At 35.1% G+C, this 72,089-nt stretch overlaps 4 protein-coding genes and 1 long non-coding RNA gene across 5 annotated transcripts; 4 read left to right on the top strand and 1 right to left on the bottom strand.

Annotated features, from left to right (window-relative positions):
- Window positions 1–3,237: 3,237 nt before the first annotated feature.
- Window positions 3,238–3,936, top strand: LOC137825181 (secreted RxLR effector protein 161-like). Its single transcript, XM_068630855.1, has one exon. The coding sequence runs from the start codon at window positions 3,238–3,240 to the stop codon at window positions 3,934–3,936; it is 699 nt and encodes a 232-aa protein (XP_068486956.1).
- A 6,637-nt stretch (window positions 3,937–10,573) lies between these two features.
- LOC137826604 (BURP domain protein RD22-like) lies at window positions 10,574–13,566 on the top strand. The gene is made up of 3 exons (XM_068632627.1): window positions 10,574–10,709; window positions 11,255–11,357; window positions 12,526–13,566. The coding sequence occupies exons 1-3, from the start codon at window positions 10,671–10,673 to the stop codon at window positions 13,404–13,406; spliced, it is 1,023 nt and encodes a 340-aa protein (XP_068488728.1). The 5' UTR covers window positions 10,574–10,670; the 3' UTR covers window positions 13,407–13,566.
- Window positions 13,567–21,406: 7,840 nt separating this feature from the next.
- On the top strand, window positions 21,407–23,137 carry LOC137825180 (formin-like protein 13). Its single transcript, XM_068630854.1, has 2 exons — window positions 21,407–21,530; window positions 21,729–23,137. The coding sequence occupies exons 1-2, from the start codon at window positions 21,407–21,409 to the stop codon at window positions 23,135–23,137; spliced, it is 1,533 nt and encodes a 510-aa protein (XP_068486955.1).
- Window positions 23,138–37,506: 14,369 nt separating this feature from the next.
- LOC137824152 (helicase and polymerase-containing protein TEBICHI) lies at window positions 37,507–67,985 on the bottom strand. The gene is made up of 26 exons (XM_068629626.1): window positions 67,773–67,985; window positions 67,201–67,553; window positions 66,443–66,674; window positions 65,508–66,344; window positions 65,082–65,146; window positions 64,486–64,591; window positions 64,136–64,336; window positions 63,781–63,981; window positions 57,128–57,289; window positions 56,807–57,040; window positions 56,341–56,553; window positions 55,434–55,784; window positions 52,411–52,563; window positions 52,071–52,268; window positions 48,869–49,087; window positions 48,641–48,758; window positions 47,158–48,323; window positions 46,840–47,037; window positions 44,537–44,796; window positions 40,666–40,855; window positions 40,146–40,253; window positions 39,153–39,505; window positions 38,632–38,740; window positions 38,391–38,531; window positions 38,226–38,322; window positions 37,507–38,098 (listed from the first exon to the last, which is right to left on the bottom strand). The coding sequence occupies exons 1-26, from the start codon at window positions 67,806–67,808 to the stop codon at window positions 38,019–38,021; spliced, it is 6,381 nt and encodes a 2,126-aa protein (XP_068485727.1). The 5' UTR covers window positions 67,809–67,985; the 3' UTR covers window positions 37,507–38,018.
- Window positions 39,403–63,426, top strand: LOC137824153 (uncharacterized). The gene is made up of 3 exons (XR_011083217.1): window positions 39,403–39,538; window positions 62,054–62,108; window positions 63,289–63,426. It is a non-coding gene; the product is annotated as an uncharacterized lncRNA (long non-coding RNA).
- Window positions 67,986–72,089: the final 4,104 nt, after the last annotated feature.

Genomic DNA, 72,089 nt, shown 5'->3' with positions numbered 1-72,089 from the left:
ATTCCACAATGTTGAAATCAATTTGCCAAATAAAATGAATCAACTTTTTAAAAATGTTGGTCTTGCAAAAGAAGTTTGCGCAAATTGTGCTTTCCTTTTTTCTTTTTTGTTATGGTTTATGGAAATAAGATGTCCATAATTCTTATCATGCATATTTTCATTCATTTCCAATTTTTCACAAAAATAAAAGTTTGGGATTCAAATTAAATGAACACTTGAAATCTATGTTTGAAACTAAAATCTACTTCCACTTAAACAAATTTCTAGTTACTTTTTTATACCTTCACAATTAAAAGCAAAATAAGGACTCCTAGAAACACTAAGAACATATGACTCAAACAAAAATAGGTAAGAACAAAAATTGGACACAAAATAACATTGAAAAGCGAATTGAAAGTTATTGAATAAAGATAATCCCGAATTGAAAAAGCAAGAAAGTAAAGGTTGAATTTAAATTTGTTTGAATGTAAAGACAAGAATTTAAAGGTGCAAGAAAAGTAAAGTGCCAAATCAACTCAAAGCAAATATGCTAAAAATACCAAAGCTCTGATACCACATGATGTGAGTTGATTTTAGATTGTTCCATTTTAGAGGTGACACTTTACTTATCATTAAGATTTTTAACAATTATATGGTGAAACCTATGGAAGATTCTCATTGGACACGAACTTAACCAAGTGGTTAAGTAAGTGTGAAGGTTCACTTCCAAAGGCAAAAAGGAAAATCACATAATAAGGTGACAATGATGCATAGTGCGGAAATTGAAAGACATGAAAGGAAACACAATATCATAATGGAAACTGAATTGAAGAATGAAGCAAAACAAACATAGGAAACACAAATGAAAGTGGCGTATGGAAATGGTAGAAGAGATGAAAGGAAGAATGCTTATGGTGATGGAAGAGAGTTGGAGACACCACTTGGAGTGTGGTTCTCCAAGATGAGTGTAGAGAGCCACCACTTGAGAGCTCTCAAATCACTCAAGATAAGACTTAATGCTTAGAGCAAACTAGTCTCACACAATTTGTGCAAAGTTTTCCTTCTTCTATAAAATTCAACATCAAAATACAAGGAGGAAGGCACCCTATTTATAAGAGATGGTGCCTTGGAAAACAAGATGCAAGGGTAGGATGGTAAATGTGTGAGTGGGCTGTCTTTAGGGTTTGACTAAGTCAAAAAACACATCTTAGGTCATTTCTTCTAGAAACTAGGTAAAAAACAAGTTAAAATGATAACTACACCCTCTATTATGCTAAAGGCACCTATTCTAGCATATCTTGTTATTTGAACCCCTAAAGTGAGCCAAATTTATTTACAACTTGTTTTATTATTAAGAAGACCAGAAGGAAGAACATTTGATGTTCTGGTCTTTGCCCATTTCTCCTTCTGGTGAGGTCTTTTAGATCCTTGGTGGGGTTTTCACTTGAAAGTTGAGATGACTTCTCATAGTGTGAATAGTAATTTGAGTTCTTGGTCATCTTCTTGTTGGCTTGGATTGTATCAGTTACCTAAGCTCAAGTTTGAAAAAGATCATATATGTGAAGCTTGCCAAAAGGGAAAACAAACTAAACATTCCTTTAAATCGAAAAATATGGTTTCCACTTCAAAACCCCTTGAGCTACTTCAAATGGATCTGTTTGGTCCCTCAAGAACTATGAGTCCTTGTGTGAATTACTATGCTCTTGTTGTGGTTGATGATTTTTCCAAGTTCATATGGACACTGTTTCTGGAATTAAAAAGTGATGCCTTCTCTACATTCAAAAAGCTAGCCAAAAGGTTGCAGAATACTTGTTGCAACAACATATGTGCTATCCGCAGTGACCATGGAGGAGAATTCCAGAATGAGAAGTTTAGCTCCTTTTGTAAAAAGGTTGGTATCTTCCACAATATCTCTGCTCCAAGAACACCTTAGTAGAATGGTGTGGTGGAAAGAAAGAAAAATTCACTTGAAGAACTGGCTAGGAAAATATTGAGTGAATCCTCCTTGCCAAAATACTTTTGGGCAGATGTTGTAAGTATTGCATGCTATGTGATGAACTGGGTTCTCATCAGGCCTATCTTGAAGAAGACTCCATATGAACTACTCAATGGAAGGAAATCCAATATAGGTCATCTGAAGGTATTTGGATGTAAGTGTTACATTCTAAATAATGGTAAAGAAATCTTGTAAAATTTGATGAGAAAGCAGACAATGGTATTATTCTTGGTTACTCTTTATCTAGTCATGCTTATAGGGTTTATAATAAAAGACTCATGACTGTAGAGGAGTCTATACATGTAGTATTTAATGAAAATAACCCTGCAGAACAAGGTTCTCTAAGGAATTGTGTAGAAAAAGATGAGCAAAACATCTTATTAAAGAATCTGGAAACCTGTCCAGAAAAGCAACCGATTGATTTTGCGAATCATCTGATTGATATTCTGCAACAGGAGGAGCTACCCAAGGAATGGAGGATTCCAAGAGGCCTCTCTGTGGAAAACATAATTGGGCAGATTCATAAAGGAGTTTGTACATGAAGAACCATATCAAACTACTGCAGGCACATGGCCTTTGTCTCTCAAGTTGAACCTAAGTCAATTAATAAAGCTCTCAAGGATGAGAATTGAATTGCTGCTATGCATGAAGAGCTAAATTAATTCATCAGGAATGATATGTGGTTCCTGGTTCCTAAAATAGATTAGATGAACATCATTGGAACCAAGTGGGTGTTCAGAAACAAGGTAGATGAATAAGGGGTGATTATAAGGAACAAAACAAGACTTGTTGCAAAAGGGTACAATCAGGAAGAAGGGATAGACTATGACAAAACCTTTGCACCAGTGGTCAGATTGGAAGCTGTGAGGTTACTATTGGCATTTGCTTGCATGAGCGACTTCAAATTGTTTCAAATGGATGTGAAGAGTGCCTTCCTTAATGGAGTTATCAATGAGGAGGTCTTTGTCTCACAACCACCCGAGTTTGAAGGTCATCAACATCCCAAACATGTATACAAGCTGAAAAAGGCCTTGTATGGTCTCAAGCAAGCTCCAAGGCAGTGGTATGAGAGGTTAAGTAATTTCCTCTTGTCTCATGACTATGAAAGAGAGAAGGTTGACAAAACTCTCTTTATTAAAAAGTCAAATTCTGCCATTATTTTAGTCCAAATATATGTTGATGACATTATTTTTGGTGCTACTAATGATAGCTTATGTAAAGAATTTGTGGCAGCTATGTAGGGAGAATTTGAAATGTCAATGATGGGAGAGTTGTCCTTCTTCTTGGGATTGCAAGTCAAGCAATCTAAGGATGGCATCTTTCTAAGTCAATCCAAGTATTGCAAGGAGATCATCAAAAAGTTTGAAATGGAGAAGTGTAAAGAGGCAACTACACTAATGTCCACAAGTTGCTATATGGACGCTGATGCAGCTGGAACAGTAGTGAATCAAACCAAATACAGGGGTTTGATTGGCTCTTTGCTCTATCTTATAGCCAGCAGGCTAGATATTATGTTTGTAGTGTGCCTCTGTGCTAGATTCCAATCCAATTCGAACGAATCACACCTTCAATCTGCCAAAATAATTCTAAAGTATCTAAATGGCACATCCATTGTTGGGTTATGGTATCCCTCTCACTCTCCTATACATTTAGTTGGATACTCTAATTTTGATTTTGCAGGATGCAAACTGGACAGAAAAAACACAAGTGGAACTTGTCATCTTCTTGGATCAAGCCTTATATCTTGGCATAGTAAGAAGCAAGTCTGTGTGGCACTCTCAACTGTTGAAGCAGAATACATCGCTGCAAGAAGCTGTTGTGCTCAGATTTTGTGGATCAAACAACAACTTGAAGACTTTGGGTTGAAAGTTAGCAAAGTACCTCTGCTCTGTGACAACACAAGTGCCATTAATCTCACAAAAAATCAGGTTCAACACTTTAGGACAAAGCATATTGAGTGAGATCTGACACCATGTCCTAAGGGATCATGTGAGCAATGGAGATTGTGAGGTGAAGTTCATTGCAATTGAAAGGCAACTGGTAGACTTTATCACCAAACCTTTGCCAAAGGACAAGTTCTTCTTTTTAAGAAATGAGTTAGGAATTCTTGACTCACAAACTCTATCTTAATGTTGTTTTTATCCCTCATTTGAGTCTATTAGTGAATACAAATAGGGGGAGAAGTTTATGGTTTGTAATGTGCTTATATTCTGCTTTAAAGCTTGGTTTATATGTTGCTTTATTCTGATTTGCAAACTGTTGCATAAACTCTGATTTGCACCTTGCTTTCATTGGTTTTCACACTGATTTTGTTGATTTTCCTTATGGAATCACTAAGTGAAAATTGGTTTTGTGGTGCTAATGAAATCTAGAAATGATTACCTCTGGTACATGCACATTTTGTGTTTTGCAGGTATTGTCAAATTCAAATAGAACATCCGTAGAAAACCAGGGATTTGTCTTCATCAAATAGGGGAGATTGTTGAACTTGAAGCTTTGATGTTTCAAAATCCATGAAGATTGCTTGTAGACAAGGTTGCTGCTTGTGGGCATAGGTTCTGGGTAGATTAGAATTTGTCAATCCACTCTTAACTTAATCCAAAACTGAATCAAACAAGTTCTTTCAAAAGAAAAGTGTTTTTCAATGTAAGTGAAAAACAACCTGTTGATTTGTCGTTTCAATCGGTTGTTTTACACTTGGTGATTTTGGAAAGATTTGAAAAAGCTGAAATTGGTTGACCTCACAGTCAAAGCCAAGTCAATCGGTTGAATCGTGCTTTCAATCAATTGTTTTTTAAAAATCTTAACATAATTGGTTAAGTCTGTTAAATCTGTTTTTCTTGATTCAAATTTGTTTTAGCCCTTGATTGAAAGTCTAAAACAACTATTTTTTAGGCTACATAACTGGTGTTTAAATCTCTAAAATGAGAGAGTGATTAGATTACAAAAGAGATTAAAAGTTTTCCAAAATTTCTTGATTTCTTAAGGCTTTGCATTGGTTAAGAGTGGAATAGGATTTGATGTATTCATTTTGTATCAGGTGTGATCGTTCCTGTTCTTACTTGTGTTTCAATTCATATTTGTAAAACTGTAAGATACTGGTGTATAAAGTCAAAGGGTGTTCTGACTTGTAGTGTTTGTGTTTCAAAGAGGGTGAGTGTTCTTGAAGGATTCAAGATCACCTATTTGGTGTTTGTGTTGTGTAATCTATGGTTGATTACTTAGTGAAATACCCGGGGGTTTCTGGGGACTAGATGTAGCTCAGGTTAAGAGTGAACCAGTATAAACTTTGTTTGTGAATCTCTCTATCCCTCACTGCTTTAAAACTGTTTGATCTTTGTTTTTGTAAACTCCTGATAAAAACAATCAGTTGATTCGCATAAACAACCGATTGATTTTCTGAAATCAATTTAAAACAAATTTGTCTCTTGGCTGATTTGATTGCTTCTTTTGTGATTCTGCATTAATCTTCATTCTTGTCCAGTATTTTTGAAAATATTTCATTAAACAATTCACCTTCCCTCTTGTTTGAGGCCTTTAATTCTAACACCTGAGTATGTTGTCATGTTAGCATGTCTATAGAAATACTGGCACACACAATTTCCATGCATCATATATTAGAATGCAAGCAACTAAACTAAGCCTCTCCTCTATCTTTTTTCTTGATTAGTTTTATCTAGAGGTGTGAACTATAACTACCCAGGTTCCTAACCAGTGCATGATGGTGTACACCCTTATATGTTGAAATTGATACATAAAATAGGGTGATACAACATTCAGAATATATGAACCTAGTCTTAAAATATTTTTTGGAGATCCAACTTCATGCTTTTACTTGTGCACAGTTAATGTGCCATAACAACAATTCTATATCTTATTAGTTATACTAAATTAATTATACTAATAGTTAGGATAGATTAGTTATTATCTATAACTATATAAATCAATTAAGATAAGATTAATTTAACTACCAACTAAGTCTTACTCATTATAAACAGTTATTGTTTTGGGCTTCACCAAACCCTTTTTTGCAGCATAGGGCACTATTGATGTACCATGTCCTCTCAAAAAATATGGTAACATAAGAATATGAGACATATACTATTAAAATCTTAAATCTAAATTTAATTTTTTTTTAAAAACGAGTTTGATTCCATTCATTACAACTCACAACCTTCAAATTAAAGTTATATAGAGAAGTACCTATAGATGGAAAAATGCTTAAACTGCCACATCAGGTTACATCCAAGCCATGCAATCTCTAAACTTAGCTTTTATTAATAATCATATCTCATAACATTGAAAGGAAAATAGAATAGATATAGTTATGTCCATTGAAATGTTGGTGTTGTTCTTGATATATACTATTATTATATTATTAATACTAACTAATTATATAAATGGTATCATAAAGAGCATAGACATGGTCTCAAGACTCATTGTTCCAAGATCCATAGTTCAAATTCATGAATCTAAACACAACTAAGATGAACACTTTCAAAACTAAGTGTCTCAAATGCAAACCAAGAGCACAAAATTATGAAGCACTAGCCAATAATAAAAATACACAGCTAGATTTTATGACATTAAAAAGCAAATGTAATCATTCCATAGTAGAAGAACAATATTAAAGAAAAAAAATATCAAAGAAGATCAAAACAAGAAACGAATCGAAGAAAAGTGTTAGATCCTCACAAAACGCACGAAATGCACGAAACACATTGTATTTCTAGGAGGAAAATACACCATATGAGAACAATTCTTCACACAAAAAAACAAACACACTAGAGTTAGGCAAAGAATGTTAGAATATATGGCCTTAAACGAGAGGGGGTTGAATTGTTTAAGAGAGGTTTTTGAAAACTTTTTCAGGTTTAACAAAATTTTTTGTGTGAATCCAGAATAAGAATCAAGTTAGCCAAGAATATAAGCAACAAAACAGCAAAGCAACAGAAAAACAATCGGTTGTTTCTTCGAAACAATCGGTTGTTTATACTAGTAAAGCTTAAAACAAAATTTAAATAAGTTCAGAGTAAGAGAGAGATACACCAACAATTTATACTGGTTCACTCTTAAGCCAAGAGCTACATCCAGTCCCCTGAAAACCAATGGGTAATCCACTAAGTAATCAAACCAGATTACAACACACAAACCACCAAAGTAGTGACCTTGTACCCTTCAAGAAACACACTCCCTTTGGCAAGACACACCAAGAGTATTGATCTTGACCACCTCAAGAGCACACAACACTCCTTGACAACACAACACTAGAAATACAATAGGTTGAGAAAGGATTACACTTGTTCACAGTACAAACTAAAATCAATACAATTGCAATCCTATTTCACTCTCTTTGAAAACCCAAAGCTTGATGTGAATGTTCAAATCTTAGAATCAACTTTGTCACAGCTGAAAAACTCAAATATGTTTCTCTTGCTTGTTTGAAAACATAAACAAACCATTTATATTTTCCAAAGATTGGTCAAAGCAATTAATGAAGGAGCGTATTCAGTTGAAAAAAATTTAAAGCACATTCAACAACCAAAACATAATTATGTTAGGATTTTCAAAGAAACAATCGGTTGAAACCACGAAACAACCGATTGTTTGGTTTGATAGTTAAGTCAACCAAACTAAAACAGTTTTCAACCTTTTCAAAACTCATAAGAGTAAAAAACCTGGTTGATTCGACAAAACAACATGTTGTTTTTCACTTAGTTGGAAAAACACTTTATTTTCTAAAAGGTTTTAAATCACATCAGTTTTAGATTCAACAAAATAGTGGATCACATTCTATTCTACCCAGATCCCTCCCAAACACAACAGCAACACCAGTCTTGCATCAAATACATTGGATTTGAATTCTTCAAAGCACTTGATCAACAAAGAAGAGATTTAGGGCATAAGAAATGAGGGTTTGAAAATACATACCAATTGGAAGCAGAGAGAAATGAGGTTCGAAGCAAAGGTAAAACGATGTCACACAATTCCTATTCCTATGACATAGGGAGAAAATGATTTGAAGATTAGCTCTAAAAGTGGATTTTAAAATATGTGAATATATGAAAAAAAAATTGTATGCGAAGACAATGTGTGTTGAAATAAGGAGCGAGGTGTGCTCCGAAAATATGTATAAAAGAGGGAAAAGTCTTATGTGTTTAGAAAAGTGAAAGTAAACGTGGGAAAACTTAAAAAATACAAGAAATTGGGTGCAGTTTGTCAAAACACTGAAGATACTTATAAGGGGTTTAGAAAACCTCCAGTATGACATGTCTTACCAGAGGTTATTAGAACATTAAAAATAATTTTTTTTGCAGTGTAACAAAAATTACATATTCATAATACTTCAAAAAAAACTTCAAAGAGTATAATAATATTTGTATCGGACAATCCCAAACTGAATACCAACATGTTCGTAATAGGAATACTACTACATTAACAAACTAAATCTATCATAATTGTAAATATATATTAAACAATACTATTATCTAATTTAAAAATTAATAAATTATTCTAAAATAAAAAAATATATAAATTTAAAAACAATAACCGCAAAAAATTTTGGCGGTTTGCTAGTGTTTTTTTATCACAAAATAAATTAAAGGTATTTATGGGATACCTCAACCCTTGTACAAAAGACCTACCTAAGTCTGTCTCCTTCCAACCTCGTTACACAAGCAAAAACCTTGAGTCTAATCTCTTATACAAAAATAAACTAAAAAGTTTTAAAACTAACCTCATTATAACCCCTCTACTCATCAGCTATACCTCCTAAATTTTTTTTGACAAACTTCATACAAACCAGTGGCTCAAGACACCAATCAGAAAAGGAAAAACATACCCTACGGGCTTTCGACTTTACTAAAGACCAAGCCTTCTGTTGCGCCAAAGTAAAAATCTCATTACGATCTATCCTACTGCCTCTGAAAATTCTCTTATTCCTGTGCCTCTATAATACTCCTACCACTGCTTTCCACACAACCCCAAATTTGATTAACACTTTATTTGGCTTCCCTTAACTTGAAATTAACAAAATGTTTTTAGGCTCCAAATGATTCGTCGATGCCAACCCCATCCACTCGTAGCACTTATAACACACAAGCCAGACAACTCTACACGTACATTAAAGATGAAACGTATTTTCCTCTCCCTCCCCACACATACAACAAAGTACAAATCCCCCTTCTTGCCAAATTCGCTTTATACGTTATTTTATCTTCAAAAACCCTCCATTTTGTGAGATGGGATGATGGTTGTGCCTTTATCCTCCAGAAATTCTTAAACAAATCCCTCTCGTCTGCCTAAGAAACTTCCTTAAGAATACTGTATGCAAATTTGTTGTGTACACTATTGTCGCGCCATCTTTCTAAACCCAAGAATCCTTTTTATCCACCCTTACCCTCTTCTCTCCTAAAAGTTGCATCATCTGTTGTTCTTGAATCTTTTCCTAGTCGAACAAATTCCTTCTCCATTCAATCTTCTAGTTCCATTATGAACTTTTTGTCCTCTCCCCTTCTTGGCAAAGGAAAGATTCCTTATTGACATAGTGTTGACGTAAGAGTCATGGTACTGTTGTAGAGGAGGTACAGTGTTGGTGCTAGTGCGTTGAAGGCACGGTGCTGTTGAAGGCACAGTGCTGCTGTTGGCACGGTGAAGGCTTGGGCCGTTTGAACGGTGAAGGCGCAGTATAGTCCAATCCAGTAGGGGTGACACTGGTGACGGTGGTTCAGGCGTGGTGGGATGCGGTGACACTAAGGAAGAACGCAGAGGAAGAGAACCACAGAGGTGCTTGTCTTGCGGTTATCTGACACTAGTGGAGCGGTAAACTTCAACGGAAAATGTGGAAGGAAAGTTCAAAAGGAGCGGCAACACAAGCAACCGGAGAGTGAAGAGTGTAGAAAAAAATGGAGTTGGAGCAAGCAAAAAATACTAATGGATTGGAATGCATTTTAACAACGGTTGGTACATGCAACCGTCGTCATTTGCCGAAACAAAATTAATGTTATTGAGATTGAATCGTCGTTATTAAGTATCGTTATTTTAATATTTTGTGATTATATTAAAGAATCGAAGTTAGCGGGTGAGAGAGGACATATGATATCCAGAATCAAAGAACTTAATAACAGTTTATAATACAATGACACTAGATACCATCTTCAAATAAGGTTTTGTGTTCAAATGTTTTAAATAAAAACACATAATTAAAAGAAGAAAAAAAACTCTACTTAAAATAACTAAATTTTTTCCAAGAGAATTAATATTAAAAAACGTTGATACATATATCATAGTAATATCATTTTAAAAATAAATAACCTTTGCAGCAAAATTGTTGTATTTTTCTTGAAAATAAATTAAGAGGAGCTGTATGAAAGCTAAATGTTGGAGTCACGTAATGATGATGTGGAACTTGTTGATAAAAATAATAAAAAATGAAAAAATGCATGATGTGGAACTTTTGAACCATATACTCTACCAAACTCCTTACATACACCTGATTTTAATCAATTCTCTTCTCCTCCCCGCCCATATAAAAGAAAAACATTATTACTGAGGTATGGGTAGTTAGTTGAATTGAAGATAATAATTAATAAAGGTGGTTGATTCTTGAAAAAACAATTCACTATATATACTACGGTTGCAAGCCACTTTGTTTCTCATTTCTTAGTTGCATTTGATCAATTCTCCAAATAACAGTATGGAATTTCACATTCTTCCCATCGTTACTTTTCTCATGGTGAGCTCCAATTCCTCCCCCATCCACTTTTCTTTAACATAAAGTAGCTCAAACTCTTGCTTTACACAGTAGGAAAAAATAATTATTTACTATTAGTATTTGAGTTTAATGATAATGTACTTATTATGTAAATTATTTTGCACTGATAACCAGTTAAAAGTTATAGTTGGTATAACTTTCAATATAATAAACTTAAACAATTTAATTATATAATTATTTTTAATTGAATAATAATATGACATTATTTTAAATTGTGGTGGCGTAATTTATATTTCTTAATTTTAAATTATTTGAGCAGTGGTGATTAAAGTGCATTGGTGAATAAGGTTTGGACTAATTAAGAGGATAAACCATTTTTATTTCATGTAAAGTTTATAATATTTTGTTAGTTTTATTAATTTTAAAATGTCTCACCTAGAGTTTCTTTAGAACTGTAGGTCTAAACATACGTATAATTTATTTTCTTTGTAGCCTAAATCTTTATTTTGCATGTGAAAATGATTGTCATATATGAGAAACTAATGGGGTTGTGTTACGAAACGCAGCTTGGTGTGGCAGCTAGTGCAGCATTATCTCCAGAATTTTACTGGAAGTCCGTGCTTCCCACCACACCAATGCCCAAAGCCATCACTGATTTGCTACACCCTGGTCAGTACAATAATAGTCTTACAAAACAAAACAAAATTAATATTTGACAAATATTTTACTTATTTCAAATTTTTTTCAGGCTATGAACCTCAACACTATCTTTGTTTTAGATTAAAGGGAGACTCTTTCTTCCTCCATTCCATAGTTTCTTCATGCAACTTGATAAGATGTTAGAAAAATCAAAATTTATTCAAATATTTAGATTATGTAATTTAAAATATATTTTGGATTTGATTTCGAAATCTAAAAATGCATAACATATTAATCTTAATAATTTAAAAATATATTTTAGATTGTATAATTTATAATGTATTTTTTAATTATACAATTTAAAAACATATTTTAAATTGAATAATATAAAATACATTTTAAAACAGTAAAATCCAAAATATAACTACAAATTTTAATTTTAGATTACAGAATTGAAATATAGATTATAGAATTCAAAATATTTTTGATCCATAGATAATTTAGATTTTCTGATAGAGATACTCAAGAAAGCCTTAAAGAGAATACTTCAAAAACACGTACCTTGGAGGGCAACAGGCTAGTCTTGTTATGTAAGGATAAATTTCAATGATACCATATGCTTTTGCAAATACGTCATTAAGCAAAATATTAGTTTTAACTAGTTTTTTATAAAAATAATATTAAGAAAAAAACATAAATAAGTTTTTTTAAAATTAAACATACATAAATTAATATGTAAAAAATCATTTTTTTATAATTTGTACTGTTAACTTGTGTTATTTTAACTTATAAAATAACGGCTTAAGAGTGTACTTAAAAAATCCAATATTATCAGTGAGACAGACTTCATAATCTGATGAAATCCGTGTGAAATTTATTACATATGTGAGCCTTATTTCTTAGTATATCATTGTCTAACTAACACGAATTTCTTTACTAGGTAGAAGCAAGTTTGTTCGAAAGAAAGTATATTCCATTGTGATTAGTAATTAGCACACAATAAAGTAATAGCCACTTTTTGTTTGAGAATGAGACAAATTGTAAAAAAAAATGCAGCTACGTACTTTTTTTCTCTATTCTTATTTTCACAAGTTTTCATAGAATTCCCACCGCATTATAATTGTAAGAATGTATAAGAAGCATATTAAAAATAATGAGTGATTACAGTTTTCTTAAGTTAAAGCTGAAAAGTATGCAGATTGGAAGGAAGAGAAAGACGGGTCTGCAGATGTAGGGAATGGTGTAAATGTTGGTGTAGAAAAGGGAAACCAGGGACAAGGAGGTGGCACTGATGTTAATGTTGGTGGAGGAAACGGTGGAGTGAATGTACACGCAGGACCAAAGGGAAAGCCGGTGCATGTTGGAGTTGGGCCACACTCTCCATTTGATTACACTTATGGAGCCAGCGAAACCCAATTACGTGATGACCCCAATCTGGTACTCTTCTTCTTGGAAAAGAACTTGCATCATGGAACCAAATTGGACTTGCTCTTCTCTCAAACCTCTAATGCTGAGGCCACATTCTTGCCTCGTCCTTTGGCTGATTCCATACCCTTTTCTTCAAACAAGGTCAATGACATATTGCACAGGTTCTCCATCAAGGCCTGGTCAGATGAGGCTCAAGTGGTGAAAAACACCATCAGTGAGTGTGAAAGGCCTATCATCAAAGGAGAGGAAAAGCGTTGCGTGACTTCCCTTGAGTCAATGGTTGATTTCGCCACTTCCAAGCTTGGGAATAATGTTGGTGCTATCTCCACAAATGTGAAAAAAGAAAGCAAGTGGCAACATTACAAAATAGCAGCAGGAGTTAAGAAATTGGGTGAGAAGAGTGTTGTGTGCCACAAGGAGAAATACCCATATGCAGTGTTTTACTGTCACAAATCAGATAGCAGTAAAGCCTATTCTGTCCCATTGGAGGGTGCTGATGGAAGCAGGGTCAAAGCAGTTGCAGTGTGTCACACTGACACATCAAATTGGAATCCCAAGCATTTGGCCTTCCAAGTGCTCAAAGTTCAACCAGGAACTGTTCCTATCTGTCACTTCCTCCCTCAGGGTCATGTTGTCTTTGTTCCTAAGTAGAAGACCAAAAGTCCTAAATATGATGTTGAATAATTAGGCAGTTTTAATAGCATAAAATGAGCTATAAAACTGAATCGTAGTATTATTATAGTATATCTCACGTTGTCTCAAGTTTGCTTTTACAGTTTTACGCATGTAATATGTAATATTGTTTTACAAATGCACCTTGACGTTCAGCTTTTGATTACAAATCACAGATGAAAATGCTTTCTACGTCATCTAATATCAGAACAAGCACCCAAAACATGATGTTAAAATTAAGAAGAATAATTTAGATATAAGGTATAAGACTATATATTACCATTGTTTGTTTCATTTTGGAAATCTTTGTCGTAATTCAACGTTTTCGCAACTGATTTAAGGACACGCAAAGGTATTTATTGTTTTTCCAATTCCTGTATAATATGTTAATAACTTTCGAGTGTGGCGAGGAATGTATTTGGCTTGTGCTTCCAACACATTCAATAGATAATTTACCTGATGATAATAAGTAAACGATAATAACTGCTATAACTTAATTACCATTATTTTATATAGGGTGAGTTCAGGTACTACCTGACAATTTGTCATTGTTGTTCTGCAATGTTCCAGTTTGTGTATTTGTTCTTTTACTCTTTGAGTCGTGTGCATCATTTTCATGAATTTCTGAATAAGTATTTATAATGTTGAAGTAAATAAATTGGTCAACAGCAACACTTATATACAAACGAAAAATAATTTGGACAAAAAAAATTACATCTGAAACTCACCACAGTTTATCTCAGATAAGGGTGTTCTTTTCGTTTGGTGACCTGCTGCAAATTCAGAATAATGAAAATCAATAACATACACAGCTAAAATTTTAATCAGAGTTATCATTGTAGGCTGAGTTTGTCTTTGAGTCATCTTCACTTTCATTGTTGAAAATTATGAATAATTTTTCACCTAGACCTCGAATTTGGTTCACAGAACCATCTTTTCGGTTTTTCATAGTTTTTTCTTTTCGGTTTTCATAGTTTTCACAATAAACTATGGTGACGACTCCCATATCTCTATTTTTACGAAAACCTTAATTTTATTTGGTTCCCTTCGTGATCCTGGTTGTGATAACGGAAGATAAAACAGATATCAGAGAGAGATAATTGCATAGAAGATTGATTCACTCTTACACTAAGAGTTACATTTAGTCCTCATCAAAACCACTAAGAAAACCTTCTTTACAACTCATTCTCCAAGAATTATTTCAAAACTTTTTTGTTTCCTCTCTGATCATATTACATCCTTATATAAAGTAATAATGATTGAAAAAAAGGTTTGATCATTTAATAAAAAAAGGTTTAAGCCATAAGATCTGTGCACAACCGCTTTTCCAGCAGCAATATATTTTGCATCTGCAATTGAGAGAGACACACAAGCTTATTTCTTGTTGTGCCAGGAGATCAGACTAGAACCAAGCAAGTGACATCTACCACTTGTGCTCTTCCTGTCTAACTTACATCTTACAAAATTTGAATAAGATTATCCAATAAGACTAATAGGAAAGTTAAAATGATACCATAGACCAACACATTTTTTCCTTTGAGATATTTATGGATCCTTTTAGCAACAATGAAGTGAGATTCCATGGGATTTGACTGGAATCAAGCATACAAGCATATAGCAAACATGATGTTTAATATGCTTGCAGTGAGATGGAGAAGGGATTCAATTAACCCTTTAAACTTCGTTTGATTTATAGATTTTCCAGCCAAATCAACATCCATGTAACAACTTGTTAACATAGGTGTTGCAGTTTTTTTGCAGTTTTCCATATCAAACTTATTCATAATGTCTCTACAGTGTTTGGTTTGACTCAAAAAGATGTCATTATTCATTTTTTTGACCTGCAGTCAAAGAAGTATGATAATTATCCCATCATGGACATCTCGAACTCCCTCTGCATAGTTGATACAAAATCTTCACATAGGTTGTCATTAGTAGCTCCAAAAATTATATCATCAACATAAACTTGAACTAAAATAATATCATATATAATCTTTTAAGAAAAAAAATTCTTATCATTTTTTCCTCTCCCATATCAAATACATAAGAGAAAATTGCTAAGTCTATCATACCATTCTCGACGAGCTTGTTTTAATCCATACAAAGTCATTTTAAGTTTGAAGACATGTTCAGGATGCTTGTGATCTTCAAAATTAGGAGGTTGAGAAATATACACTTCTTCATTGATAAAGCCATTCAAAAACGCGCCTTTTACATCCATCTGAAAAAAGTTTGAAGTCAATCATACATGCAAAAGCAAGCAATAATCTCACAACTTATAATCTTGCTATAGGGGCAAACGTTTCATCATAATCAATACCTTCTTCTTGATTATATCCTTTTGCAACAAGCCTAACTTTATTTCTAGTTATTATTTTTGCAATTGTACAACTCATAAGGGGTTTTCTTTATAATTGGTTTAATGAGTACTTTATTCATAACATAACAAATTGTGCTAATTGCATCAACCCATAAATATTTTGGTAGAGAAGACTCACTTAAAATGGTTCTTGCAAGTTCTTTAAGAGACCTATTTTTCCTTTCAACAACCCTATTTTGTTAGGGAGTTCTAGGAGCGGAAAAATTGTGATGAATAGCCCATTTTTCACTAAAAGAACTGAATTTTTCATTTTGAAATTCCCCACCATGATCACTTCGAATGGAATAAATATTGCTACAGTTTTTGTTTTGTAAAAGCTTAGCAAGCATTTTAAAAGCAAAAAAGGTATCACTCTTGGATTCAAGAAATAGGGTCCATGTGAATCTTGAGAAATCACCAACAATGACAAGTGTATAATAATTTCCACCAATGCTCATAGTTCTTGAAGGACCAAATAAATTCATATGAAGCAGCTCAAGAGGTCTTGATGTTGAAACAACATTTTTTAGTTTGAATTTTTTTTTTATCTTGTTTTTCCCTTTTGGCATGCTTCACTTATATGCTACAGTTTTTGTTTTGTAAAAGCTTAGCAAGCATTTTAAAAGCAAAAAAGGTATCACTCTTGGATTCAAGAAATAGGGTCCATGTGAATCTTGAGAAATCACCAATAATGACAAGTGTATAATAATTTCCACCAATGCTCATAGTTCTTGAAGGACCAAATAAATTCATATGAAGCAGCTCAAGAGGTCTTGATGTTGAAACAACATTTTTAGTTTGAATTTTTTTTTTAACTTGTTTTTCCCTTTTGGCATGCTTCACTTATATGATCCTTTTCAAACTTGATTCTTGGTAGACCATCAACAAGATTTCTTGAAATTAGTTTTTTTTTTAAATGATGCATGTAAATATGAGTTATCCTTCTATGCCACAACCAAGATTCTTCATGTTTGTTTAAAAGACAATTAATATTAGATGCAGAATGAGATATATCAAGTAAATAAACATTGATAAACCTTTTACCAACCATCTTAACATTCTGCGAATTTGGCATAATAATCATACAACAATTTGATTTAAATGTAACCAGATAGTTCTTGTCATATACTTGGCTTATGCTAAGAAGGTTGAGTTTCAGCCCTTCCACATACAACACTTCTTTGACAAGAAACGTGTTATGATCGCCTAGTGTGCCTCTGCTAAGGATCCTCCCTCGGTTATTGCCACCATATGTAACATAGCATCCATGCCTAAGTTGTAGATCCACAAATTTATTATTGTCCCCAGTCATGTGCTTTGAGCAACCACTGTCCAAATACCAAAGATGTTTTTTGGTTTTCAAATATTCCTGTAAAACAATTTAAGGAATAAGATTTGGTCCCCTTATTAATTTGAGTTCAATACTGTTAATTAAACTTTCAGGCATCCACTTAACAAGCCCCTTTGGAAAATCATATTTTCTAACTCTATATAATGTAATAGTGTGGCCTCTGTTTAAATAGTAAAAACAACTTATAAAGGTCTAGACATTGGTTCTTTGTTCTTGAAAAAACTTATGAAAGATTTGTGTTTGGTGCTTGGATTATAGCCTAGACCGGTTTTTCTAAAAACACAGTTCTGAGAACCAAGAACTGCTTCTAGATTTGACTGCCCTCTTGAAAACATGTCTAAGGTTTTTACAAGATATTGGACCTTTTTTTGGAGAGAGTCACAATTTTCACAATTTTTTATGTCAGCACATTTACAATAATATCTTTTATAAAAGATTTCTAGATTTTCAAAATCAATTTTGGTGTTGTTTAACTCTTCTTCTAAAGACTTGACTTTATTTTCTAACCAGTTGTTTAAACCTTTCAATCGATTGTTTAATAGAGCCAACATGTTATCTTTTTCATGTGTTTCCTTAAAAGCATCAAGCAATTTGTTAGAATATATGGCCTTAAACAAGAGGGTGGGTGAATTGTTTATAAGAGATTTTTGCAAACTTTCAAGGTATAATGAAATTCAATGCTGAATTACAGAGAAAAGAATCAAGGAAAAAAAGACTCAAAACTATTTTCAGATGATATCAGAAAAACAATCGATTGTTTATACCAGTTAGAACTTAAACTGCTTAAAAACAAGATTTAAAGAGTTAAGGGTAAGAGATAAGCACACAAGTAATTTATACTGGTTCACTCTTACACCAAAAGCTACATCTAGTCCCCAGAAACCATTGGGTAAACCACTATGCAATCAAAACCAGATTACAAACATCACACATCAAAGTAGTGACCTTGAACCCCTCAAGAAACACACTACCTTTGGCAAACCACACCAAGAATGTTGATCTTGAACACCTCAAGAACACACAACACTCCTTGGCAACACAAATACAAAAATACAGTAATCAAGGAAGAAGGGAATAGAATACACCTGGGTATTCCAAAGCTTAAAGTTCAGAAATTACAACCCAATCCTATTCCACACACTTAAGAATGATCCAAAGCTCTTTCAAATCTTGGAAAAATTGTTTTGATAAACTCTTTCTCTTACACCAAGATTAGGAGCATAAAACCACCTTTATATAGACCAACCAAGTGGTAAAAAACATTTAATAAAGGAGCCAAGTTAGTTAGGATCGTTTAAAACATATTAAAACCACTTAACAAAATTTTGTTAAGGTTTTCAGAAAAACAATCGATTGTTTTGTCAAAACAATAAGTTGAATTGACTTGACAACAAAGCCAAGCTTTTCAAAAACTGTTAAGGTAAAACAACCTGTTGAAATTTTAACAGCATTTTAGAAAACTCATCTTTTGAAAAGGTTAAAGATTCAAATGTGTTAGAATATATGGCTTTAAACTAGAGGGCGGGGGGGGGGGGGAGGGGGGTGAATGGTGAATGGTTTAAAGAGGGATTTCGAAAACTTTTAAGCCTTGAATGAAATTACTTCGAGAATATCTTGATTAAGAAATCAGTTTTTCAAAACACAAAGCTAAAAGCACAGCACCAGAAAAACAATCGGTTGTTTCGCAGAAACAATCGGTTGTTTATACTAGTTAACAAATATCAAAACTGAATTTAAAGAGTTAAAGGATAGAGAAAATGCACACAGAGATTTATACTGGTTCACTCTAAACCCAGAGCTACATCCAGTCTTCTCAGAAACCACTGAGGAACACCAGTAAGCAATCAAACCTATATCACTTACAACATGATCCTGCCGGTTGACTCGAGTGCAAGAGTCTTGCCACGTCAAAGGTATCTTCTCTCGATCAGCTTCGCACCACACTAGCCTTCGATCTTCACGTCTCAATTCTTCGCGAGAACCTGAAGAAAACAAAGACACAGAATGGCGCCGCAGCGGCCGATCGCGCTCCGACGCTCAAGTCAGTGACTGAATCACCAAATACTAAGAGAGAAAAGCTAAACTCAAGGAACCGTGCAAATGTTCTCTCAGCGTACTCAAGTGTTCTCAAAAGCGTAAAGAAGTGTTCTAAACGCGCGTACCTCAGAAGTTCGTTAGAGTTCCTTATATACCTGAGCACTTTCTCTCTTCTGACGGTTACACCTCTGGACACGTGGCTCGCATCCAGCTGTACACGTGTCACCATCTGGAGCCACCTTCTACTTGAGCGTTACCTTTACTCTTCAAGCTTTCAACTAAGTTACCCATGCAAGGAGTAACTACAGCTTCCTTGGAGCGCGATCTCTTCTAAGTGGCGAGTACGGGGTGTCACCATGCACACCTTCTCTGTGGTCTCGCCTGCCGCTATCACGATCTGCTTCACTTGCACATCGTGCATGTTCTGGTAAACTGTTCCCTTGCCTCGACCTCTGGCTAGGGAATGATCATCTGATAACTTCATCCTTCGTGCTCGTACTTCATGAAAGCTTTAAGCAAGCCTTCTTGATCTTTCGGCGATGTGCCCCCTTTTGGCGGTCTCTAACCACTTGGTCGCCTAAGACTCACATACGGCGACTATGACGCGAGCCTGGTGACCGCCGGTTATACACACCAGAGATCGGAGAACACCAAGCTAACAATTGGCGACTACACAAACTTCCCGATGTGCTTCCCTTCTGTCAGCCAAGTGTTCCGCTCAACACGTCTACATTATCGCCTGCTGCCACGTCATCACTTCCGACTACCTGATCGGTACACAAGCCCCCCAGTCTTAAGCTGAGACTTGACCAGCGAAAAGACTAAGAGGTCACGTCATCGTTGATCTACGTGGCACTGGTGCAGATTTCCGTATGTCCGTACCCTCTGCTTTTCTGACGCTCCACCAACCTCTTTTTCCATCACTCGACACGTGGCTTCATCAACGGTCGTCTTCAAGTGTCGTTTGCGCTTCCGAAAACGTTCGAAAAACCCTTAAACCCTTTGCGCTTCCACTGTTCCATCATCTTTCTTCACTCTCAAGCATTCCAAGCGTTTTCTCTGCGAACCACGAAGCTTCTCGTCTCTCTCAATCTCCAACTTTCTTCAACGCTCATCCGATCACAAAAAGGTAACCCTTTTACTCCTTCTATGGACATTTGCTGCATTTTAATCGGTTTGCATCATCCATTATCTGTCTGAAGCATACGTTGTGGGCTGTTTTTTCCTTTTCTCCTTTTCTCGTAACTTAGGGCTTCATCCTTCATAACGTTTATCCCAGCGAACCCTTATTCGTTCGCTCTGTCTTCTTCGTCCTCAATCGAGTCATTCTCTGTTATCCTCATTTCATCCCTTTCTCTTACCTTTGCAGTTCCTGCGATGGCTCACACGAAGTCCACCGCGAACCCTCCTCCTTCATCGTGAAACCCTCCACCCCAAGTGCGTAGGGTTGCCCCTGGGGCAAATCCTCCACCAGCGCGCAACCCATCACGAGCCTCTGGTGCTCCCTCTACACAGGCTAAGAGGCCTACCTCTTCTCACGCCAATCCCACTCAGGCAACTCCACCAGTCGCCGGAGGAGCCTCCCTTCCTCCGCAAGACTACAAGGAGCTCTACCCTTGGGCCACCCCAACTTTGCTAAAAGAAACTTCTTCGATAAATACTGAGTTGGGCGTGCACCGATTGAGGAAAGGAGACCAGCCCGACCTTTCCTTCCATAAAGAGCATGATAGCAAAGTGGTCGTGCTGCCCTGCTTCCCGGGTGAACCGATCTGCGCAGATGATAAGGGGAACAACGACGAGTTGTTCTGCTTTATCTACACCACTTTGTTCAAGAAAGTGAAGCTTAGGCTTCCTTTTACCCGCTTCGAGAGAGAGCTGCTAACCGAGCTCGATATCGCCCCCGCCCAGCTTCATCCCAACAGCTGGGCGTTTATAAGGGCGTCCCAAATTCTGTGTGCACACCTGTTGCTGCCGGCCTCAGTCGACGTCTTCCTCTTCCTGTTTGAGGCAAAGAACCCCGGAGATCGCCTCTGGGTCAGCTTGAACGAGATTGCTGGGAGATCCATCTTCTCAATCTTCCAGCAGTCTTACAAAGACTGGAAGGGGAAGTTCGTGAGGGTGTGCCAAAATGACCAAGACCCCTCATTGCTCGACGGCTTCCCCTTGTATTGGGTACACAAGGGGAACAAGGACTCTAAGGACAACTTTAGAAGACCAAGGAGCCCTGACAACATGGGGGAGTTGGACAAGGACCTTTGCCTCTTCTGGAAGAGCGTAGCTGCCGCCAACATCACCTTCCCCACCGCCTCAATCATTCCTTACGAGTTTTTCGAGAGCCAACTCGAAATACACATAGGTTAGCTCCTACCTCCACACCAAGTCTTTCACTTTGAGCTAATACTAACTTAGCGTCTTCACCACTCTGTATTGGCATACCATTATTCTGTGTTGACCCTGATCTTTCATCCATGTATTGCTTGTGTTGTCTCTGCATAAATATGCTTGTATTTTTTGTTTCCGTTTTGGTTGCTCACCTATCCTTTACCTTGTGCAGATAACATGCTGGGAAAAGGAAAACTAGCAGAACTGAGGGCGATCGCCCGATCCCACAAACTCGCGGCGGGCTCCCAAGCCATGCCTAACCCGGTGGTGGCGATCGCCGCCACTCAAGGCAAAACCCCGCCCCGAGGTGCAACCTCTTCCGGGGTATTACCCGCCCCTCAAAGGAAAAAGTTGATCTTGAGGAAACCAAAAAGGAAAGCTCCTCAAGTGGTGCAAGAGGAAGAAGAGGATGATGAGGGGACTGAGGATGGCCTCGTCACCAAGAGAACAAGAGTGGCTCCCTCTTCACCACCTGCACTCCCAACACCAACACCGCCCTCACCTCCAGCTCCATCACAACCAGTCCAAGCAACACCCTTGGCCGCCACAACCCCCGTGGTTGAAAGCAGCGACCCCAACTTCATAGAGAATCCTCCAAGCGCCTCCACACCGTTCGTATCTGTTGGAGAGGGTCCTCCTTCTACCACGTCTATTGCTGGGGCCGCACCAGGAGGAGATGAGGGCGCTCATAACTCGCCAATACTCATAACAGAATCTCTGACCTCACCACCACGCCAAGAAGCCCCCCTTGCCCTTCAAACTCAAGAGGGTGGTGGTGAAAGTCAGCACCAAACTCCTCCAGTACCTCCACCAGCAACAACCTCAAGCCTCCCAACCTCCCTCGAAGAGATCTTGGGGCCCTTCACAGCTAAACTGAAGATGATGGCGGAGGATCTCCCCTTGATTGTATCGAAAGCCGTAAAGGACTCCCTCAAGAAGCTCCAAGAGGAGAACTCAGCACTCAAGGAGTCAAATCTGATTACAAGGGCTGAGGCTGAAAAACTCTCGTGCAACCTGCTGATGACCGAGTTGGAGCACTCAAGGCTGAAGGACGCCGTGGATGCTGAGCTAAGGAGCACTCGCAAAGAAGCCTCCGATCTGCGCCAAAAACTGCACCTCCAAGTACAAGAGAAGATCGACTTGGAAAGCAAACTTGTCCCTTACAGGCTCAAGGTGGCAGACTTGGAGGCTGCAAAGAAGGCGGATGCGACTAAGATGGAAAACCTTGAGAAAAGGTCAGCAGATCGGGAGGTGCTCCTTGGGAAGGTTGAAAAGGAGAGGGACGATGCCATTGCTGAGCTTGCCAAAGCTCGAGAGGAGGCCACGAAGATTGCTGCGGAGTTGGCCCAGGCTCGGGACGAAGGCAAAAAGGCTGCTGAAGACCTAGCTCGAGCTCATGAGGAAAAGGAAGAGCTGAAGAAACAAGCACAAGAGCTCGAGCAAAGCACCGCCCAAGTCCTCATCGCCGGGTTCGACGCCGCTCTGGAGCAGGTTGCATGCCAATACCCCGAGCTCGACCTCTCCATGGTGTCAATCTGCAATGAGGTGGTGGATGGGAAGATCGTACCCTCTGAAGACTAGCTGCCTCCCTCCATCACCTTGCTTTTGAAACTTGGCGCTCATCTTTTGTAAAAACTTTATATGTAATTCTTCTGCTTATGTACTTGTTTATGTATGTATGTAAACTCGAACAACCACTTCTTGTACAACTTTCACTGTTGAAATGCTGTTTTCTGACACTTCGCTTTAAATGCTTCTTACTTGTTGTGTGGTTAATCAACATAACCGGTGAGACTCGCTTAAACAAATTAACTCAGCGATACTTCAGGCTTAACCATTCACTCACTACTTTGAACTTGAGCAAACTGTTAATCTTATAACAATTTATCGAACTGTTAACTCAAAGTAAAACTTGAGCAACTATTAACTTTCAAGCGATGACATTTAATATAACTTGTGAACTTAAGGCAACAAACTTTAACATTAGTTACTTACTAGGCAGCAGGTTTTAACTTAAACTAGTATCACAATACAATTTACCTGATCTGCCCAGCAAAGTGAGCCCTTATTCCTGTCACCGCCTGGAACTTTTCTGATCGCCGTAGGGTTCTGGCGATGTGAACTCTCTTGCCTTCATAACTTGACCATTGTTCCCTCATCTGGGGGGTAGAGGCGCCTCTCGGATCCTTCTCTACCTCCCTGAGTTTCAGAGCAATGAGCTGGATAGTGAGGTGTTCTCTTTGAACCTACCTTATGATGGATATCCACTAGGAGAGGATTTTATTAATGAAGGAAGAGGATTTTCACCTACACATTTGAAGTTCTTCCTTCTAGTCTTCTCACAAATTAAAAGAAGTCAAAGAGAAGATCAAGCCTAAAGATAAAGAAGTCTACAAACTCTCAAATAATAGGCTTCATATTAAATATCTCTCTTTATAGTTTCTTTTTAAATTGTAAATAATATAGAATAATGTTTAGAAAGGTGCTTAGAGGGAAACATGAGACAAAAGGACTGTGAATAAAAAATAAAATATGTAAAGAATTGTATTTATAACACACTTTTAGTTGACACATTTCGGTAAAACTTGGAATAGAAGATGACCTGCTCCTTTGCCAAACATACAAAAAAAGGTAAAGATCATTCTTTGCAACGGCTTTGTGATGACAGACAAAGCATAAAATTGACTGACTTTGAATTTTGCAATAAGTTCAATTCTTACTTACAAATAATAATAATGTTCGTTTCTCAAAAAAACATGAATTTGGATTTGAGCACATCAAATTATGCCAACACCCCAAAACTAATATAAAAAACTTTAAAAAAATTGTAGGACATAAAAACTTATCATTATCATCTTATACAATATTGCTTATTCAAGTAATAAAAATTACAATTGTAGACAAGAAAAAGGTAAACAGTTATTTCATGCTAAGCATAAAATGATATAAACAAACAAACAAGAAAACTTATCATTATCATCTGATACAACAGAAAGGAATCTTATCTCTAATGAGAGCATAAAATAATAACAGAACAACCACCTGCCAGCAGGCACTATCTTAGGTGCCAACAATAGGGAAATATTTTGCTTGCGTGGGCACCCTACTCATGGTTCAATGTTATTCTTTACCATGCATGCAACTTAACCACTATGTGCCCTAGAACACACATACTTAGGTTAAAAGAAACATTTACTTGACCTAGCCACCACATGTACTATACGTACCCCTAGGTTCAAAAATACCCTTTACTAGTAGCCTTATACTATATTAACGTATGAAAAGATTATTTTAATTACGCCTTAATGGGATAACTGGCCAAACTGGGCCCAATCACATGGTCCACTTTGTTGGACCAACAGCCGACCTGACCTGCCTATACCATGCACCGAGCCCCGACCACTGAGCCCTAAGCGCTCGGTCCAATACAAATTTCACTTAACAAAAAAGACAATAGAAAACAAAATATTTTTAAAACTTTAAGTATTTTCAACCTCTTGATATGATAAATCAATCTATTAAAAATACTTACGATAGTCATCAGACTTTTATAAAAGTAATTTTAACCGATTAAAAAATTAATCAATTGATTACAAAATACAACATATCTAGAAAACTTTTCAAGGATATAGCTTTCCAAGTGACTTGTACCATAATGTAATGCAAAGATATACAATAAATCTACCTAAGCACACACAGACAACTTCAAATCTTCGTGACAAATTGGAATCATCAAAGTTTCTTGGTCAACAATCTCCCCCTATTTGATGTAGACAAATCTTTGGTACGTGTTATAGATATTGACAAAAGAAATCCTGAAAAACATAAAGGGAATAGTAAGCAATCCAAAATATGCAAATATATGCAACATAGATGGGTCACCAACAAATTATGCATAAATGAAATTATGCAAATAGTAAACCATAAACCAAACAGAATTATGCAGAAAGTGCAAAAATATTACAACAAACATTGTCAAATGTTCTCCCCTTTTTGTCTTCAAGAAATAAACATTTAAAAAAAAATAAAAAGAGTATAAGAGAAAATCAAAATTAAGATTTGTTTCGGTAATCAAGAATTCCCAATTCATTTTTATCCCTGGAAAAAGATTTGGTAAAAATATTAGCGATTTATTTTTTCAGTTTCAACAAACTTAATTTCACAATTACCGTAGATAACGTGATCACGAATTAAATGATGTCTGACTTTGGACCATAATTTAATGCATAGATATACAAAAAAATATACCTAAACACACACACACACAAAGTTTCAAATCTTCAAGACAGATTGAAATCATCAAAGCTTATTAGTCTACAATTAGAATGTTGTAGTTGATTTCCTTTAAATGCCCATGGAGAACAACATTTTTAAACATGTGACTGTGTATGATCTACCAAACAAAAGAGGAAAATCCTACAAATAGTGGCAAGCAAATAAATTAACTTGCATGATAAACAAACATGATAAAAAAATGTCAGAACACGAATATCACCAGGTAACTTCATGGTATATAGAGTAGTTGATAATGAGAAATGAAACCAAAGGACCGTTAGATAGCGATGTTTGGTCCTGAATTTGATCAAAAAATCTCAACACAGAAAATGGAGAAGACTCTCCATTGAACACAGTAGTATGAAAACAACTACCACCAACATATCAAAACAATAGATGATGGTCTCCTTTAAAACCATATAACTTTCCTAATTGTAAGCACCTTTCGGTAATCTGAGTGTACAAAAAAAATCCATCTTGTACGTGTCAACATGGTTAGTGCCTCCACTTTTCGCCAGACACCATATTGGTCCAAATTACATTACAAACTCTATAACGAACCCATGGTCAACAAAGCCAATTTTCTTTTAAGATCAAAAAAATTAATCTGGTACTTATTCATTGCAATTTTCAAAAGAATAATATTACCATTAGAAATGAATTTGAAACATACATCATTGATTAGGTTCATCATGTTGAATTTGCCCTTGGTTTCAATACGACTATGTTCTTTGACTTTGACATGATATTGTTGATCAGGAAAGCAAGGAAGAAAGCAATACGAAATAAAAATAGGGAAATGGAACAAAGGATGACAAAAGGACTGTGCATAAAAAATAAAATATGTAAAGAATTGTATTTATAACACACTTTTAGTTGACACATTTTGGTAAAACTTGGAATAGAAGATGACCTGCTCCTTTGCCAAACGTACAAAAAAAGGTAAAGATCATTCTTTGCAACGGCTTTGTGATGACAGACAAAGCATAAAATTGACTGACTTTGAATTTTGCAATAAGTTCAATTCTTACTTACAAATAATAATAATGTTCGTTTCTCAACAAAAACATGAATTTGGATTTGAGCACATCAAATTATGTCAACACCCCAAAACTAATATAGAAAACTTTAAAAAAAATGGTAGGACATAAAAACTTATCATTATCATCTGATACAATGTTGCTTATTCAAGTAATAAAAATTACAATTGTAGACAAAAAAAAGGTAAACAATTATTTCATGCTAAGCATAAAATGATATAAACAAACAAACATGAAAATAACATTAACAATTTAAAATTATTATGTATAGCACAAGAAATTATGGCAACACATTATAAAATCATGCCAGTAAATGATATGAAAATTGTTAGAATTATAGGCCTTAAACAAGAAGGTGGTGAATTGTTTTGAAAGATTTTTGCAAGTATTGAAGGTAGAGTGAAAGCTATGAAAAATCATTCAATTAGAAAACTGTTCAGCAAATTAGAAAATTGTTTTTAGTTTGATTCCAGAAAATCAACCAGTTGTTTTTGCGAAAAAACTGGTTGTTTATACCAATAGAATTGAAAGTCAATTATAAAACAGTTTAATGAATGTAAGGATAGAGAGATCACACAAGATGTTTATACTGATTCACTCTTAACCAAGAGCTACATCTAGCTTTTAGCTAACCAATGAGAATTCACTATGTAATCAAACCTAAATTACAAACAACACACCAACAGTGATGATCTTGAACCCCTCAAAAACACACATCATAATTTGGAAAAACACAGTTTTCATAACAACCCTCGGAACTGCACCACACCAAATCACATAGAAATACAATGTTCAGAGAAGAAGGGAATAGAATACACCTGGGTAAATCAAAGATTAAAGTTCAGAATTACAAGACAATCCTATTTCACACTTGAGATGATCCAAAAGCTCTTTGAAATCTTGAAAATTGTTTTTGATTAATCTCTCTTTCTTATTTAATGACCAGGAGCGTAAAATAACCTTTTTATACTCCAATCAGATGGTCAAAGTAGTTAAATCAAGAACCAAAGTTAGTTTGAATCATTTAAAACAGATTGGTACAACTTAACAAGATTATGTTAAGGTTTTCAGAAAAACAACCAATTGAATTGGTTTGACAGCAAAGTCAAAACAAAGCCAAGCTTTCCAAACTCATTTTAAAATCCACTAAGTGTCAAACAACCGATTAAATCAACATTTTAACAGGTTGAAATCTCACACTCTTTAAAAAAAACTCATCTTTTTCAATAGGATTAAGATTCAATTAACCTTTGATCATCATAAAGAGTGGATTAACAAATTCAAAGACTACTAGACACACACATACAACCAAAAGCAATGTCTTCAAGCATTCCTCTTGGATTTAAAGACATCAAAGCACCTTGTTCAACAATCTCCCCCTATTTGATGAAGACAAAACTCTTGTTTGCTTGTGTTGTAGTGTTTGAATTTGATAGGTTCTCCAAAACAGACTTTGTTCATATACAAAGCATACATAGCAGCAGTATAACCTTGATTTCAAAAGGCACACAAGAACCAGTTTTTTGCATAAGCCTTTAAGCAGAAAAACCAGTAAAATAGTGTGTAAACCAGTGTAGAGTAAGGTGCAGTTCAATGTGTATATCAGAGTTATAGCAACATAATAACACAGAATAAAGCATCATAGAGTATAGTAGCAAAATACAACACAAAAACCACCAAATCTCCTCATATTTATCTTCATAAATAGAATAAGAGAAGGGATACCATAAACCAACACGGGTTGTGCCCTTAAGATATTTTAGAATTCGTTTGGCAACCTTTAATTGAGATTCTTTTGGATTTGATTGAAATCTAGCACATAGGCAAACTACAAACATGATGTCAGGCCTACTAGTAGTGAGATAAAGCAAGGAACCAACCAATCTTCTGAATTTGGTTTGATCCACTACTGTTCTAGCCAAATCAGCATCCATATAGCAGCTTGATGATATTAGTGTGGATTCCTCTTTGCAATTTTCCATCTCAAACTTCTTGAGAATCTCCTTACAGTACTTGTTTGGCTTAGGAAGATGCGATCCTTTGATTGCTTGACCTGTAGCCTTAAGAAGAAGGATAACTCTCCCATCATAGACATTTCAAACTCCCCCTGTATAGCTGCAACAAACTCCTCACATAGGCAGTCATTAGTAGCACCAAATATGATTTCATCAACATAAATTTGAACCAAAATGATGGCAGATTTTGAATTTTTAATAAAAAAAAGTCTTATCAATTTTCCTCTCTCATAGCTATGAGATAGGAGAAAATTGCTAAGCCTTTCATACCACTATCTAGGGGCTCGCTTGAGTCCATACAAAGCCTTTTCAGCTTGTACACAAGGTTAGGATGTTGGTTATCTTCAAAATCGGGTGGTTGTGAGACATAAACTTCTTCATTGATGAATCCATTGAGAAATGCACTTTTCACATCCATCTGAAACAGTTTGAAACCACTCATATAAGTCAATACAAGCAGTAATCTAACAGCTTCCAATCTAGCCACAAGTGCAATGGTTTCATCATAGTCAATGCCTTCTTCTTGATTCTATCCTTTAGCAACCAACCTAGTCGTGTTTCTTGTTATCACACCCGATTCACCAATTTATTTCTAAACACCCATTTGGTTCCAATGACATTCATGCAATCAGTTTTAGGAACAAGAAACCACACATCATTCCTAGTAAATTGATTCAACTCATCATGCATGGCAGCAACCCAGTTTTCATCTTTAAGTGCATCACCAATAGATTTAGGTTCAATTTGAGATACAAAAGTCATGTGTTTGCAATAATTTGAGATAGAGTTTCGAGTAGACACTTCCTTATTAATTTGTCCAATGATGTTGTCCATAGAAAGATCTCTAGGAATCTTCCATTGTTTGGGAAGTTCATCATGTTGTAGACTTTTTCAACAGGTTGTTTTGCATAATCAACCGGGTTTTGTTCTAAACAAGATTCCAGCTTCTGCAGAATGGTATTCTGATGATCTTCTTCTGCATCAGCTTCATTACCACTAGAAGAACACCCTTGTTCTCCATCTTTACTTACCCATTTGCCTTCAACCTTAATGAATCTCATCTTGCTAAGTGATCTATTATTGACTTCATGAGATGGCTTCACCACCTCAAATAGTTCTTCCTCAAGGTCAATTTCAAAGTAATGCAGAAGTTTTGAAATAAGAACAACATAGGGAAAGTGGTAGTCACTTAACCTCGTTGATTTTTGTATGTGTTCTTTGAAGATGTGAATCCAATTAACCTTGATCTTCTTCATAATGCAGTATATGAGAACAAGATCCTCTTCGGTAAGTACCGAATGATTGCTCCCCCTTAGAGTCAACATGCAAGAGACTATGAAAGCAATGATTCTTTCATTCAGCTTCAAGCCTCCCACAGAAAAGCCTTTCGCTTTAGAATGAGGATTCTTGAGGCAGCTCCTATAATATCGCATCTTGTTGAATTCCTCCACTACACCAATATTCCATTTTTTTATTCTTAGCCCAGCATACTTCAACCCTATAACAGCAGTCCACACATCTGGAGTAATTTCCATATCAACACTTTTTACATGTGAGCATAAGTTCTCACCATCAATGTGAAGATTTGTGTAAAAAACCTTCACAAGATCAGGATATATGTTTCCTGACATTTCCAAAAATCGTTTCAGTTGTTGTTCCTTCAAGACATTTCTCACATCATTGAGGTTTTTCCCCTTCAGCCAGTTCAAAGTTATCAGCTTAGGATTGTTGATGGCTTTCCTACTTGATTCATGCAAGAACTTCTCAATCTTCCCATCATCACCTGAAAACCAGTTCTCTAGGTGCCCACCTCTTTTTACAGCATCTGCTTTCATTCTCTTTGATGAGGGAGGTGTTGAGGCCATGATGCATAAATGAATTTTGAGAAGAGGTAGTGAAACCAGCATATTCAAGTGAAGTAACAGAAGAAAAATAATGGGTTGATCCTGTGAAATATTCAATTGAACCAACACATGTAATAAGCAAAAAAAGAAATCAAGATACATTGGCATTTAGTGGGTTGTTTTTCAACAAAAAAATAATTTGTTGCAGTGTGAATATGCAAGACGTCATGCCCAATCAAATACGACATTCACAACACCTTTATTTTGATTTGACCATCTATAAAAAGCACTTAAATTTCCAAGGAAACCATGAAATATATTCCTTTATGACCAAAATATATTTCATTATGATCTCATTCATAGGCATAATTAATGCATATTTAACCCACAATAGGTTATGAAGAAAAAGAAACAGTTGGAATCAAGCATAAGAATTTATAACAGCTTTAATTCAGGAGTGCCAAAGGTAAAACATTTGGTTGTTTCGTGAAAACAATCAGTTGTTTTACTGAGACAGCAACTAAATGTTTTTTAAAGCAAAGAATTTTTCACTGGATGAGAAGTGCATAATGTAAATTTCACTTACCTTTGCACAGGGAATTTCCTCAACAGATTTAACCAAGAAAAGCATTTGAGTTTTCATTTGATCAATTATGAGGCACACACATAAATTGGGAAATGAAAATACACATACTTCTTAACTTTTGAAGATTCTCTTTTAACCAATCACTAGATATAAGCCAAGGATGTTACTTAGCATTCAAAGAATTCTGCAATGTGTAATTGAGAAGTGCAGACACTGGAGTCATACTTCTTTAGATGTGATTCTTGGCTTACAAGGATACCTACAAGAAGAATTCAAGAACAGGGTGCTTTGATGTCTCCAAATCCAAGAGGAATACTTGAAGACCTTGTTGTTGGTTGTGTGTGTGTCTAGTAGTCTTTGAATTTGTTAATCCACTCTTTATGATGATCCAAGGTTAATTGAATCTTAATTCTTTTTTAAAAATATGAGTTTTCTAAAGAGTGTGAGATTTCAACCTATTGAAATGTCGATTCAATCATTTGTTTGACACTTAGTGGATTTTAAAATGAGTTTGAAAAGTTCGGCTTTATTTTGAATTTGCTATCAAACCAATTCAACCGGTTGTTTCGAGAATTCAACTGGTTGTTTTTCTAAAAACCTTAACAAAATTTTGTTAAGTTGTTCCAATCTGTTTTAAATGATTCCAACTACTTTTGGTTTTTGATTTGACTGTTTTAACCATTTGATTGGAGTATAAAAAGTTTGATTTACACTCTTATGCATTAACTAAGGAAAGAGAGATCAATCAAAAACAAAATTTGAAAGAGCTTGGATCATTCTCAAGAGTGGAATAGGATTGTCTTGTAATTCTGAATTTTAATCTTTGATTTACCTAGGTGTATTTTATTACCTTCTTTCTTAAACGTTGTATTTCTGTGTGTTCTCGTGTGGTGTAGTTTCAGAAGATGTTTCTGGAAACTTTGTGATTTGCCAAAAGTGGTGTGTGTTCTTGAAGGGTTGAAGATCATCACTTTTGGTGTGTGGTTTGTAATCTAGGTTTCATTACATAGTGAATTCTCAGTGGTTAACTAAGGTTTGGATGTAGCTCTTGGTTAAGAGTGAACCAGTATAAACACCTTGTGTGAATTTCTTTATTCCTACACTCATTAAACTGTTTTATCTTTGTTTTTCAAATATGTTGGTATAAACAACCAACTGTTTAATCAAACTAAAAATAGTTTTCCTTTTGGTTGAACAAATTTCTAATTGATTGATTAATACTTGCGAAAATCTTTCAAAAAAATTCACCCCCTCTTGTTTAAGGCCTATAATTCTAACAAAAACAATATAAAAAAGGACTAATGCAAATGTCTTTAATCCAAAGAATGAATAACCCAAAAAAAGTAGCATACGTCAAATATTGATTAGATAACAATAAAAGTTACGAAAAAAATGAAATGTAAAATTGTCTTGTTTTCATTAAAGGGAAACATTTGCCAAAATGAACAAAGAGCAAAAACAAAAACAACTTTGTTCCGTCCGGTTGACCTGGGACATCTTCGTGCGCGACCTCAACCGTCAGCTAGGGACTCCTTCCCACTGGTTACCTGTGTAATCCTGCAAAGAAGGACAAAAGGGCGCCCTAGCGGCCGTTTGCACTCTGACGCTCAAGTCAGCCAGCAAGAAACACCAAAAACTGTGTACCTCCGTATCGGAGCACCGCGTATGGCACTCTGAAGGTGGTAAAAAAGAACTGTGTCTAGTGTATCTTTCTTCTTCTAGCAAAAATCTTTCCCTAGTCCCTTGTGCATAACCTCAAGGCTCGAGCAAGCAACTAGAGAGTTTCTGGGAAATTTTCCAAAAGTTCCAACCCTGTTTCCAACATTCTCAGTGCTATTTAAACTACCCAAGCATTTAAAGCGCCTTAAAGCGCTTTTAATCATAAAACGTAACGCACTTAATTAACGCGTCTAATTAGAAACGTAGCGCATTTAAGACGTTGAAACGCTTGGGAGTCTTTATAGTACCTGAAACGCTCGAAACAGAAACTGTATTGAATGACTTTAATTACCTGGTACCTGACTAAAGGGCGTTTCTATTCTGACCTGGTTGTCGTACACGTGGAGGGCCTCACGCCGCCATGACCCCATCTGGGGACGTTTCTGCGTGTGAGTCCTCCTGCTTGGGAGTGCTACTGGGGTGACTCTTTGGGTGCCAACTCATGCCCCCAATCATCTAGTCACTCACTTTGAGAGCGTATCTGCCTTCCTCTCGTACCCTGCACCCGGCTACCCTGGGCGTGACCCTCCTCTTGAGTCGTATCTGTCCCAAAGGCGTCTCTGGGGCGGCAGGGGTACTTCACGAGTCAGGCTGCCCTACACTGGTGCTGTCACTATGGCCTTGAAGCCACCTTTCTCTTCTCTTTATCACTACCCCGGATCATCGGGACCTGAGGCCTTCCACGGCGTCGCTCCCTCCATGGTCTTTCCTGCCCATGGGTATCGGGGAACCACACTGTGATTGCCTTGCCTTAGTGATATTTGACCTTGGCGACGCCCTGGTTGGGCGACGCCTTCACCTAGGCGACGCCTTCACCTAGGCGACGCCTTGCCTTGGCGACGCTTCTTCTTGGCGACGCTGGCACTTGGCGTCTCTTCACCTAGGCAACGCCTTGTGTTGACTTCAACTCCAGGCGTTGACTTTGACCTTGACTTTGTCAACGCCCGGATACGGGACGGTACAAACTTCTTTAGGAAACCACAATGACCCTGTTAACTACAGAGGGTTTCCCACTATGAAACTTAAAAATCAGTTTGTCCCTTTCACCAAGAACATGAAATTCACAAAATTCCCTCTTGCCACTTCCAAATTGTATACATCTTCTAAGAAACTAATCAATTAGAATGTTGTAGTTGACTTCCTTTAAATGCCCATGGAGAACAACTTTTATTTGATAAAAAATAGTGGTGTTTGGCCCTGAATTTGATCAAAATATCTCAACACAAAAAATGGAGAAGTCTTTCTATTGAACACAATATTATGAAATCAATTGTCACCGACATAACGAAACAATATATGATGGTATACTTTAAAACCATATAACTCCCGTAATTCCAACCACCCTTCAGCAATCTGAGAGTACAACAAATTCATTTTGTACGGGACATGGTAGTGCCTCCAATGTCCGCCAAACACCATATTGGTCCAAATTCCATTTCAAAATGTATAGCGAACCCACAATCAACAAAGTCAATTTCCTTTTAAAATCAAAAAATTAAATGGTTAGTCATTCATTACAATTTGCAAAAGAATAACATTACCATTAAAAATGAAGATGATGTTGAATATCTCAAGGATCCAACTTTGATGTTTGATGAAGCAATGTTGAAGACTTGTTGCCTTTAAGTCTCTATGTAGTTTATTTTTTATTATGTGTCTTGATTTATCTTTTGCCTTAATAAATGATGATGAATCAAAGAACAAACACTTTTTTAACTGATTAAAATGTTTTTCAACTGGTTCTAATTTTTGTTTTTTGGAAAGTTACAGTTTTTCAATTTGTTATCTTTTAAATCAATTAATTGAAAATACTGAAAAGTTTTTAGATTAAACTAGTGGTATCTTGAAAGTTACATTGAACATTGAGATATTTTGTATCAATTTGTATTTACTGATTAACAAGATAAATTGAAACAAAAGTTTTCTTAAAAACATTAATTGGTACTTCTAAATTCTGCACTTATCATGTAATTTCTAAAAATCTCTTTTTCTGTAATTCTTGATCATAAAAAACAATATGTTAAATCCAAAAATAACTTGTTGAAATTAATTCAAGATTGTTAAAACAAATTTAGATCTTTCAAAACTATATTTTTTATTCAGATATTTGATTTTTAAAATAGATTTAGATCTTTCCAAACTATATTTTGTATTTACAAGATTGTGTTTTAGGATATGTGTATTAAAGATTTTAATCAATTGTTTTTCAATAAAACAAATTCATTTTGTTTATTAGTGTATTTCAACTAAAAAATCAATTTGTTGTTTTAGAAAACAACCTGTTAAAATTCTGTCTAAATTGTTGTAAACAATTATTTGAAAAAATCTTTCTAAGTACAAATCACTCCTCCCCTCTCGTACATAGATTCCCCTTATTTCAACAAATGAAACATACATCATCGATAAGGCTCATGGTGTTGAACTTGGCCTTGGTTTCCAATACAACTATCTCCTGACTTTTCCACTATTTTGTTGACCAGAAAAACACTGAAGAAAGGAATACGAAATAAAAAAAAAGGGTAATGGAACAAAGGGTGACAAAAGGACTATGAATAAAAAATAAGTTGTGTAAAGAATTTATTTATAACATACTTTTAATTGACATATTTGGGTAATTCATTCTCGAAAGATCCTTACAATTATCACGTTTCAAAATTAAAAACTAAAAATAACCTTAAAAATTAATAATTTAAAGAAAATTAATAATAATATATATTACAAAATTAAACTAAAAAGACTTTGCTTGTTGAAGTATGGTAAGGGCCAAGTCATAACACATGAGTGAAATGACATAAAGCAATAAACCATAATAAATATATTTAGTAACAACATTGAAAATGATTAGCCATTTACCTCCATGCAAACCTAATGTGTCTCAACTATCAATGAAAGCAATGGATTAGCACACTTGTATTATATAACAAAACTCATCAAATAGAAAATTTGTTAATGTCATAATTAGATGTTGCTAAAGATGTCCAACATATCTTCACAGAATACCCAATAAAGATCTTAAAAGACTCTACTTTTGGAACAACAAAGTCAAAGCACTTATGGAAAATGACTAAAGCAATTAAGAAAAACAACCAACATGGAAAATGAATAAAATATATAATTAAACGGAAAAATTATTTGTCTCCACGATGAAAGCAACAAAACTTGTAATTACAGTTGTTAAAGAATGTAACATATCGAATAAGAGATTCAACCGAAATCACATTAAACGATTAAAATACACTAATAGTGTTAAAAACCTATAATACAGAGTGAACAAAAATGAGTTCAACTAATCACAGTAATAGATGCAACCAAAATCATAGTTTAAAGACTAAGATATAAAAATAACATGTGCGACCAAAATGATAGCTCAAAGAATATGTAGAGATGGCGTTAAAAACTTGTAATACAAAGTGAACAAAAATGAGTTGAACAAATCACAATAACAAATGCAACCAAAATCGCACTTGAAAGACTAAGATTAAAAAATAGCGTTAAAAACATTATACACAATTTGTTGCCAAGTAAAAATAAAAACACGGTTTAAAACACACAAAAAAAGTTAGAATAAAATACTTAATAATACCATACAACAACTTTCAATTTGTCACCTAATGATGTTCAAAGATTACATGTTCATGCTTCTGTAACTAACTCTATGGAGAATGAGAAAAACCAAAACAAAATGAATCAATAATTGAATACAACACCATATATATATATATATATATATATATATAATATTATAACCATTGTTATTTCAAAATTCAAAACTACACCTCAATCCAACAGATGTTTCATGCAATTATTAGAAAAATATCTTTAGTATACATGTACACAATTGTCAAACTTGTGAAAAAAATTACAAATTAGACTTAAATGAAAGTAAATAAACCCTAATGCAAAATTTGCTTCTTCAAAAACATAAAATAAGTAAGTTAATGATTTTAAAATACTTTAAAAAAAAAATAATTAAAGTCCTGCAACAACGAAAAAAAACTGCATTGGAGAAAAAAAAATAAAGTATCACAATTTGAGTAAAACTTGCAACAAAAGATCAGTTGGTCTTTTGACAGATAAAAAACTAAGAAAAGATCGTTCTTCACGATTTCTTTAAGAGAGAGTTTCAAAGATAAATGATAAAAATATCACCGCGGAATCCTGAGAATGAGGTTGAGATACGAAAACTATTCAAATTATTTTTTGGCAAATTATGTGGTATTGACAAGTGGTGAAAGTTACCTCGAAATTGGTTCGATCTGTATTATATTATATATATATATATATATATATATATATATATAAAGCTTTTTAATTCATGTAAAAACCTGTCCATGTATTTCAGGATAGGTGTTTGTGATTTGCACATCAATGTTTAACAAAATTTAGACATAGAGCGTGTACTGGAATGTACACTTTGTATTTCTTATTTTAGACTAAAAAGAGAATTAAGATTTGTGTATAAATAAATCAATAGAATTAAGATTTGTGTATAAATAAATCAATAGAGTAAAATAGTTTTGTTTTACATTAGCATTGAGGAGAGATGATCAAGTCCTTTTTCTTTCCAACTCAGCCCCAAAACTAGATACTTAAATATATAGAAAATCCCTAAAAGTTGTCTTCCTATCCTTAAAAAAATGAATTAATGAATGACAGCATTGTCATTACTTGCTAGTCATGGAAGTACATAAGACACCTCAATATTACACTCACGCTTCACCCCATCTTTTCTTCTCACCATATTACCTGTTACATCTATCACTTTGCTATCTTCTAGTTTATTCTCTTGTAGACGGATATGGTGTCCAAGAAACATTACCCTTTTGCCTTTTACTCAGAGGACTCTAGATATTATTACACCGTAGGCCTCGTCGTCAAAATTCTTTCCCCGTGCAATCAATCGGATTCTTCACCATGCCAAATCTTCGAATCCTTGGGTCGTGAAAAAAAAAGTTGGTGCTTCATGATGCAGCTACAAGTGTGTCATCCTTGAATTTTATCAGGCGTAAATGGCTCCAAAGATCCCCATGTTCTTCCAACCTTAAGTTTAACACGCAAAGGAACTGCAGAATCATAAATGTAAAACAGTGAATGTTATTTTACAATCCTTCAATTCATATTATCAACCTCGATCTTCAACCCCCCCACCCTCCTGAAAACCCAAAATAATTTAATTTATGTAAAACAAACCAAGAAGTGAGACTGCATTCTCCATGCTTGTCTGTAATAATAGGGCTGCTTCTTTTATGACAGAAGGATCAACTTCCAACACTAATTCATCGTGTACCTATTAACAATCAATAAAAGATGTAAACACAAACAAACAAAAGAAAAACCGAATCCTCTAAATTTTACCTGTAACAGAATCCGGCAACGTTCTTTAAGCATCTGAAACTCGGTTGCCACAGATGAAGTGGAATCCAGACTATCAAATCCAATGACAATTTCAGAGTAAATTCTTATCATTGCAATCTTAATTATGTCAGCAGCAGATCCCTGGGTGGTGTAGAGAGAAAAGGAAATTACGCAAGCAAGAATATTGTGACATGTTCTGAAGTAATCGTCGTCACTGCGAAGAGAAATAAATTATACTAACCTGACAAATAGAATTTACAGCTTGCCTTTGAGCTTTTGATTTTTCAGCACTGCTGCCAAATTTTATTTTTGACAAAAACCGCTTCCTTCCCTTTAGAGTCTCCACATATCTGGATCATGCATATAGAATGTAATCCACAATTCCCAAACATAACTCGAGTTTAACAATAATGTTTTAAATCATAATGCTATAATAAATCACCTTTATCATTGTCTAGCACAGTTTCCAACATGGTTAGATATAGATATCACAAAAAAAATAACTAGCGTACAAATTACAACAGAGATTAAAATAGTTGAAATACCGAGAAAAATATCAATTTGTATCAAGGGAACAATATTTTAAATCCTACCAAAAAATATCCCCTTGTAGAAATAAAAACAACATTGGCACTAAATAATCTAAATATTGTCCAAACAAGGGTATCCAATGCTTAGTACGGCTAGAGTATCTTAGTTACTGTATCACTGCAAAGAGATATTAGAGTTGGGATGACCAAAAGTAAAACAAGATCTCCTTACCCTTTACTACGGCAAGACGCAACAGCTTCACGAAGCCAGGAAGCAACACCAGGAAAAGAGCTTTTGAAATTAGCAATCTTTTCAGCAGCTTCATCAGAACTGCAATCCAGTTGTTCTGCAAGGCTGTTGACACCCATACCATAAAGAATACCATACACCATCCTTTTGGTCTGCTCTCTCTCCTGAGAATCCACAGAGACCTCCGAACACCCAGTCCATCTTGCTGCCATCATTTTAAAGACATCACCATCAGGTTTACTGAGAAGCTCAACAAGTGAAGGGTCTTTGGAGAAGTGTGCCATCAATCTCAATTCTATCTGCGAATAATCCGCTGTTAACAGTAACCAGTTCTCCTGCAAGGAAATAATAAATGAGGATGACCACAGGTATACCAAATATTTAAAACACAAGAGAAATTTACAATGAAAACTAAAAAGAAAACAGAGGCAGTAATAGAGTATAAAATGAAGGAAATGTGATGGGAAATGTAGAATATCTGTTTTAGAAAACAGTTCTATATTAGAAATTCCAGAATGACAGTAACGCATACAAACTTTAAGATGGTAGTTATGTGTAGAAAATAACTAGTAGTAGTTTTATGCAGTAGAGGTATATATAAGTTGAGTAATGAGGAGTGAGAAGTTACTTGCAGTTTTGGGGCAGTGAATACTCTGTCTCAGGGATAGCGTATTGTTGTAAGGGAGGAAAAGAAAATAATTATCAATTATGGTATCAATTATCTAGGGTATAAGGACAAATTTTAATCAGGCTAGTGTCTTGTAAAACCATGGCCAGCGATAAAGCAACAGAGAGTGTTTGTTTTGTTCTGCTTTAAATGTGACTAGAATCTCAGTAGGTATCAAGCAATAAACAACAATAAAATTCTATTTAAAGATATTCACCAATACTTTTCTTAGTCCGAGATTGTAAAAACTGTTCTACAATAAGAAACACACAAGTACAGACGAAACAATAAAATTAAAAGCCAATCACCTGAGTGGGAACAAAAAAATCACGAACATTAATTCTACAATGATTTTCATCAGCATCACCTTCATTTTCCTTCTCTTTCATTTTGAAGTGTACCATATGTTCAACACACTGCAGCACTCAACAAGACAGTATATAACAATAAATTGATTGAACCAACTTTCAAAAGCTTAAGCTATCTGGTGCAGACAAACAAATAATTTGTATTACATTTCTAGAATGCCCCCTCATTCAAGAGCTCTTTGGGATTAAAGCGTGGACAATGCATAAACCACAAACCGACTTACCTAGTGTTGAAATAACTTTTTCTTTATTAGAAAAATCAAAGCAACAAGCATCAAAGTGTAGACTACTTTGTCAAATAGAGGCTTTCATACCATGCAATAACTCATGATCCAATAATCCCAAATGTTTAAGCTATTAGGTGAAGACACATGAATCTCTATATTATGCATTTCTAACATTATATATAGCAGTTAACTGGAGGAAAAGGCAGAAGACATGTTAAAAAAAGAACCCAAACCTGAAGATTAGGTTCCTCCATTGAAAGGCGACCAGTTGCCGTAGATGTTTGGTGCCAATGACCATGTAGTGTATACTTTTGTGTGCTTACAGATAGCCTAGCCAAAGAACAAATTGATCCTAACGTAGAGTTCAACAGTTTTGCCATTGTTCGATGTTCTTTAATGACTGGAACAATGGGATGTTCATGCCTGAAAAAAAATCAAATTTTCTAGATGACTGGAACAATGGGATGTTTATAAAGCATGTGTTAAATTCTAAGGAAGAGAGAAACACTGAACTGAAAAAAGATGTTTCCGATGCAGCATGAGTGCTTTATTTATATTCAGAAAAAGGAATCAATACAGTAAATAGAAGAGATTTGTTAGCTTCTAACAAAGATGATACAGGAATAAATAAAAATGTTCCTAGTAATACATATATAATTTAAATATTCTTGACTATATAAGAACACCGCCTTATTTTATTTTCTAGAATTATAACATTCTCCCTCAAACTGGAGCATATAGGACATATGTGCCAAGATTGTTGAAGATATAATTGATCATCGGTCATATGAGAGTTGATGAATACATCAGCCAACTGTTGATTAGAGTTAACATATCTACTAATGATATCCCCAGACTCCAATTTTGCTTTTATGGAATGAGAATTCACCTCAATATGTTTGGTTCCCTCATGAAAGACAAGATCAAAGGTAATATGTAATACTACCTAGTTGCACATAGAAGATGCATTTGAGAACTTTCTTCAAATTTAAGTTCTTCAAGGAGTTGTTTTAGCCACATATGTTTGCCTCTACACTTGACCTTGCCACATTTTGTTTCTTACTTTTCCATGATATCAAATTACCTCCAATAAGAACACAGTACACAATACCCAAGATTTAAATTGTGCAGTGTTATTTTTTCATTCCCATTGTGTTTTCCAAGATCTTGCCACGGGGAAGAAGATTGGAGTTGCTAAAGAGTAGAGCGAGTTATACTACTTACATGCAAGCCACTTTTAATCTTCAGTCAGGCCCTGAATCTTGGTCATCCTCTCATATATGGTTTCAACATACATGTCTTGGTCATCCTCCATTTAGTACCCTAAATTCTTTATTTCCTGATTTATTTACAAAACTTTTTGTTGAGTCTTTTCATTGTTATGTTTGTTCGTTTGCTAAACACCATCGGACAACCTTTCTTCCCTAGAATAATAGAAGTTCTAAAATTTTTTATCTTATTCATTCAGATCTATGGGGACCTTCACCTATTCCTAATATCTCGAGTGCAAAATGGTTTGTTTCATTTATTGATAATTGTACTCGGGTTACCTGAAGTTTCACCTATTCCTCATGACAAATAAGTCTGAAGTTTTTCACTTGTTTGCCAATTTTTACCGAATGGTTCAAATACAATTTGGAAGCCCAATTAAGAGATTGTGTTATGATAATAGAAGAGAATATGTGAACCAAAACCTTTTCAGGTTCCTTAAGGTTACTAGAGTTTTTACTCTTTCAAACGTCTGTTCCTAGATCTTACTGGAAAGAAGTAGTCTTGAGAGCCACTTAATTGATCAATAGATTACCCTCTCGATTTCTAGAGGGCGTTAGTCTTATTCAACTTATGACCACATTCTATCCTTCTATTCCCATTATGGCTAGTCTTCAGAGTCGTGTCTTTGGTTGTCTTGTTTTTGTCCATGTTCATAGTCCTTATCAGGGTAAGTTAGATCCTCAGGTCATCAAATGTGTCTTCATACAAAGATATCTCCATCAAAGTCGTAAAGGCTATCTCCAAGGATGTTACCTTTCATGAAATGAAGTCTTTCTTTCCTAGTTCTCAACTTCAAAGAGAGTGTATTCAAGAAGTTGAGGTCCTTGAGTTATCACATTTTCCTTTGTTTCAGGATTTCATTCACTCTTATCAAGAATGAAAAAGCCTTTATGCCAACATCATGACCTCTTGTCTCTTCAAAAGGTTACCCAAGATTTAAATTGTACAGTGGTATTTTTCCATTCTCATTGTGTGTTTCAGGATCTTGCCACGGAGAAGACTATTGGAATTGCTAAAGAACAGGGTGGTTATATTACTTACAGCAAGAAGAAAATAAAAAGTGTGCTAGACTACAGGCACACACTTCTAATCTTCAGCAAGGCCATAAATCGGTCATCCTCTCAAATATGGCTTCAACACAAACATCTTGGTCATCCTCTATTTAGTACCCTAAAGTCCTTATTTCATGTTTCATTTACAAAAGTGTTTGTTGAGTCTTTTCATTTTGCCAGTTTGCTTAACACCATCAGACAACTTTTTTTCCCAATAGTAATAGAAGTTCTAAACCTTTTGATTTTATTCATTCAGATGTATAGAGACCTTCACCTATTCCTAATATCTCTTGTGCAAAATGGTTTGTTTCATTTATTGATGATTGTACTCGGGTTACCTGGATATTCCTTATGACAAATAAGTTTGAAGTTTTTCACTTATTTGTCAATTTTTACCGAATGGTTCAAACACAATTTGGAAGCCCGATTAAAAGATTGTATTCTTATAATGGAAGAGAATATGTGAACCAAAACCTTTCCAAGTTACTTAAGGAAAATGGAGTTATTCATGAATTAACCTGTGTGAACACCCCTCAACAAAATGGAATTGCTCTTAAACATACAAGAGATTATAAAATCAATAGATTTTAAAGTGCTAATACCATGTCAAAAGAACCGTTTATGATATTATTCATAGAGGAGCAATTGCTCTTAAAAAAAAATACGAAGACTTAATAACTAAAGATCCTGATTTATAATGGATATAATCTATTCCCACAATTTAGAATCAATGATCCTTATACAATAAATATAAAATATATTGACAGTCTATTTATGGAATGTAATTAAAATTGTAAAAGGAAATATTAACTGCAAGATAACTCATAGGGTTTTGACAATGTCAAAGAAGTCATTACTAAGCACCTTCTTGATATATAATAGATATATAATCTAGATATTCTTAATTATATAGGATCAATTCCTTATTTCTATTATCATAGCAATATTCTTGATTATATAAGATCAGTTCCTTATCTCTGTAATTATAACCGGCAATATAGTTTCTTGTGTCACTCATATCCACAAGAGTGCACAATTATTAAGAGATGATTCTAAGATATTTGCTGATATGAAATGGTCATTGACCAAAGGTAGTCTTATCTCAAAATTCATAAACATACAATGTGTATCTCTATTTAAAACTTTATGTTTCACAATCCAAATTAAAGCAAAACCACAGATGGCAAACAAAACAAACTGGGAAAGGTCAGTCATATGGTCCATCTCAAAGCATCAATTATACTTTCTTTTTATCCTTTTTATGGCTTCATCTTTCTACTTCAGTTGTGTCTCTATCAAGTTGTAATGAGATGGACAGGTCTTGTGAAGAAGATAGTTTCATTCAATCTGAAGTTAATTACACTAAACTCTCTCAAGCCATGCGTTAATTATGTTGTCTACTGCACCACGTCAAATAATCAAACTAAACTGAGCTTATTTTAAACTTTAATTATAAAAACAAAACACTTCAATATATCAAAAAATGTAAGCCCCCTTTTTACAAAAAATATGGCTTTTGATAGAGCCTAATTGTACCAACTGATCATGTAAGCCACCCATCTATTGGGATAAGGCCGGTACTAATAAACCCCCTCCATCCACAAATCCTTTTGTAGAAGATAAAAATCAAAGACAATGGAGATCTAAGTGCAATACGAATCTGCAGGTTTGAAAACCTACGAGTGGCAAATTGCTATTATTCTTGTATTTATACTCTGAAGTCACTATAAACAGAACAACCACAACAACAAACATATGGGAAACAGAAAGTTCTCAGTACCTCAGCGCATCCAAACAGTGTTTGCCAGTACTCGGATGTTGTTTTCCCTTATTTTTCACATTTGGTATGGGCAGCTTCAAGTGTTCAAACAGCACTTTTGCTATATCTGCTGGCATATTTAGTGAGAATGTTATCCCAGCCAGTTTATAAGCTTCCTTCTCAAGATGCTTTAGCCTGTTAACCAACAATTTACGAGCCTGGATGCATCTCTCCAAATCAACACCAATTCCCCAAAGTTCCATGTCAGCAAGAACATTCACCTAACATATTCAGCCATTGACATGTTAAGATCACACATCAACTTAGGTATAAAGGCAAAGTATGAGTTATCAACTTTAGCACTTCTCTCCTGTGAGCTAGCTACAGGGGTTGAATTGGTTCAATATATTTTGGTTCTAATATACCCATTTAAATTAATGTGCATATAAGTCATAAAGTAAACAAAAAGGTAACTCAGCACAGCTAATAAAAATCTTCCTCCTTTTTTCTTGATTCCTTATCCTAAACTGATCAGTTTCTCATCCTTCTTGCTTCATATTTGTAGCACGGACTTAAATTAGAATTAAAACTACAACATATATATTTATATGTGGAGAGAGAGATCAAATGACTTCTTCGAAAAGTTCTTATCATGCCTACAATATTAATCCAAACTTATTTTGTGCTCTAATGTCTTAAAATTCACAAATAACACACTTTACCAATAAAAGCTCACACATTTATTGATGTTTCCTTGCAATAACGAATTTATAGATTAGCAGTAAAGATCAACAAAACACCTACTACAATGAATCTCTAAGTGGTAAGTGTAAAAGTTTACAAACTTAACCTAATCCTTTTTATGCCATGACACAAAATATATAAAGTTAAAAACATAGTTCAATATTTACATTCTTCACTAAAGGTGAACTTCAGCATAAAGATATCAATATCCAATATAAATAAAATGTGTAAAGAACGAAATTCCACAAAAACTCAAGCTATAAGGTGACTTCTACACAATTTTATATCTAATATGCTCCCTCATGCCAAAGCCTATTGATTTCAATTTGTTAGCTTAAATAATCGTAGAGTTTATTGTAAAGGTGTTGTATGCTTTGTGCTACACCCAATTCCTAGATCAATCTTTTCATATTCTCTTCTCTTCCCTCTCATATTGTATCTTATGTGTCTAAAATTGTTATAAATATGAGATCCTAAGAGAGGGAAATACACACTCTAAATTAGTATGTTGCATAATTAGGAGATAATTATTCCATAATTAGTGCAGATCCTGTTTTTTATTTATTAGGACAGATTTAATATATTTTGGTGATTTTATTTTATTTGTTTAGCTTTAATTACCCATTCTTTTCTTAATTAGTTGTAAAAAGTTTATAAATTTAGACTATAATCATATTTGTAAAAACATTCAGAAATATATTCAATCTTCTTTCAATTGTATGTATTATTCTTAAGTTAATTATAGATTATGCAAAGCTTAAGCTACATTGAGCTGAAACCCAACTTTTATTTGGTGGCATAGAGATAGCATGAATCAAACCCTAGGCCATGTCATCATTAAGGCCAATACAAACATCATCAACGACCTCACAAATAAAAAATAACAAGTGAGGTGAAGGCTTATAAATGGTTTTATATTTAAATCTTTCTAATTTTTTAAACAATTTGCAAGTGTTAGAAATCATGAAAACTCTTAGAAAATGAACTTCATGCCTAACTCAACCTCACAAAACATGCATGTAAAATGAGGTTTACACCTACTTATATACTATAATTTGGTTATATCTCTAATTGATGTGGGGTCTCTATCTCATCCCCTCACATTGAGGACTAAACATCTCAAGTTTGGACAAGATTTTTGTGGTTGGTCCAATTATGACTCGATAATGAATGACATAATAGACCAAACAACCCATGCTAGGATAGACTCTTATGAACATATTAGAAAGTGAGTTTTAGAACTAACTCAACCTTACAAAACCGACTTTTAAGATGAGGTTTGCACCCACTTACATAGTATAATTTGGTCATATCTCTAGTCTATATGGAATCTTCAACAAAAATAAAATCCAACAACCATGCTGTGTTAAGTGAATGATTAATTAAGATGTATCCATCACACATATTGATAAGAGCATTCTACATAAATCCAGAAATTGTTCAATATTGGATTATCATTTTATTTTTATAGGTATATTGCCTGTACAATATAAGACATAAAAATTGCATTTAAAGAAAAATTGGTGTAAAATACTCATCAGACACGCTTCCAAGTATACCAAAGCTTCATAAATACTTACCAGCGGGACTTCTATTCCCATAAGCACTTCAGCAAGATCCTCAGAAACAAGTAATTTCCAAAGAGCGGAACATAATGCTCGTGTTTGAGCAACTCGACGACAGCAACCATTATGAGCAGCCCTTCGCATCTGATTCCTCCACCTACCACTCTGATTGGCAACTGCAGCTTCGTCAGAGGATAACCTCTTCTTCAACTCCTATATTGTCAACCACAATTGTTGACACTCGTAAGATACACTGTCAAATCACCAAAAATTGATGCCAAATAAAGGAACAAGTCTGCACATTCATGGAAGCAGTACAAGCATTTACATTACCTTATCCAGGTCTGGAGTAGAGCTACTCTCTTCATCAGGCCAAAGAATCCAAGCCACAATACATAGATCAATTGCATCCTGAACATGAATAGGGGGAAACAACACATAAGAATTGTCTATAACATCAAGGTCCACAATTTTTCCAGGTGTGTCCAAACATCTGAATTTTTGAACCGGAAATGCGGGCCTTTTCAGCACCTGAATCTGAATTTTCAAATTCCAGGTGAACTTTCTGACATTTCTTTTCCCTATTATTTTACTAATTCTACCCCACCTAATCCTAGCAATCTCCAAATCTTGGTTAGAGTTAAAAGATGAAACTTTCTGTTTATGGCTGCATGCACTCACAGATAAACAGTCATCTTTTCCTTTGTCAGAAAACAGAATATCTCTGGGAAGATTAATGTAATACACAGGAGAGTTTTCCCAACAAACGGCTATGCCATGTATTTCAAAGGGGGCAGCAGAGTGCAATTCCAATCGTTTGATGTGATGGATATCAAAGTAGAACTCTGGCAAAGTGTCCCATATTTCCAAAAACGCATCAAGCCCACCTGGACCACTAACTGCATTAATGGGTCCTTTCTTGCTTGACCAATCACAATTACCACTGGTCAAATTTCCATTCTTATGTTGTTCCTCTGTACAATGAGCATGGGGCCCATCATGTACACGAGATTTATCTTTTGGTTTCTGAAATGGAGCAGAAAAGTTGGACATGTCTGAATTTTTAGCAAGGTCAAAAGTCCCATTCTGCTTATCCATTATCGATCCTGCAACTGGAAAAGTGGACAAGCTACATAGCATACTGCTGCTTAATTTTCCTTCCACAGAAGCCAGAGCACCATTAACAGATAATTTAATTAAGTCTTCTTTTTCTTTGTCAGAAGTAAATTTATTAGAATTATCAATGTGATTTGCATCAACAAAATTACAACTAGTGTCAGTTGTGTCACTTCCGATAGTACTTCCAGCTTCTTGCCGGATAGAATCATGAGTAGCAGAAGATAATAGGCGAGGAGCAAACGGTGGGACACTAAACCCAAGAGACTTAAAGGTTGAGAAAGCAGCATTACTAGCCTCCTCAGCTTGATCAAGAACAATCTTGCGAGCACCATTCTTTATCTTTTTTGCTAACCCAAATTGTAAGTTCCTTTGGCCAGAACCTTTCAATGAAACAAAATCAACTCATAAAACAAGGAAAATGTAAGGCAGCTTCACACACACACTCCCAAGTTAAGAAAATCAATTTAATGAATTAAGCAAAATGTACATAAAAAAGATTAACTTGGATAAATTAAAAGCACAGTACATTGATAATGGGCTTTTCTCTATGAAAAAATGTTAATTTAGTTAATTTGGTTCCATATTTACAGTTTACCATATATAGTTACTAAGAATAATCAATACTATCTCAACCTATATGAAAATATTAAACTTAAACCAACATAACAGAATTTAGAAAACTTAATCCACAGATCACCTTCTGTGGCCCACGATGAAGACTCAAAAAGTGCTTTTACTATCTCGGGAATGGATGCTTCAGCAATTGCAAGAGGTGTACGTAAACCTGCTTTATAGAGTGATCTGGCTCGGGAACCCTGCAAATTGAATGAAAGAAACAGGGCATAAGATTACTAGTACAAGCAAATAAAATTATACCAAGGAGCATGTCAAGCAATCACAGAACTTGAGTGTGCTTAGTGCTTACTTTCACATAGGGAATGGTGGTAAGTTCTACAATCTCTGCTCTAACTCCAAACGATACGCGATTTTGAAACTTAGCAACTAAGCCTTCAAGATCTTGCCATCCAAGTCTTTCACAAAACACAGCAACCATAGATGCAAACCTACCAGCATTCTCTTGCAAGGATTGAACCATTCCCCTAGCAACTTTGAATGCTTCACAAACTTCACCCACAGGAGTTTCCTTCAAAACATCACATTTACACAAGAAATAAAATAAGCTCTAATGAAATTCCAGGGATAATCAACATCCTTTTCTCTCCTCTCCCTCTATTTTTCTCTAACACCTCAAGTAACTAACTCAGCAGTATTCTAACTATCTTAACTAATTTCTCCTTCGTTATGTCATAACAGACATAGTTATCAAAATCTTCTGATTCAAATCTTAAGATTTGATACATTTTGCTCTCTACCAATTCAAATATCAAATGAATCTTATGTTATGATACATGAATGAATCTATGTAATTAAGTATCACCGATACAATTCAATGTTTCAAATGATCTTACTTTTTCATCAATGTTAAGAAAAAATTAATATCACTCTTAATAAATATAATAATAGGAGAATAAATATTTTATCCATTTCTTTAAACTTCTTCCATAACAGATCTAAACTCCCCATGTTTCACTTTTTTAGTTTTTGGGAGTTTCTTGATTTTTCAGCATAGGTTTTGGCCTAGTCCCCTATGTTTGTTTGTATCTTTTTTATGTTTTATGATATCTTTCATGTGATAGCTTGAAAAAAAAATATCCCTTTTTCCAATGGATATGAGCTTTTTAGAGACTTTTAACATGTTAATGATGAAAACTATTGGTGAAAAGTCACGTTAAATTGGGTTTGCCTTGATTACAAAATCAAGGGTGGTTATTTAGGTACACATCACCTGGTAATGTGGCTACAATGGAATACATGTAAGTGGGGTGCAAACCTCATCTTACAAACAAATTATGTAAGTTATGTCCAAACCAAATTCTTAGATGGTATCAAAGTATATCCTAGATCACTTGTTGGGTCACCTGCATATGTCATGGGCTTGAGGGAGATTGTTGGAAGGTTGTCTTACGTGCAGTCACCCTTGGTGGTTATCTTAACTGCAATATCATGGGTGGTGGTTAGGTTTCACATCAATAAGTGACATGGCTTAAAAAAATTGGGTGCAAACCTATTACGAACCAAGAATTGAAAAGAAAGAATGACATTAATGAATAGGATGAAAAGAAAATTGCATAGGAGAGAATACTCTCCTCTAAGGGTTGCCCCTTCCCAAAGGATTCCTCCTTTCTCAGACTAAATATCCAATGCTCAATTTACACAAACAAATTTGAATCCCTCCTATCCTTCTTCCCCTATTTATATCAAACTAACCCATTAATGTTCTAACTATCTCCTTATATCCTAACAAAACCTTATCTTGCAACCTAGTTTTGCAAGATTGAATTAGATCCAAACCTAAAGTCTAAGAACTTTAAACATGTTTCCTTCATTGTTGATAGACTAGAGGCCCTAGCAATTGTAGTAGTATGAGACATGTTGTGGTAGTCCAATGTACACGTTTTGTTAAAAGTGTAAAAAATGGTCTGTTCAACCATTATTGTAAGCTAGTGCGTGAAAAATGTGGTAGGGTGGGCGAACCCGAATTCCTTATGGCCTACATACTTGTTGGCCCATCTCAGCCTATCCAAATTTTTAATCAATGTTATAAAAAAATCATGGCAGATTTCGGTAGCAAACTTTCTCCTGGCTGCCATAGCATGACAGCTCAGAGCAACCATGGTGTAAGTCGCAACATGGCCCAACCCGACCCAAGTTACTAAATACCCTAATCTTCTCTTCTCTTCTCTTTTCATTTTCCAAGTGGGTTAATATAATAGTTATCCCACGTGCTTTTTTTCTTAAAGAAAGGGGTTGGGCCATACAACTCGACCCAAACCAAACAATTAGAACAGATCTTTAACCTAGGCATTCTACCAAACTTCATCCACTCAGCCACCAGCTTACATTGTTGTTGTAATAACAGGTAGTGAACAGAATTAAAAATAGACTTCATTCTACTATTAGTTGCTTATAAAATAAGCAGTCTAATTCTGGTGTAAAAATAGTTATAGCTGTGGAAATCAGAATTATACATAGAATCTTTTGTACAGAGTTTTGGGGGTAATCAATAATCATTTTCATAGCCCACTATCCTCTATAATTTCTAAGTGAATGTTAGCTGTTGCAATTGGTATCAGTTTCCTAGGGTCGTCTGAGGTATGATGGTGACCACAAAGGAACTGGAAACCCACATGGAGTCCTAGAAGTAGACATTCACAGAACCACAAGAATCTACAAAGATATCTTTGGATTTGCTGCAGCAAATGTTAGAGATCGTTGTTGTTTCTTTCTTTCAATTTCCTTTAATTCAACATCACTCAACTCCCTAGATTTTTTATTTTTCTTTTCCACTCAATAATTATTTTCTTAATTTTCTAAAAAAATCTATCACCTACTTTCCAATAAACAAAATTGGCACTGAAGATAAAAAGTTGGGATTCAAGAGATAGATAATTACAAATTTAGGACATTTATATTATTTTGTAATATTATTTTTAAGTCTTGAACTTGAAATTTGTGGTATTTTGATTTTTTTTATTTTAATTTGAATTTAGAGACTTGCAATTCTTATTTATTACAGTTACCTTTCATCATTATTTCATTACAATTATATTTTTGCATTTTTTTAAATAACTATATGTATATATTGTGTTTTTTTGTCCATGATACTTCTACCCTAACCCATTATGGCTTCCAATATATTTCCATAAAGGATTTCTAGAGTCTCTAATATTTTCTACTATCCAATATCAATGACGCCATTCTAAATTTAGATCGCATTCAAAAGAAAAATAATAATATTAGGCCAACATTGCAATGGTCTAGGAAGACCCATTAGGATGAGTCAAATTAGTCCAATTTTTTCAGGCCTCAAATTTTAGAGCCCCGCCAGCCAAGTACATTGAATGAAGCCAATTTTGACAACTCTACTCATTATTGTGGTTAGAGATTGCATTTGGAGTGGAATGCTTAGGTTTTCAAGGGAAAAACCATGCTAGAATTTCCTCTGCCATATAAAAATAGTTGTAAGAATAGAAATATTTGAGTCCACAAAATAGAGAAAAAAGCACCTGAACTAGAAGTGACAAAATGAGTGCAACATAGAATCTTCTACAAACACGAAGTGTTTGATCATCATAGTTGTGGCTTCTTTGTTGATTGTGCAGTGATCTTGTATTATGTCTTGACTTGCTTGAAGCACGTAGTGGTGCGCCATGCGCCTTATGCATCAAAAATGGTTCTGTCACTCCTACTCTATTGCCAACTGACTGCATGCATATCAAAATTAATAAGACTTACGTATGCATCCGATGATGATAGGTGATAGTAAACATCTAATGAACTCCAAGCAAGTCTAGTAACATCTTTTGCCAAAATAGAGAAATGGAATTCTGCTTAATGAAGACCAACCTGGTCAAGAGGAGACAATCTCACAAAATGCTCATAGAACAATTCCCAATTTGGCTCAACATCAACATTGATTGGTGTCACCAAGTATACTAAATGTAAGTCAGATGCAAGGACAAATCCTTCCCTTGCCCTTGAAAGATCAGCTAACACAATCTAAGAAATCAAGAAAGCATGAGTTGATGCCAATAACATGACTATACTACCTCAAATTACCTACCATATTTTAAAGTTACCAATGGACAAAATTATATAGAAAAACTGAATATTATCCTTTTAGGATAATGGTACAAAAGAAATTACACACAAGTATATATATTGGTTCTAACCAAGTGCTTACAAGGACATAATCCTACCATCATCTTCACAAGAAATCAAATCAAACACAAAATTTAACAAGGACTTCAATGCAAATATCAACCTAAAAATGACAAAAATGAATTGATGATAATTGCACAAGAACACATGTGTATACAAGTTTTAAGTTTAACCTAGTATTTACAAGGAAATGATTATATAATAAAAAAACAACTTACAAGGAACTATTATGTTAGGATTGGAGAATATGGGCTTAGACTTTGAAAGTAGGCACAAGATTTGGAAAGCTTCCAATAGGAGAAACAAGGGATTGAAGAGAATTGTGTAACAGTGTAACAGAATTACTTAAAAAGTGAGAGAAGTACTGGAAATATAAGAGGGGGGAGGGGAGAACTAAGGAGGAGCATGCTCTGAAGATATAGGAAAAATCATCCTCTCGTATTTTTTGTCATTCTAGAAATCATACACATGTTCTCTCAATTTGCTTGTTTCTTTGTCTTCTACTTTTTGGGTCTCTAACATTTGGTCTAACCTACTGAATACAAGATCAAAACGAGTAGTGTCAACATACGCCACCAAAGAAGATGGAGGTAAGGTTGTAGCCTTGGAAAAGAAAGTTGTTGGACACAAGACGACTCTGCAACTATGCAACTTTGGTCTAATGAGAACCATGCAAATCTTATGGAGATGTTCTCAAACACCAATGGGATTTCAAACTTAGAAGAATCCGCTAACCAAGAGATGTCACAAATAAGTGAAGACCCACCATCAAAATTTCCTCAATAAGTAAAAGACATGTGAGTTGTTATTTTCAACAATGAAGGATCTACAAGATGGATTGTCAGAGCAAAGTTGCATTTTCAAGTCCAAGGTACCCCATAAGAGGTGAAGGTGAACCTCACCCAAGTTTGCATGGAGGGGTATCGTTCTTTTCTTTAAATCTAGTATTTATTAACATGAGTGTTTGACATGGGAGCAAGTCAAAAGTGATTTGTTGGAGCACTATGGTGCTATTGGCAAGGGTGATATATATTCAATAGGTTGGTTGTGAATGATGAACTTAGCAAGGTAGTTAAGATGGGGTTGTGAAATCATAACCTTCCAATTGTTTCATCCATATACAAGTCAATCCAAATATACTTTAAATATAATCTAATATCAAGATGTGTAATCAAGACGAAATCAAAAATCAATGTTATGCATAAAATAAAACATATATGGTTAGAGCTAATTTATATGAATTAACAATTATCACCACAAACAAAGTCCAACACAATTATATAAATATGGAAATATACGATTCCAACAATGTTCATATATCTCTTTAAAGGAATCAATTGCTATGAAACTCAACCTGCAACGCAAAGTCAAGTTAACCTTTATATGAGATATTCTTGCAATATTTCCTTGCTTATAGGTTGCATCTCTCATAAACATGTGATGCTTTGGATGCTAAACTGCTGGAGTTAGTTAAAATTCGAATTGATGATAATGGTGTTGATATGATGACTAAAGCATCGCCAAGAGGAAAGTTTGAAGTTTAATGTGAGATTTCCGGTTTGGCAGTTATCTCCAAACAATTGTGAGGGAGAGATTTGTTGGGTATTGGGCATCCTACCCATGTGGAGAAAAGGCGCAAATTGAGGCCCACTTGATGTCTCACTTAACTAAGTGGAAAGGAGTCTAAAGTTAGAAAGAGAGTAAGAGGAAAGGTCTCAAGTCAATAAGAACAACAGCATTTTGAGAGAGATGAAGATAGAAAGTGATTCTCGATTTCTCACATAACTGCAACAGTAAAACTAGTATTGCATATTCATTCACCGTTTGATCAAGCTGAAAATTTGACAACTGGTTCAGAACACCTGATTTGTTATTTTAAACGGTTGGATCGTTGATACAAGGTCTGAGTAGGGAGATATTCAGTTCGCTCAGTAGCTATGTATTAGGGGGGTTTTCATCTTCCTTGTTCTCTATTTGTAAGCTTTATTGCTTTGTTGTTTGGCTGGGTGTTAGCATTGTTTTGTGCACTTGATTGAGACTCCTTTGTAGCCTTTATTGATCATAGTGGAGTTATTTCTTTGGTTTGGACGACCCATAGTTTTTACCCTTGCTTTGAGGGGTTTTCCATGTTAAAATCTTGGTATCTTTGTGATTTTGGCAATTTGCTATTGCTAATCATTTGTTGTTGTTCCTCATAGATTCTTGCAAGTTAGTGAGATTTATTTCTTCTGCATTAACTATTAAAGTGTACTACGTATTGGTATTGTGTTGTTTTTCCCCATCATGAAGAGAGAGGTTGGGGTGGCAAAGGGTGCAAAAGAATTAGTTAATGAGTGATGGTAGTGGAATAATATAAAGGGAGGTGAGTGAGGAGCAAGGATACAAGATACTGTGAAATTCTATTATGGCCAGGAGGTGCTAACCTCTCTGGAAGTGCTTGCTATGTGTTTTGTTTCATTTTGGAAATAATACATATATTCTCTCATTTTCCCTATTTATTTGTCTTCTACATTTTGGGTCTCTAACGTATTATGCACAAAGAATTAACATGTCATGTATCCAATCATCAAATTCACATGCCTAATATATTCTAACACAAAAGAAACAAGAAAAGTTTGACTGTAATAAACCCAAAATGGATCAAGGGGGAAAAAAGAAATGAAACTAAATAAAAGTAGAAAATTAAATAAAAGTAGACAAACACTTACAAGCGATTCTTCTGGACAAAGAGAGCTTCCAAAAGATGCTCGTCCAAGAGGTGTGGTATTATACAGTTTAGTGTCTTCATTCCATTCAAGAAATTTTCTTTGGCACAACCATCGAAGGGATTCTTGTGCAGATTTTACCACATCTTGAAATGATTTTGTAGAATTCAAAAGAGTACATCTAACATACCGGTTAATATCGCTAGCAGTTTGAACAATTCCTCCAGCCACTACTTCTAAGATTGCATGCGCCATTCCATTCATGTCTTCTGACAAACAAGAATGTAAAGGAGGACAGCTTTCATTAAGAAGTCCTGTAACTTTTTTTACTTCTGCTGGTTTACAGATAAGTATCTGTACGAATAAAAAAGTAAATCAACTCAGAACTACATAATTAGAGTCCACCCCAATAAAGTATGACATCAATGTAAAAAAGAAAAGTTAGTGTAGGAGATCACTGCATATCAATCAGAATCTGTTGGAGGATCAGCACATATTAATCAAAATCATCCAATTCTGATTTGTGCAGCCCATAATAGGATTTAATGTTAATAAGATCAGTTTTATTTCCATAATTAGGCTAAGCATTTATAGGGACAATTATTTCACGCGATTTTCAGGATGGATTAGTGTACAGGTTTATTCTTTTATATTCTACTTATACCTCTATTGTATTTTTTCCAAATCAGAAAAATATACATCATATTTTCCACAGTAAAGGGAAAGAGAAAAAAGAAACATATGTTGAGTGCAACAAAGAGAAAATTCAAAACAAAAAATGACAAAAAGAAAGTGTAGCATATATATGTTTATGCTTAGGAACACCCCAAATCCATCAGCTTAACATCATGAAAATACCACATTCACATCACCATGTAACAGTTTGAAAGCATAATAAAAAAAAACATACACTTTCTCCTTTTGTATCAATTCCAGTTCGACCAGCACGACCAGCCATCTGTTTGTACCTCGTCCCATCTAGAAAATCACAACCAATTCTAGGTTGGCGAAAAATGACTCTCCTCGCCGGCAAATTTACCCCAGCTGCTAAGGTTGATGTGGCAGTTAAAACACGTAAAAGACCCTTCCGATAACAGGTTTCAACAATCTCTCTTTCCTCAACCTGTGAAACAGAAAAAAGTAACAGGTTATATAGACAACATTTTCATCATCTATATAGAGTAGAACCAACAAGAGGATATGTTATTATTAAGTAATCGAATTTAAGTCTAACTCAACCTCAAAATAGACTCATAAGATGAGGTTTGCACTCCACTTATATATTATAATTTAGATTTATTCCTAGTTAATGTGGGATCTCCAACAGTAATAAAGTGTTGGTGGAAGCCATGAAGCAAAAAAAATTGGAAACTTACCGTAAGGCCGGCATGATGAAATGCAACACCAGAAGGAAAAGTTTCCTCCAATATGGGGTCCAACCCAGCAGGGCACTTTCTCAAGGAGTTAATAGCAGAAGTAATATCAGCAAACTCACAATCATTAACATCAACAGTAAATCTTTTAAGGAACTTTGCAATGTGCCTTGCAGTTGATTCACAACCCTTCCGGCTAGAGCAAAATATTAACACTGATTGTCCCTCTTGAACAACCTGAAAATAATATTTAGTTATTCATAATTATACAGTTTTCAGTATTACAAGGTATAGACATTGCAGCTAAGACTCTAGACCACCTACCTCATTACATAGTTCAACAACATGATCTGGATCTTTACCTCCAAGGTCAGCCACTTTTGAGATTGTTCTACAAAGTTCCATATTTTTATTGTAAATGGAGTTGCCAACTTTTACATATTCTTCTAGTGGAACTGGCCGGAACTCTGTCTGGTATAGTGCTGCCTTGATGAAAATTTGAGACATTTATAAGATAACATCAAAAAAGGAAGAATTTATACAAATATGACAATGCCAGATATGCAGCAATCAATAGTCATCAATTTGAATATAAAAGTCCGAGTTAATAAAAAGAAAAATTAGTCAATCTTCCATTCCCAGTCATCCAAAATTGTCTTTATCCCTAATGAACTTTGTGTTTCTTGTTTTAGTGGGTGATCTTGGATGCAAATTTATAAGAGATGCATAGGGCTAGGCCTTAGAATGCCATGGGTGGTGTTTCAAGAAATCAAGGTGTTGGAGATCCAACATTGACTAGAGATTAAGACATTTCATAATTTATAAGTAGGTGCAAACCTCACCATATAAGCCGGTTTTATAAGATTGATTTAGGCTTAAAGTTCACTTCTTAATATGGTATCAGGTCATTTCGAGTCTATCCTAACAAGTGTTTGTTCAGCTTATCAGGTCACCCGCTATCAGATTGTTATCGGATCAACCATAATATATAGTCTCACACATGAGTTGGTAGCCTTGGTATAAGGAGGGGAGGTGTTGGAGATCCCACATCGACTAGAGATTAGGACATTTCGTAGTTTATAAGTGGATGCAAACCTCACCTTATAGGTCAGTTTTATGAGGTTGAGTTAGGCTTAAAGTCCTCTTTTTAATACAAGGATATCACAGCCAATAAGAGAAGGAAAACTAGGCATGCCACAATCTCGGGACCCTAGTAATGTCATGTTTTAAGATGTGATTTTGGCTAGCTTCGAATGATTTTGGTTCTTTTGGTGCCTTTTGGGAGTCTTAACAATACTTACTTGGAGTTTTAGCCTAGAGTCACTCTTGCATTCAATAAGTTGGAAGAGCCAAAATGGTATGATTTGTTGTTCTTCAGCATCTATGGTTGTAGTTTGTTGGGTTATTATATTTTAGGAGTTTTGGTGGTGAACATCTTCACTTGTTGAGTTGTTTCTTTGAAGTTAATTTTTAGAAGATGGATGATCAACTTGACCGGAATACCTACTAACTTGATGAGTTTCAAGTTTCTACAAAATCTATATTTATGCAAAAGGAGTTTTCCCCATTGTTTCAAATAAATCAAAAATTTGATGAAAAATAATAAGCCAAGTGGTTAAGACTACTAAAAGTGCTAACATCTAGACAATAGAAAAAGATTAAGCTCAAAACCATGTTTCTAGACAACATGGGTGCTTTATTTTCATTTAGAATGTTAAAAAAAGCCATCTTAAATGTTATTTAATGAAAATATGTTGTTTGCTTAGTATTCTACCTGGTTTCTAAATATTATTCTTTTTTCTTCCCTCTCATTCATTGTACTTGAAATCTCCAATGTCATTATAAATACGAGATCCTGAGATGGCGAAATTACTCCTTTGAAGTCATTCTCTATTTTTTTGTATTTAACTTAAGTTGGTATCAGAGTGGGTCAATCCCACTCTGGCTGTCTTAGTTCGACAAAGAAATCATCATTCGATGATTTTTTTTTTTAAGATCGTCATCTGTAGACAAAGTTCAACAAGGGAAGAAGAATGGTTTTCCGCTTTGTTCTTTACTTTAGCAATCAATACAGCCTATAATATTTTAAGCGCTCTCTAGTCATTCAAAACCCGTAACTCCTTTCGAAAAAAAGGCCCAAAATATTTTTGCAAACATCTAATGCCTCTATGATTCTACTAATCATTTGGCCTCTCTCAAGCAACTTAACAATTACATGGTGTATTTTATTGCTAAAGCTCAATCAGCTTGATTGAAGGTCAAATCTATGATTCTCTATTTGTTTCTTATTGGTTGTCTCTTTCTGTTGATCTCCTCCTACAACAAAAATCTTTTGGACTTGTCATCTCATTCTCTGGAACTTTTGCCATTACTTCTAAAAAACTAAATGGGAAAATTAACTCCCTCTTGGCGTACGTCAATTGCACCTTGGTTCCGTGACCAAGGTTTCCACATTCACCTTGAACAAGACGGGAGTAATGTGTCATCTAATCAAGTTGAACATTGGCCAAAAACTATTGTTAGCTTTGTGCGTTACTATAGCAATTTGTGGAACCCAAATGATTGGGTACTCGTTCAAAACGTGAAACTCTATCTAGAAAAAAAATTAATATTATTTCAAATTATATTCATCGCCATGGTAGTAAGTATCGTGTGATACATGATATGATTCATACGAAACAATACGATTCTGCTCTCCCGCGATACGAATTGTGGGAATAATCATTTTTGCTCCCGTATCGCAAGATACAAGAGCAAATCGTTCAAAAAATCGCAGAATTGCAAAATCACTTATGTATCGTGCCTTGAATCATGCAGTGTATTTGGGTTTGTTAAAACCCTAACTTTTCTTAACCATGAACTTGCTTCTCCTTCAACTAAGATTTCCCTCTTCTCCTCCAACGACCCAAACATAGTGACGCATGGAGAACGACAACGAGAGTGAATGATGAAGAAGCGAACTGCAGGAGGAGTGGGAGGCACGATTGGAGCCGCAGCGTATGAGGCATGGGAGCCCAACTGTCAAGGGGCACCATGCGAAAATGAAGAGACAACTGCAGCAGCAGAAACATGTCCATGGAAAATGAAGAGGCACTTGTGCAAAAGACAACATTAGACAACCCTAATGTTGTCTCTCCTTGGGCCACCAACCCAAATATAATTTTTTTTCATCTAACAAAGAGTTGGATCATATAATCCAGCCCAATCCAACCATTATAATATTAACCTAATATAGTACAACTACTCTTTTTAAATATGGTTGTGAGTATTAATTATATTTTTACATGTTTACATGTTTTATATTATATTTTTTAAATGTTCATGAATCTTATGATTCACGATACGAAACGATTCACGATTCAAAATATAAGCTCTCCGATTCACAATTCAAAATATAAGCTCTCCGATTCACGATACGATTCACGATTCAACTACCATGCTCATCGCCTTTATGACTCTGCCAATAAGTTTGCCTCTCGCAAACAAACAAATCACAACATGTTGTCTTCTATGAGTGAAGCTAAATCTACTATTCAAGAATTGAATATGTTATTGGAGGTTGAGTCATTAGACGAGAATAAGAAAAGGTTTGACAAATCATATATGGTTATGATCCTCCATGCCATGCATCTAAATTTTGAACATGTTGTTAGAGATCAACTTGTTAACCGATCACGAAGTCCCATCCACGGAATGCTTGACAACACGGCACCTATGGAATCTTCTGTCATGGTTTCTACAAGTGGAAGAGCATAATGCAATAATAGAGGAGCACATGGTTGTAAGGGACATCCTCAATGCACACACTATAAGAGAATGGGTAACATCGAAAGAGAATTGCTTCTCTTTGCACGACTTTCCAGATATGACAGCCAATATCTATAAATTTGAAGTTGTTGAACCCAAATTCTCTAGTAAAGAATACGAAAATATTTGAGATTGAAATCGGCTTGGCACAATCATCTCACAATTTGTGGAAAGTCAAAGTCCATGGACATTTGACTCAGGTGCTTCTGATCACATTTTTGGTAATACCTTTTTGTTCTCATCCCTTTCTTTTCCCAAAATTCCTCATTTCAAAACCTTAGCCAATGGTTCTAAAGTTTCCTTTAAGGGGGGTTGTCAAGTTTCGCTTTCTCCTTCCTTAAATCTAAAATGTCCTTTCAATCTTATTTATTTATTCAATTAACCAAGTCTTTAAAAATTTCAATAACCTTTGATGTAAATTCTTTTGTTATACAGGAACATAGTACGGGGTGACTAATTGGAGAAAGACATGAATCTAGAGGCTTACTATTTTGGAACTAGTTCATTTGTGTCTTGTTTTTGCATCCCCATCTCCCAAACTTTTAGACGATTGTTGGGTCATCCCTACTTGTCAAAATTTAAAAAAAATGGTCTTCAAACTTAGTAGACTTCAAACATTAAAATGCAGTCATGTCAACTAGGAGAACATGTGAGATCTTCTTTTCCTAAACAACCTTAATCAAGATGTATTTCTGTTTTTTCTATCATCCATTCTGATATTTGGGGCCAAGTCGTGTCTCGTCTTTTGGTTTTAGATATTTTGTTACTTTCATTGATAAGTATTCCACACATAGTTGGGTTTGTATAATGACAGGCCATTTTGAATTATTATCTATCTTTACTTCTTTTCTGAATGAAATCAAAAATCAATTTGTCCAAGTCATTAAAATTTAAAGAAGTGATAGTAATTCAAATTTGCCTATCTAACTACTTCGTAATGTGTGCTTTGTGTTGTACCCATTTTCTAGATATGACCTTTCTTATTCTTTTCTCTTCCCTCTTATTCATTGAATCTGAAATCTCCAATGCCATTATATATATGAGATCCTAAGAGAAGGAAATTATTCTCACAAATTCATTTTCTATTCTTTTGTATATATCTCAAGTGAGAAAAATGAATCAATACAATTAATAGAGAAGATTTGATATCAACTAATAACAAAGATATGATACTAAAATACATATATGATCTAGATAACCTTGATTGTATAGGATTAGCTCCGGAGGTATAGATATACAAAAATGCTGCAAGCAACTTCAGAAGTATATGGACTGTCAAAAGAAAAATAAATTGTCTGGTAATATTAGAGTGAGTTAGAAGTTTCATCAATCAGGACAAAACAATAATCTACCCAAGCATAACTTACAAAGTTTATTGTAGTATATGAAGAATTGAATATCCTTCATCCTATCTCTAACAATGTTGAAAAAATGCCTTTGCAGGAAAAACAGTTTGTGGTGGGGAGGTTTTCAGCAGCTCATGATCAGATTCACTCAGGTTCTTCAAACTGCAGTCACTTTTTGCCCTCGACTTTTGAGTTTCCTAATTAAATTGCATTTGGATAGTCTCACAATTTATAATGTACTTTCAGCTTCAAAATTATTGTAGGGGTTTGAACCCTTCTTTCCTCAGTCATTCACGCAAAAAGACTGCACTTGTTTAGAATTTTGTTGTCTGACCCAGTGACCAACTGTCTGCTAGCCAGCATCTGTTTCCACCCAACCCCAATGCTTCCAGTCCCTAACCCACTGCCAGCAGGTCTCTGTTCTTCCTTATGTCTCTACTCACTCATCAGAGCTCAGTCTCTATTTGCACCTAACGGCTTGCAGCTGACTTAAGTGCATGTGTTTTCTGTTCTTTTCACTTCCTTCACATTTTACACATCTATTCTCTCTTATTTCTGTGTTCTGTTTTTTCTTCATCCTTCACATATCACAAGTCTGTTTCTCTTCCTCAATGATTCACAGTTCACATATTCCTAATTTTTATTTGCAGTTTTCCTTTTTTCTATGAATTTCACCATTATCTTTAATTTAGACTTCATTCCCACAATCTTATTTCTCCTAGATTGATAGTAATTGTGTATAGGGTTTGACTTATTTATTATGATTTCTTTAGTTTTGGCCATTTTAGTAATTTTGTATTTTTGACTATTCATTTTCTTTATATTATAATATTTGAAATAATATTCAGTAGGATTGATCATTAAGTGATTTCCGAGTTTATCTCTTATTTCTGTGTTCTGTTTTTTCTTCATCCTTCACATATCACAAGTCTGTTTCTCTTCCTCAATGATTCACAGTTCACATATTCCTAATTTTTATTTGCAGTTTTCCTTTTTTCTATGAATTTCACCATTATCTTTAATTTAGACTTCATTCCCACAATCTTATTTCTCCTAGATTGATAGTAATTGTGTATAGGGTTTGACTTATTTATTATGATTTCTTTAGTTTTGGCCATTTTAGTAATTTTGTATTTTTGACTATTCATTTTCTTTATATTATAATATTTGAAATAATATTCAGTAGGATTGATCATTAAGTGATTTCCGAGTTTATCACTTTCCTATAGCTTCTTAAATTTTATCTATAGTCTATAATCCTAAATTAATGTCCAAAGTCATCCCACTATAGTGTTTCCCAGTTTTCTACTAACCAGTGGGTGGTTGATTCAGGTGCTACATACTTTATTTCTCTCAAATAAGGTCTCGAGCTCAAGTCTGGTGTATGTGAAAAAAAATACACCAGAGCTAGCCTCACCATGCCGAGGGTGTTCCCAACTCAAACAAAATTGCCTCCCTATGGAGCTAGACCAAAAACAACTGGTTTTATAGTAAATGTTACAAATGGATGGTTCAATTATATTAGCAAAATCTGATGTTCCTCTATTTCCAGTTAGTGTTCTATTGAATATGGTGTTTCTTTCTTTCAAACAGATAATAAGTTCAAAGTACTAAACATGCAATATGTTGATAACAAAACAAAAGTGGAATTAGGTTTTAAAAGGATAAATACCAATTTATGTAAAGTTATACTGATCAAGTTTCAACTGATTTCAGTAATTACACTACCAAAAATGACAACAAAAGAGGACAGTTGGCCAAGAGAAAAGAGGATGCCCAATTTCAGTTGTGTACATAAGAGAGGATGTTTGTAATTATGCTTACTTGAAGCCAATCAGCAACTTCTGCAACATTTGGCATTGTTGCACTCATTCCAACAATTTGCAGACCTTGTGCAGGATCACCCTTCTCACTGCTTCCACCTGAACTTTCTCCATCACTTGACTTTGGAATACCTTCCCCTGCTGCATAACGAAGTTTTGTCAACATAAGTTCTAGAAGATAACCTCTTCTGGGATCACCAACCTGTTAACAGATGTAGACATTAATAAACCATGAGAACCATCCAAGTGTACCATTTTCTGTTCAGCTTTCACAATAGTCAAATTGAAAATACACAGGAAAGCAGCATGTAATAGAGCTCCTCCTGACAACTAAAAAGTGTAATAATTGATGATACCATGTGAAGTTCATCAATCACTATAACTCCCATTTCTGACAGACGACCCTCTTCCAACAATCTATTAATCAGAGAGTTTGCCTTCTCTATCGTGCAGACAGCTACAGAAGTATCTTTAGGAACTGTTCCACCACCTTGGTTTCCATAATAACTACGAACATGTTTACCAAGTGGCTCTAGGAGTCGTTCGAGGTGTTCTGCCTATATGAATCCAAATGACAAGACAAAACGTAAGTAAATTCAGAATTTAGAAATATTTTAAAGTTGAATTCCTCAAATAAAACCCACAAGACCATAGCAAGAAATGTAATCTTTAAATTTTAACATATTAGCAGGCCAGAAAAGAGAACCTTTTCTGCACAAATTGATACATATGGAAGAACAAGTAGTGCCATTTTTCCGGTTATTATCACCCTCCGTAGCATTAAAATCTCAGCAACAAAACTTTTCCCAGCACTGCAGCAACAAGAAAAACATTTAGTACATGACTTCCTCAAAATAAAAGGCAAAAAGGAAGCACAAGAAGAACAGAGGGAAAAAACAGAAAGCAAAGGAAAATAAAAAAGACTAGGGAGAATCACATGAACTGAAAACAAAACAGACAACAGGTAGCAGAATTATAATAAAATAGCATAAAGAATTCAGCAATCAATATTAAGAGAAAAAATTATAAAACCATGTATTGATGCAATAAAATGAGTGGTTCAGTACAACAAAATAAATATGAAATAAAATAAAATAATGAAGTTGTACAGCAATATGTTAATGGCCATTCCCAAAATTGAGACTCCAGCATTCTCTGTAACTGAAATCCTAGTTAATGAAAGTGACCACCAGTCACCCCCCAATTTTGTATCCCACCCCACGTAATTCTTTAACTTTAAATAAATTAATAAGACAAAAGTGTAACAAGGTTTACAGTAATTGCTATAAAGTGAGAGAATACCTTGTAGAAGCACAATATACAAGATTTCTTCTCTGTAGGACACCATCCACTCGAAGGCAGTCAGCCTAAAAAATAAAAATAAAAACAAAATAACCTGCTCAAACTTACGTATGCCAGAAACTATAAGTTTTTGAATAAAAAACATTTTAAAGAACCTTCTCAGCTACCTCTAGTATCAGACTGTGTAAGACACCTTTTATCACAGTCAGTTAGTATAGTTAGTATATAACTTCTTTTATTATACAGTTAGTTAGTTACAGCCATCATTATATTTTGTATTCTGTTAGAAGAAATTAAGATAAAGACTAGAACGGAAAAAAATGTAGCAGCCAAAATAAACATTCAATTATATAGCTAGAACGTAGTAAATCACTATAACAAGTTGATGACTAAAGAGACATCTTCACATATAAAATATAACAGTACCTGCCAATTGTAAAGATTTGATATTCCTTTTCTCCGATATATATTGCATATTTCAGGAGGAAGCCAGCTATTTACGTCAAAAGGATCATTAAATGATACACTAGTTGAAGGAGTATTGGCTTCAACAGTTTCACGTGCACTAATTGGTGTCCCGAACTCACTGTGGGGTGAACTAGATATACTAACATTACCATGACAAATTCTTTTTCCTAATTGATTTACTAAAGTCTTCTCTTGTACTTCATTCTTCTTTTCATAAGTATGACCTGTTGTAGGACCTGATTCATACTGTTTACCAGCCATGCAAGTAACATTGGTCCGATCACCAACATGACAATTTTGCATGGTATTTTCTTCTAAATTGTTGCCCTCAAACGAAAAATCAAAATGTTTAACAGGAAGGCTGGATGCTTCTTTCAAAGAATCTTTTGTGTGCATCCCAACTGACCCAAAAGGAGTACCTGTTTCCGTATTCCAGATTCTGTTTTTACTTTGATCCAACATTTTCCTTGACTTGCCATCATAATTTTGTAAATTGCATGAGTTCTTCATCTCAGGTCCATCTTCCACCACATTACTTTCCCCCATAGCCTTAGAAGGATCATTACCCATGGGAACACACAAACTATCAGCAAGTAGAATTGCCTCATTCCAAAATGCCTCTCCAGGTGAAAATGATGAGCTTCCACGTACTGACTTTGGAGTCTCCTTGACCTTAGGTTTAACAATCAAAGACCCCGGTGTATAGCATTCAGCCATATTCCTAGACAGTTTAGGCGTATTACTACATTTTCTAAAGCCTGTCTCAAAGGCAGCAGTGTCACCACCACCAGAAACCTGTCACTCAGAAGCCAAAGCATCAAAACAAATATGATAAATTCAAATATCAATCAAGTTACAAAAGAAATCCAAACTACTAAGAGTTAGAGCTTAACCTTCGTACAAGAGCTAGGAACAGGTCCCATAGTATTATTACCAACAACACCAGACTTGACGTCTTCATCGATCTTGACATTCAATGATACATTTTCAACACCAAAACCTGGCTCACTGGCAGTGCATTTACTCTTCTGTGGTAAACAACTATTCCCCTCTGCCAGGGAACCATCACTCTTGTGATCATCCACTTTCATCTCTGATGGAAAATCCACACTTGGATGCAATTCACTGCAAGTAGCATAATTCAAAGGATAACAATCAAACACGCGCATAGGTAAAACAATACAAAAAGAGAAAGAAAACTTCTCAAAACCAGTCCTCATTGAAGATTTCATTGATACGTACAATTTTTCATAAGTGGTGATAAGTACATACAAAACACTATTATTTAAAGCATCACATTAACCCATATCATTTCTTTCAATCAGCTTTTTCCAATCACATCATAACAATCATACCCACACTTTTCTTTATTTGTAATAACAGTTTGTAAACAGAATTAAAAATTCTGTTAGTTGTTGATCTAATTCTGGCTTAGGAAATTGTAAACAGTCTTTGTTTTGTTTTTTAGAGAATAATGAGAAGTTCTCTAGTTTTCTGTATCCTCTACAATTTTCTAAAGAATTGAGAATGAGTTTGTACCGTGAGTGAGACATACCAATTTCTGAAACATAACATTATTCCTATAGGTGTCCACTATATTAGATGTGCCCACCAATCTTTATTCATTTTCCAAATAGATAGAGTAAACTACCTGCAATACAAAGACAAAAAGCCAGCTGCAAACTGTTTGAGCTCCAATTTCACGCCAGCCTCCCCAAATTCATTCGGCCCACTAGTTTCAGAATCTCCAAACCCTTGAGCCGATAAAACAGTGTGCTTATTAAGTCCATTGTCAAGAGAACTACCGATCTCTGATGCCAAATTTCCCTTAACTGTGTTTGGGGCGGTGGCACTGTCACCGCCACCATCCTGAGACGCAATCAAGAAACCATCCAAAGTGCCTCTGAAACTCGAAGACGCCTCAGCCCCGTGCCTGACACCTTTCTCGGATCTTCCTGCTTTACAAACCGGCGACGAGGCTTTCCTTTTCTTTGAAACGTAAAACTGCACGCGCAAATCCACAAACAAACGAACGCAAGTGAGAGAAACAAAAAAAAAGAATAAGAATTCGTAAAGCACAATTAAGCAGCGAGAATCAGAAACTGTCTATGTTTTTTGTTTGTCTTGATTTTGCGAAGCGATGCGAATTTGGAGGGGCGTGCGATGATAATGTGGGACAGAACGGCGTCGTTTAGGGTTGGAGAAAGGGAAATAGAGAAGGACCTGATCGATGCGCATGCGATGCGAAGGAGAAGTCATGGAAGAAAATGGAGTGGCGCGAGGAACCAGAAGTGTGGGTTCTTCTTCGAATGGCGCTAGCCGCGAGAATAACGCATACGATACTACGTCGCAGATGTTTTAAATGCTTCGCGGGAGCGAGTGAAAAGACAGAACGAACTGGCAATGCACAAGGTTTGTACGGCTCTTTGGAGTGACGCTGACTGAAAGTTAAAAATTCAAATTGAAATTGAAATTTCGGGGGAATGTTTGGTTGCGGTAAAGTCCTACGTGCCTACCTGAAGAGGAAAATAAAGTTCTATGAAATTGAGAAATGACGTTTTTTAACGAATTTTAAATAAATTTTAAAAACATATGAAAAAGGAAATGTTAAAATGTTTATATTATTACTATCTTCAATTGCTTTTCTCAAGACGTGGGAACAATTTGTAACTTATGAAAGTAAATATAAGCGGATACATATGTAAATATTTGTAAAAATATATAAACAATTAAATATATATATATAGTTGCTCTGAATTTTTATCCAAATATATCTAAAGTTATAAGACGTATTAATAAAGTTTCAACTAAACTATTCAAAAATATTAATAAAAAATAAAAAGATATTTATTTGTGATACTTGAAATTTGAAATTAATTAAAGAAAATACAAATTTTAAAAATTATATATTATTAGTTAAGATTTAAAAAATAATAGACAACTAACTAAGGCTTCTTATAAAATACATAACAAGGGGATTCAATTTGAATGGTTTCATTTGAATCATTTAAACCTATAACCATAAAATGGCACCCACCATGAGGCTGGAAAAAACATTTTTTGTCTTCATATGATAAAGACATCAATGTATATTCATTTTTCTCTAACTCATAAATAATCAAATCTTCAATCCCAATCCAATCCATAAATGTTAAATTCCAAAAAATTTCTTTTGAATTCTTCTCTAATGATTCTGCTCGGGTCTCGGCATTACAGTAAATTTTAAATTTCATAATTGTAAAGCTCTATCATTATCATTATAAAAAAAATACACTTTTTTATAAATTTTTTGCTACTTTTCAACCGGATATTTTTACTCTTTAATAAATAAAAAACATTTTTAATTAAATAAATTTTATATTTAAAAATAATTACAGTATATTCTTTTAATATTTTTATATATATATTCTCATGGTCCAAAAGGGTGTGTCATAAGCTCGACCCAAGCGTTGGTAAGACAACACGAAAAAGATAGTTAAAATAGAAGAAATATTACGTTTGTTTATAATACACACGCTAATTAAATACTAATAAAAGTTGTTGGGAAAAAAAATAGTTAGCACCCGAGAATAAAGGTCCATGTGAACAGAATGTTTTATTACTGTTAAGCACCCGAGAATAAATGTGCATGTAAGCAGTATGTTTTTATGTTATGATTATATGTTTTCTATTGAGATTATATTTTCATTAGTGAAAATTGTTGAAGGGATATCTATAAAAGGGGCTTGAGACCCCAAGTAAAGGTACGCGGTTTCTGAATACTTAAGACTGAAACCGATTTGATATCTTGAATGTTCTCACTGACTTGATTGTCGGAGTATGATCAACAGGTAGAGCCCCTTTGTCCCAGTGAAGCGGCATCTTGGAGACAAAGCAGAAGAGGAGCTTGCCCATTCAGTCTGTCTGAGGTTAACCGACGAGAACTTTTGGCGCCCACCCTGGTGCCCAATAAAACCTAATCTCATCCACATTCGTGATTGAGCCTTTCAAAGTGATGAGAACCGCTAGGATCTGAAGGAAGCGATGCCCCCGCCTTACAACAACTCATGGATGCCATGAGGGCTCTCTAAGAGGCAAACGAGGAGCACAAACGAGAGCAAGAGCGGATCCAATAAGAAGCCAAGGAAAAGCAGAAGAGGCTACGAGCGAAAGCCCAAGCTGAGCAAGAGCTTCTATAGGATGTTTGATGGCAGAAATCGAGGTCTCCCGGATAGCTATGGAAGAACACGCGCAAACCAATGAGGAGTTGCGCAAAACCAATGAGGAATTACGGAAGAGACTGCACCGACATGACCGACGTTCCACCAAGGGACGATCTCTGAACTTGTCGTCGAGAGATAATCCCGAGCCATTCTCACAGGAAATCATGGATGAGCCCGTGCCACCTCATTATATCACACCTAAAATCACCTTTTTCACATTAATAGAGGACCATGAAAATCATTTCACGGCATTCAATGCTCAAATGATCATCTCTGGAGGATCGAATGTCATCTAATGTAAGATGTTCATGGGCACATTTACAGGTACAACCCTATAATGGTTTAGTGGAATCCTGGATGGTCAAATCATCTTTTTTCCCTCAGTTTTCTAGGATGTTTAGAGAAAAGTTATCGGTCAACAAGGTCAAACCCCCGAGGTTGTATGACCTTTTCAGCATCAGACAAAGGGAGGGAGAGGCGCTGAAGGATTATCTTAATAGGTTTTGGGCGGTTACGGTAAGACTTCGAACACATGATGAAGACATGATGATCGTCGCCTTTGAACAAGGAATGGCAGAAGGACCATTCAGTGATTCGTTAATCAGGAATCCAATGGAGACATTTTTCGAGGTACGTGAACAAGTTGTCACCCACATCGAGGCAGAAAATGTCGTACTCAGGAAGAATGGCAACTCAAACTCAAAGCAATTTAGGCCTAAGGAGAGCAACCGAGATCGCCCTCTACGGGTTAACGAAACCTCCGCCGAGAAGAGAACGGACTCTAGGTACGTACCATATGTAGCCAAGAAAGATGAGCCCAAGATGAAAGTCAGGGAAAAGTCTACAACTCGGCCCAAATACCGAGTATTCTATCAATAGCTCCAGAGTATACCAGGGGTAGCAAACAAGCTAAAGTTCCCCTAGAAGACGGATCAGAACTTGGGATCGCGAAGAGAAGCCTGGTGTGAGTTCCATAGAGCATTTGGGCACAACGTCGAATGATGCATAGCCTTGGGTCTCCAACTGGCTAGCCTGGTCAAGGAAAGGTTCTTGAAGGAATATCGTAAGGCTAAGTAGGAACAGCCAAAGGGAGAGGTTGTTATCCGGGACTAAACACATGAGACACTAATCCATGGAGAGTTGAACACCATCTCGGGAGGACTTTTCGAAGGAGGAAGTTGTTAGAATATGTGGCCTTTAAAGAAGAGGGGGGTGGAATGTTTAAAAGAAATTTTTGAAAACTTTTGAAGGTTTAATGAAACTCAGTGAAGAAATCTTGATAAGGAACCAAGTTAGCCAAGAATACAATCTGTTTTAAAGAGAAACACAGAAAAACAACCGGTTGTTTCTTCAATTCAATAGGTTGTTTATACCAACAAAACTTAAAATAACTTAAAAATATAATTTAAAAGAGATCAGAGCAAGAGAAATGCACACAAGCAGTTTATACTGGTTCACTCTTACACCAAGAGCTACATCCAGACCCCAAAAACTTTTGGGTTTCTACTATGCAATGAAAACCAGATTACAACAAAAATCACCAAAAGAGTGACCTTTAGTCATTCTACAAACACACTCCTTTTGGCACAACAATCCACAAAAATCATAACACCCTTTGTTTTTGCACTTACACCCAATTACAAAAATACAGTAATCAAGGAAGAAGAGAATAGAATATATCTGGGTATTACAAAGCTTAAGGATCAAAAGTACACCCCAATCCTATTCCACACAATTGAAAATCCAAAGCTTGATGTGAATCTTGAAAACTTGAAATCAAATTTGCACTATGATTTCTCAAAACTATTTTCTTACTTTCCAGGAGCGTATAACCAACTTTTTATACTCCAAAGAATGATTAAAATCATTTAAAACATGAGCACATTCAGTTAGAAATCATTTAAGAGAGATTCATAAATCAAAATTGAATTCTATTAGGATTTTCAAAGAAACGATCGGTTGAAAACACGAAACAACCAATTGATTTGGTTTGACAGCTAAGTCAACCAAGTCAAACAGCTTTCAACCTTTTTCAAAACCTTATAAAAACAAAACAACCGGTTGAATCGATAAAACAACAAGTTGTTTTTCACTTAGTTGAAAAACATTCAATGTTAAAAAGGTTTTCAAATCAAATCAGTTATGGATTCAAACAAGGAGTGGATTACATATGATTCTACCCTAAATTCCACCCACACACAACAACAACTTCATCCTTCCATCAAACACCTTGGATTTGGATTCTTAAAAGCTCTTGATCACTCTTGATCAACAGAAGCTCAGCCTCAAAACATAAACGATACATCCTCTTGAGCCCATTCTCTACTTTAAGAGTGTT

This window comes from Phaseolus vulgaris, chromosome 8 (genome assembly GCF_000499845.2).
Source record: "Phaseolus vulgaris cultivar G19833 chromosome 8, P. vulgaris v2.0, whole genome shotgun sequence".
Taxonomy (NCBI): domain Eukaryota; kingdom Viridiplantae; phylum Streptophyta; class Magnoliopsida; order Fabales; family Fabaceae; genus Phaseolus; species Phaseolus vulgaris.
Note: the sequence above shows the minus strand (reverse complement) of the source record. Positions and strands in the feature narration are given on the sequence as shown.

Coding starts and splice junctions, on each gene's coding strand:
- LOC137825181 (XM_068630855.1), top strand. CDS start 3,238: ATGGGAGAGTTGTCCTTCTTCTTGGGATTGCAAGTCAAGCAATCTAAG.
- LOC137826604 (XM_068632627.1), top strand. CDS start 10,671: ATGGAATTTCACATTCTTCCCATCGTTACTTTTCTCATG. Junction 10,710..11,254: donor CCATCGTTACTTTTCTCATG/GTGAGCTCCAAT, acceptor TACGAAACGCAG/CTTGGTGTGGCAGCTAGTGC. Junction 11,358..12,525: donor CACTGATTTGCTACACCCTG/GTCAGTACAATA, acceptor AAAAGTATGCAG/ATTGGAAGGAAGAGAAAGAC.
- LOC137825180 (XM_068630854.1), top strand. CDS start 21,407: ATGGGGGAGTTGGACAAGGACCTTTGCCTCTTCTGGAAGAGCGTAGCT. Junction 21,531..21,728: donor CCAACTCGAAATACACATAG/GTTAGCTCCTAC, acceptor TACCTTGTGCAG/ATAACATGCTGGGAAAAGGA.
- LOC137824152 (XM_068629626.1), bottom strand. CDS start 67,808: ATGACTTCTCCTTCGCATCGCATGCGCATCGATCAG. Junction 57,041..57,127: donor TTGTTGAACTATGTAATGAG/GTAGGTGGTCTA, acceptor TATTATTTTCAG/GTTGTTCAAGAGGGACAATC. Junction 49,088..52,070: donor TTTTGTCACTTCTAGTTCAG/GTGCTTTTTTCT, acceptor GATGTTTTGAAG/GAAACTCCTGTGGGTGAAGT.